This window comes from Hesperophylax consimilis, chromosome 23, assembly GCF_061612785.1.
Source record: "Hesperophylax consimilis isolate HC1 chromosome 23, BYU_Hcon_1.0, whole genome shotgun sequence".
Classification (NCBI taxonomy): domain Eukaryota; kingdom Metazoa; phylum Arthropoda; class Insecta; order Trichoptera; family Limnephilidae; genus Hesperophylax; species Hesperophylax consimilis.
In genome coordinates this window covers 3,346,591-3,418,679 of record NC_142858.1, presented here as the reverse complement: position 1 = coordinate 3,418,679, position 72,089 = coordinate 3,346,591, and the positions used below count along the sequence as shown (strand labels likewise).

Below are 72,089 nucleotides of genomic sequence, written 5' to 3'. Positions count from 1 at the left end.
ACAGCGTTCATGCGCTGTGGCGAAATAAAAGGTACAGACACGATTGACCGGACCCGGGACCAAAACAAATTTAAAGACAAACGAAATGCAAAGACGTCGAATCAAAACATAACTTCGCTACGTCAATAATGGAGCTACAGTAGATTAATTAACACCCTTTTGTGGGCATTTAACTGGGAATAGTTGATTAATAAAAATAATATTAATGTAATACATTTGTAATACATTCCATAAATATGTTGATACAATACTGACGTAAGAGACTAGAGACTAAATTGCTCCAGCAACAATTTTTCGTGTAAATTAAGCGATGAATTGAAGATGTCCACTGATTTGGCCTAATAATTACCCTCGGTTAGTGTTTTGAGCCTTCAGAAGGACGTGTTATGATAGTTAATTCCAGAATTTTTCCACTGAAATGTATCCCGAACGACAACTAGGATTACATAATGAAATTCAAAAAATCATCAATGCTAGACTGTTAAAAATATGCGTCATTTAAAATTAAATTCGCAAATATTAAGTCAGTAAAAAACTTTTGTCCGACAATTTAAGTATCATAAAATTTATGTTAAAACTTGCAAAATACGCATTAGAGTTTTAGTTGGGATTGTCCAGTAAGCCATATTAAGTCAGTCGTAAGGCATATGTTCGTCTTAGGGTCAAACCCTGGTGATTAACCATTAAAATATGTATAGTGCTGTAGTACCAAGTAGTGCTGAATCTCATTTCTAGTTAATAAAACATAATAATATAGATTAACTCGAATGTTCAACCATTTCCACTCAATACGGAAGTTCCATCCGATATGAAAATTGCTGCAACCGCACATGGAAGGCGTTATGACTAGTGATATAATGAATCATGCTTTAATCATTATTACAATTATTTATTCGTTATCCACTCTGTTGTTATTATTACAATAAAATTTCCACCTAGAAAGGAAATATATGTCCATTTTGTGTAAGTAAGCAGAAGACCATGGCATCCCCATGTAAAGAGGAAGGTCAGAAAGTACCCGTCTATTCGAAATTCTATAAGTAATTTCAGCTTATTATTTTAATAATTTAGCCTAATTCAGGAACTAAGATTCATTATAAATACTATAAAAAAATCATGTTTGGCTTGGTTTTCGGTCGAGTAAAGTTCGAGTGAAATTAGGCTTTCCCGACTGCGAGAATATATTTTTATAAATTTATTTTATATTACACCGAGAATTTTACGTCCATAGAAGAAATAATTGGATATGTATACACAATTAAGAAACAAACAAAAAAATCATATGAGTTGAGATGCTTCAAAATCACAATCGTTACGTCACTATTTATTCAGTTTTACGCCGGATATAAGACTATCCTTTCACAAAGAGGAAGTGAAGAAAAATAATTACTATCTCGATTGCGTCATTTGGTGAACGAATAATTGAATAAAATTAATCACGCACCTTCTGCTGTTTTTGGATGGTCTGGCACACAGGAAGCGATTGTTAATTATCTCATGAGAATGAGTTAATATTATTTTACAGCGTGAATGTATATCGATTTTAAACACATATGTGCAAAAGAGGAACTGATTAAATGTGGTTCTGATTCAAATTCCAACGGAAGTTTTAATAACCCCACGCACAGGGTTTGCCTTTGTGGGATTTTTGCTACATTCTACATTATTATTTTATTTGTATATTTGTTCATTTTGTAAATACTAGCTGACGTGTACTAGGCGTTGATTGACTTATCTCTACTTTAAATAAATATGATATCAATAAACCATGTATATAAACCTTCCGGAAGAAATTCTCTAAATGAAAACCCTATCAAACGCCATTGCATTGTTTACAAGAACTAAGCGCATAAATAGACGAGGAGAATGACTTTCTTTTTACAATATTTAGAGATGTGTCAAACTTTGAAATATTAAAAAATAAAATATAATACGTATAGAGACAACATTAAAACATGCTTTAACGGTAAGGCCGATATATCTACAATACAAAACAAAAATGAAAAATTATCTAAAAAGTTGGCTATATTACCGGGATAAAATTCAACATGTAAAAGACATATTTTGTTTACATAGATTTTTTACTATCTTACTAAATCTTTTTAGTTTTACTGAGGATTGAACCTTCCTACCCAGAAACTGGAGGCGACCACTCTACCAACGATGAGGCTGACATTTATTCCGTCTGCTATAATGTCATCAAATTTCAGAGAAATTTACATATATACTCGTATGTGTGTGGTTGTAAAGTTGATTGGATGCATCGACATCGACATGTCTAAAAGTTTATTTGTAATGGTTTAACTGGTTTGAGGATTGAACCACCCTCCCCAGGGACTGGAGTCAATACAGCTAACAACTAAGCCAAATATGTTGATTGGATAGTACCAACATTTATTTCGTATATTAATTTCATCCTATTTCAGAGACATTCGTGTGTATGCGAGTGTGTGCATGAGTGCCACCAGATACGCATAGATATTAGATAGTTAATAGAACGCATAGCCATCGATAACGAGTCTATCTGTCGAGTTTCAGCTCGATTCGATGTTGGGAAGTGGGTTCATTTCCACTTCCAAGATTTGCATTCATTCACGTAAACAAAAGTAAAATTTAAATAGATGTTTTTATAAAGGAATGCCGGAAAAGATTTAGTCATTAATTGTACTCAACGAAATTATGAAAATACTTTACAAATCAAGCAAGGATATTTAAAAGATTTTCATAAATTTCGGCTAAGATTACAGAGTGAGGTAGTTAGGTTAGCTAGGATATATATTTACATATATCCAACCTAATATGCATATACATATACATTCTTGGTTTTTCCCAAACTATCTCATTCATAAAATATAATAAGATTTTTAATGTAAAGAACCCGTTAGACAAACTGCTAAAACGCAGTTTATCGGGACTTTTTTGCCTTATATTTGTAAAGTGTGTAATATATAATAAAAAATAAAAAAGAAACCTATCTAGTAATAGTTTTTTTTAATGTATTAGCAGATAGAATAACTCCACGATAAATTAATAGTACACAAGTTTTGCATAAAAGAAAACACTTAATTGAAAATTTAATTATGAGTGTAATCAATTGCAATAAAAAGAAGTATACATTTTCATTAAAATATTACATATGTGCCTACTTTGGTCTCATCGCTCTTAGCCTTGTGCGATTGCCTAACTTTAGATTGGATAAATAACATTTTTTTGAATTTATTTCGAAATTCCATTTCACGAGTTTTTTATATCACCCTCAAGTATGGGAAAAAACAATGAAATAATGGTGGATTAATTGGCTTTAAACCACAGTAAACGTTTTATATGTTTCGTTATTAATATTCGGAGGTATGATTTTTTTTATTTAGTGCGGCCTAATCTAAAACTATCCATGAGTTAAGGTATTTATTTTGTAAAAGCCCCATCGCTCGAGTGATCACTATGATTGAATTTTCATTCATAACTATAAAACGGATGGTAAATATTACGTCCATTATATTATATCAAAAAATATATTAAAACTTTACCTTTTTAGTCAATTATCACAAATAAGATATATATAGGTCAATTACATCTCAGGTCATTCTTATACACATACGTAAAGAGAATGTGGAAGAACTATGTAAGTAATAGATACGTAATAAGTTTGTGTCGTTGATTAGAAAATATATAGTCATTTTTTTTTAAATAACACGCATTGGTACATGTTAATGATACAATTTCTACAAACATAAACTCCAATAATGGCATTCAACATCTGATTTTGCAATTAATTCGATATGAGTTAAAAAAATAAATGTGTAAACCCTGCTTTTATAAACAAATAAAGGTTTTTGCAAGATTTCTTTGCGCTGTAGTTTACTTAGCTTTACTTTCACAACGTATTGGCGAAGTGAATTTGGACTAAAAGTAATATGTTAATGCGCATGGATATTGATGCCAATTTTTGGAAAGCCACTGTGCAAATAATGTGAAACTGAATCTTGATATAATTTCTTTTGTTTGTTTAATATTGTAACCAGTTGAAGGAAGTTAATATTAATTTCTTCTAGATTATCATATAGCTATAATCATTCAAAAATATTTTTAATAATGAACTTAATTATACATTACCGTACAGAAAACGTTTCAGTATTATATTCGCGAATTTCAAATTTATTTTAAAACAATGGTTTATTGTAGATAATAATAATATGTTATACATACGATTACACAGTTATTTATTATTTACAAACTTATACAGGAAACATTTTATTTATACGCTTTTTCCAATAAAATTTTTTACCCTTAAAATATATAAATAAATAATTTAAAAAGAAAGACATTCCCGAGTTACGAATAACCTGACAATATTTGAAAAACCTCCTACTACCACCACAGTAAGCTGAAAATGTTGCTTGTGTTGTGATGGAGGACTTAGCCAGCAAAATAATATGTATTATGTTTGTAAAATGACAAGTATTTATTTTACTGATATGTATTATATGTGTCTACTGATTTGTTATTTCTGTACGATTATTTTCTGTATGTTTGTAAATTTTGGACATGTATTATGTTTGTAAAATGATAAGTATATATTGAACTGATATGATAATTCTGTAAGATGTTTTGTAAATTTTCTACATGTAATATGTTTGTAAAAACCTTACAGGCGTAAAATAAATAAATAATTGTTAATTTACAAAAACTGCACTTTATGAAATAGAATTTTGATATTGTGGCATAAAACAAAAGATTACCTTAACCTATTTATAGCGCACCATATTATTGCAAATACATAAAAAAATGCGAATAAAATCAGCGATAAATAGAACCGTCTGACTTTAAGCGTAATATTGTAAGAATGCGAAAAATCAATCAAATATTATATTTTCGAAAGAAAGCTCTTAAAATATAATTTAGTTTTAAGGAAATTTACCTATTTGTGTCTAAAGCTAGTAAGGTAGATACTAATGAGTTTTGGTGAATTTTTCTATTATGAAAATAGGAACATATTACCAACCTTAAACTAGTTCTCCGAAAATGCATTTATTTGGTAAGATATATATTTTTTCAAATAACCAATTTATTTTATAGCTTTAGAGCATGTCATGAACGATGTTCGGTTAACGAGTTATAAGTACAATGCAATTTAAACTTTTATCGCCTTAAACGTATTAAATTCAAAAAAAGTGTTATTGTTTTAATTTAAAAATTATCTGTCTAATTTGCTTTAACATAAGCATATAAGAATTAATTTATGTAGATACAAGCATCAAGAAAAAAATAGTGTGAATTATGACGTGATATCGGGATAGCAAAGATAAGCAGATTAATATGTAGATTGTATTAAGCTTAGTTTGTTTTTAAGAAAACTATTTTAAATAAACAAATTACTCACACATTAATTGATAAATCACTGTTGTTTCTGAGTTTCAGATCCACTTCACAATCAAACGTTTTATTGGGAAAATAATTTTGTTTATATTTAACAATCTCTGTGTGACACATTATGATATTCACGGGTCAGAAAAAGGGATTTAATAATATTTCCAAATGATTCCAGCTAATTTACCGGAGCAAAATTTGCATTGCTAAAATGCAATATATTGCTACTCCTCCGCCCGTGTGTCACTGAGCTGTTTTAGTTTGCCGTCGTTCCTCGGCCTGTTTTTTCGTCGCCAGGCATAAGACAAATAAAAACAAAACCCAAACATTGCGATCGCCTTTCATCCGCTAGTAAAAGTGAACGAGATGAAACCGTAGTAGTAATAGTGAATGTCTTGGATATTCGTACTGATTTCTTATGCAATTATTTGTTGTCACTATGGCGGAACGGCGTAACCTGGAGAGCGCGTGGAGGAGTCGCGGTTGCCCCTACTCAGGGCCTTTGGGAACTTTCAATTCGTCATATAAAAGCTGGCGGCGGTAGCAAACAGCATCATTACCTGACTACTGCAGTCGGATACAGTTCAAGTCACTTCCTTCGCCAAATTCATCACTCATATAAAATGGCTGCCCGCTTCTCGGTGAGTTGTCTCTTCACTTCTATCTGCACCCTCTGTATTATATATCCCGATCCATCCAACCCCAAGCGACCACCTCTTCCAAAAACTATTCAGTGTTTATTTTGTGTAGCTTAAATTGCGTTCTTCATTTTATATTTGGTATATATAGAAAAGAGAACAACAGTTTTAATAATGTATATCTTCAATCATCGGCGTGAAAAAAAACAGTTCAATAAAAGTTCATACAAATCAATAACAATGTTTGTACACTTACAAAACATTGTGTGTTATTGCGGTATTTTGAACTTGATTAGCGATTGATATTTGCGCAAATAATTTGTTCATCATTATTAAAGTGTGTTTTATCACATCAAGAAGCAGCTGCCATCAAATCGTGGAGTTTCTCAGCAGCATTGTTATCTGTTACCCAAAAGTGTGTTTAAAATATCTTGCCCTTCAATATTAGGTTTGTTTTGTTTTAGATGGTGGTATTGGCCTGTCTGGTTGTGGCCGTGGCGGCCGGTGGCGGCGGCGGCGGCGGAGGGCACAAGAAGGTCATCATCCACGTGCCCTACAATGTGAAGCACCATCACCACACGCACACCGTGTACAAGCACATCCACCACAAAGGCGGCCATGGAGGAGGCGGCGGTGGGGGCGGCGGCGGAGATGACTACTACGAGGTGCTTGGCTACACCTACGGCGCACCCCATGAGGGTGGCGGCGGCGGACACGACGGCGGTTTCAGCGGCGGTTTGGGACACGGGGGCGGTTGGGGCGTGGACAGTGGCTCCTCCTCAGGCATCGGTGGCGGAGACCACTCGAGCTTCGCCGGCGGTCTCGGGGCCTCAGACCACAGCAGCTTCACCGGAGGACAGTCCAGCTACTCCAGCTTCAGCGCATCTCACGGAGACTCTTACGGAGGCGGCGGTGATTCATACTCCCACGGAGGCGAGGATTTAAGCCAGTACGGAGGCGGAGGACACGAAGACTTGGGAGGAGGATACCATTGATAAACTACAATCCTAGACTAATTCATAACATCATCTATCAAGCATCATCTTCATTTTAGCAGATTGATTCCATTTCAAGGTAATATAGACAATGCGAATTTGCCACGTGCGTTGTAGCAATTGTTTGCAATTCAAGTTTAAGTCGCGAGTTTTAAGTGCGTTGTGATAATAATAATTATTATAGTGTTCATGTTTTATCCTTTAAATCATCCAAATCTAAACGATGGAATCAATCGCTAACTCACAAAGCATACTAAATCTGCACAAAATGTATCAATTATTGGAAATCAGAGCGGTATCGAATGATATTATATCAAGTCTTACTTCAAGCGTTAATTTCCTCAAAGTGGCGATTAATTAACTAATTTGATATCGCTTAAACACAATAACACCTTGTACCTACTTCCTTTCATGTTAGAGTATAATCAGCTCTGCATTCAGTTCCATCAATTACCTTTAAACTTGTTGTATAGTATTTAGAATGTATCATACTTTGGATTTCATTCAATTAATTGACTTGCTCCACTCATCAAGTTATTTGTAAATATTTTATATGGATTCACAGTATTATGCCATTTGTTTTTGTTATGTTTTCAATGGTTTTTATACCTAAATGTTATTTGTTGCTTATTTTATAATTTTACAAAGAAAAAATAAAACATATTTTTCAACATTTATTATATTTTTTTATTCTGACCTTTTTAAAATGATTTGATCTTCACATCACATGAAAAAGTATGCGCAAAAATTGAAACTTGAGGTAAGATTTTAGAGTTATATAGTAGGAACTCAGTTAGCTGGAGGTACTCTGATGCTTATGTTTGGATAACTTACATGGTGTAAATATTCCTTCTCAAAATAACTTATTTTTGATGTATATATAAAAAAAGTTTTTTTACTATAATACATCAATTTTTAATTTTCGACCTAGTGAGTCATCTCTAGCTAATTTGAAAAAAAGTTAGACTGAGGATTAAAACTTTCTCCCCAGGTACTGGCTCTTCATTTGCTGTGAACTTTTAAAATGTATTTAAAAACTATTTTTTTAGTTTGACTGATGATTGAACTTTCCTTCCCAGGGACTGAAGTCAATACCGCTAACACCTAAGCCAAATCCTTTTTGGATATTACCGTAATTCATTTCGTATATTAGTTATTGTTAATTATACTATCGAAGTGGGCTAATTTCAAATGTCTATGTTTAAAAAAAAACCTAAACCCATGCAGCTGTAAAATAGTCAACAGCTTTGTCAATTAGAATGCATGTAAGTTAACCTTATCATTATGCTGCCAAGGTTCTCTCCCTTTGAAAGCGTATGGACAATTCAACAAAGATGCGTGTACAGCATTAAATTGCATTCGTTACGACTGCAGCCGTTGTGCGTTAATGATGCAAAAATGTAGCGTTAAAGATTCTGAATTTCGTGAATATGGATATAGAAAACTACACGTTGGTGGAGCATGACCACGGTAACAGATCTATAGTGGAATTTTAAAGTTTGACAAATAATAAAAACAATTTTATAATGTAGAAATATCACCTCAAGGGCTCCACAATCAAATATAACACGAAAACTATTAAACTCTTTGGCACCCGGAATTATTAAAAATTTAACTACATTCTTAATTGCTCCTTTCACTCTGGGGCGGCAATCCTCCTTGTTCACAAACCGTTCGCGTATACCTATTTAAATGTCTTCAGCATACCTATAATTTAATATGCATTATCACCTTGTGCACCCAGTGCCTGCATGGATGTGTTTCCGATATTACAAATCTAGAAGTTTTCAGGGCGTGATGAGTAAAAAATAATTGAATATACTTAGTTATTTTTCTTTCGTGCAAAAGGTGAAATTTGTTGAAAAAGAGATCTAAATTAAATAATATGTCTCTGTACGCCACTGCTATCGTCCTCGACATCAGCTTTCCGCAAGGTTGGGCAGTGAAGTTGGTGCGCCACGCGTCACGACCATGACACACGATTTCTATCATTACCACTCTCCTTGCTCACTTAATCGGTCCATTTCCCATTCTTGTAATGTGAAAGGTTCATCAAAAACTTTATCCGTGGTTTATCATTTGCATCGCTTTGTTTTATTTTTAAACGTTTCACAAAAACAACTTGAAATAGAAAGGTTTGGAAATCACGAACAGCAAATTTGATATAAAAAACATCAATGGTTTGAAAGCTTGATGTTAATAAAATAAAAACACTACAATTTTAGTAGTCGTTTATGAGTTTATACTTATTTAAGTATATTAGTATCATTAAAAGACAACTTTATTTGTTTTTAAATGTTTATTACAACTTTGGTATAAATATTTATAAAAATAATCGTTGACTTATTTTTTAACATATTTTCGCTTTACTTGAATACAGGTACACAGTTCATTAATTATATGAAAGCAGATAAAAAAAATCTTATATAAGCTTACGTTACACACTAGAGGTCTTACTAATGAATATGTTTTAAATTTTGCACAGCTGATAAACAATCATTAATGTATGGTAAATGGTTACTTATCATATATGTAAAATATAAAATAAGTTTATTAGAAAGGGGGTAAATTTATTATTATAATTTCATCGTAACTTAATAATATCAAAGTCAGGTGGAATTACTTAGAAGTTACTTATGTAATCAATGTTAACATTAAACGTAACAAGTGCACATCTAAACGGGTAATTTGTAATGTCCTCCTTGTGTAAAAGTATGTCGGATGGTTTTAGTCTTTTTATCTCCATTATCGTTAGTGAATTTGTGCATCTGGTCATCGTAAGCCTTTTTAACTATCGCGTGGTTTATATTCTTAACGAAGGTCTTATGTTGGTGAGAGAACCCGGGAATATTCTCTTCAAAGTCTTCATCCACTTGTGACCCTCCGTTATATCCACCGAAGAGACCATCGTAATTGCTCGGTTCGTAGTCAAAATTGAATTCCTCTTGGAATCCTTCGCCTTCTCCCTGACCCTGTTGAGAAATTTCTTCATCGTAACTTGAGGCCCCGTCATCTTGGTGGATGTAGTTTTTGTTGTTGTTATTATTACCATCTGCTTGAACTGACGCCTGCTGATATTGTTGATGATTCACCACCGTGTGATAAGGAGATATATCATAAGACGATATACCAGGACTGACGTAATGGCCGTATTGTCCGTACTGTCCTCCTTGATGCGTTATAGGGTTCATAAAGAACTGCGCATTATAGGACTTGGGATTATGACCTCCAGAGAATTGTTGACCACCAGTACTATGGTCTAGTCCTTGAGAGGATTGTTGACCACCGAGGTTATAATATCCCATTTCATTTTGAGGTTCGTATTCATTGCCAGAACTTGAGTAGTCATCAAGCGCGAAGTCCTGGTGGCTTTCAAACTCAGGATCAAAATTCTCAGTTACTTGATATCCTTCATTGGCTAGACCTGAAGAGTATCGAACTTCGTCGTGTGTGAACGGGTAAGAAGGTTGATCATGAGCCTTAGTCTTGTGCATTTGAGTTTTATGCGGTTTCGGCGCTGCTTTGTTCCCGTGGGTTTTGTGAACTGGCATAGGGTGTTTCGTATGAACCACCACGACAGGCTTTCCCACTGATTTTCCGTGCTTGGAGCTGTGAGCGTGAGGCGTATGCCAGTGGTGGTTGATGTGTCCAGGCAGGTGTGTATGTTTGTGGTGAACTTGTTTGATTTCTTTCTTTTTTGGGGATTTCTTTGGTTCTTGGTGATGAATAAAAACGTAGTGAGTGTGGTACCGATGCTTGTGTAGCTCTGGGACATGTATCTTTAGAATATCACTGAAACAAGAAAGCATAATTAGGGAACAATTTAACACAAAACAAAGAAATACTGATCTTCATATTTGAAGTCAACAGAATTACATAACTTTTTTAAATTTAGGCTTTATAATTTTTGTTGATGTTGTTCAAGATAGCAACAGAATAATCGAATAATGTTTCATTGTGCTACAAGCCTAGAATAAAGATTAAAACTGCCTGAGGTTGAAGTTGAGACTGACGTTGAGCATTGCAGTGGATGCATAAAAATATGTTCCGCACTAATTATTGAAAGATGCTTTTTCTAAACAGGTGTAAGTACTGTGGGACGTAGCGTGGAATGGTTTCATTGTTAGAAGTTTGAACTAACACTAACAATGTTGAATGATGTGGAATCAGATATTAAATAACATCAGTCATTAAAAGAGGAGTGAAGTAGAAATGAAAAAAAAAGGCGTGGGATGTTGGAGACTTTCGTCACCGAAGGACATTTATAAGTGGACACATTTCTAGTCAAAGAAATTACTATTCCGGCTGGCTGATGACCGGGAGAAGTATATCAGGATTGTCGCAAAATAATTTTAAGACACGAACATCGCAAAAGCAATCGCAAAACACAATAAATAGCAAATTCTGCAATAGTTCATATGAAAGCATTTGCATTTGAATTAAACACATGTAAAAAGAATTCTTAATTCGTGCATGGCAAAATTTTGTGGTATTTGATAAAAGTCAGTGGTTTTTATACATTTATATGAATAAGAAACAGTTAAGAGAGTAAACTTACTGACTCGAACCCTTCCCCCCTCCACCTCCGTGAGAAGCGCTCAGGTACATCAACACCAGAAAACAGACAATTAGGTTCATTATAGATACGTTACAAATCCACAGAAGCGAACACAATAATCACATAGAAGAAACACAGTTGTAGTATTATCTTTTTATTGCTTATTGTTCAAATCCAAGAAAATTCTGTATTATCTTTGTTTTGTTTGACATACGTCCAAAAACATTCATCACTATGTGGTTTGATTCAATTTGACTTTCTAGAACTCTGTCATTAGTCGAGGGAACGATATTGGATTGGAGCTGGTAATAAGTTGGTATTAAGCTAGTATATTTTTGGTTTCGTGTTAGTTCGAATTGGTATAAAGTCAAGACCGAATGAAGGCTGTGTTGTGCTCGAGATAAGGCTCTGGCGGCGACTGCGAGGTTATTGAAACGCGGGAAACAGGCACTCTGACATTTATCCAATTTCTCTCGACAATTTGAAAAACGAATTAAACACCGAATACCGAGTGCGATGTTGAGTTAATTCAGTTACAGCGTCGGTCGCGTTCAGTAGGAGCATTATTTTTGAGAATTTGCATTTACAAAATTACTGTTTTTTGTTGCTTATCACAATTAAACACTTTGTATATGCAAAAAAAACTATTAACTAATCAAATAAGTTGTGAGATCGTCTTGTTAAGAAGATATATATTGACTAATATTGGAGTATTAAATTATAAGGTGATTATAATGTCCAAATTTGAAAATGTTAAATTATCCTGATTTATTTTTGGAGTACTATGGTGTATTACGCTTCCTTCTTCTTTATCCTAAATGAAGAACCTAATATTTTTAGTTGTGAAAATTTCTAATGACATCAGTAGTAAAAAGTCTGGAAATAGTAATTAACATAGTTTCCGTATATTAATTTAAGTTTTTCAAGGGCATCTATTTAAATTTCACTTTTGTGAATGTTTTTGTTTTCTATTAATCCACTTCCCGACATTCGATCGAGCTGATACTCAGTTGATAGACTCGTTGTCGATGACAGTGCATTCTATCAATATTTATAGAATGACGTACACATGCGGACATATACGCATTTCTGCAATTCGAAAGACATCAATCAGTTAATATACGAAATAAATGTCGGCCTTACCAGATAAAAATATGGCGAGGTTAGTAGAGTTGTCGACTCCAGTTCCTGGAGAGGAAGGCTCAATCCTCACTCAAACCATAAAATAAAATTAAAACATTTTAATTTAGTATTATAGTAAATAAAGGTAGATTTTTTTAGATTGCTTAGAAACACATCCCATTTCAATTTGTGAAAATGTTGGTGGTCGGTAGAAAATAGGTTGCATATTTCTAAAATTCTCTTTCGTACAGATATTTTGATTTAAAATGTACACATTGCATTCATTCCCTGGAAGAGAGTACTTATTTGAATACTATTTGTGGCAGGTTCTACAGAAGGACTGAACAATTTAATTGAATCTTTCGTAAGTAATGATCGTAGGTTTGAATAAATGAAATAAAATGTAATTAATAAAAACAAAAGACATAACCCATAAAATCAAAAAGAATAAAATGGCCATTTCTAAAATTAAGAAATTCCGTTTGAAAAGTTGATCACAAAATATATATGATATTATATAGGAGTTAATTCCAGAATGTATGCAGGGGTTGTACAATGCAGTACATTCCATATTTTAAAATAACAGACAGGATATGTCAATCGCCAACTAGGTTTGCTAAGAATCATACATTGCATTGTTTCAATGCTCGTTTATGAAGTCGAAGCTCTTGACAAAAACGACAGAAAAGAAAGTAAAATGATTTGAATTCTGGGTACATCGTTGCAAGTAAAGATTTCCCCGAAAGGTATAATGCGGCTAAGGAGTTTTTGGCAAAAGGCCAACTTCGAGACTGAAGAAAACCTTAGAGCTATTTAGCATTTTGAGTAGCAATGTCAAGGGTTCAGGTGTTACTGATACTGTCCAACGTGCGGTAGGAGCAGAATGCAGAGAAAAAGTGATTTAGCATTCTGAGTAGCAATGTGAAGGGTTCAGGTGTTACTGATGTTGTCCAACATGCGGTAGGAGCAGAATGGGAAGAAAAAGTGGTTTTGTATTCTGATAAGCAATGCCAAGGGTTCAGGTGTTACTGATGTTGTCCAACATGCGTTAGCAGCAGAATGCGAAGAAAAAGTGATTTAGCACTCTGAGTAGCAATGTCAAGGGTTCAGGTGTTACTGATTTTGTCCAACATGCGGTAGGAGCAGAACGCGGAGAAAAAGAAGAATATAATAAAAATATAAGGTTCTAATTATCTTATTAGCCCATGAAGAGATAAATCATTTGAAGGTGTTGTGGACTTAACCGTGTGACCGGAGTAAGCTACTTTTTCTTAGCTTTGGTTTAAATGGCCAAACATTTTCAATATTGGATATTCAATTGATATTCTTTCTTAAACAGATAATCAATTTCATTGGCATGTCTGTGACCTATGAATCAAAAGTCAATCAGTTTTATTTTAATTCGGTATTGGTTACACTTCGTGATATTATCAGTTCAGTAGGTGTAACATATTCATATAATGATACAGTTGCGAACAACTTATTCATCGCGTTGTCATGAATCATTTTATTAATTTAGTCCTGCAATCAGGGCCCATTGATATCTTAATAATCACCAATCACACTCTGCTGGATAAAGGCTGGGTTTAAATATAAAAATAAGTTAAATTTTAATTAATTATATATTTTTTTCAGATTGTATACTATCCTTCCTCGGTACGATATCCCGAGCAACCGTTAACGTGTATTATATCGGCATTGAATAAAAAAAAAAAGAATTAGGTATATCTAAAATGGCCGTCAATGATTTTCTACAGGAGCCAGTCGAGCGCGAAGATATCGACGGGAAAAGTGAAGACTTATTACGGCAACACGTGCTCTTTTCACCGCGTAACTTTACCTTGATAAATTAACTAGAAAAACGGCAACAAACCAACCGACCACTTTCAGAGGGAAAAAAATTATATTACAGAGTCGGTAATTGCTCTATACAATGTCAATACTAAAACTAGAAGAAAGTCAATTAGTAAATTGGTACGTACGTTTGCTGACATGTGCAACAATGCACGGGTAAATCTGCAGACTTTTGCTAATTTAATCCCACGTTTGCTATAATTATTAGGAAACATTCGACATTGATGAATTGATTCAGAAAAGAAAATCAGCACAACTGTGTGTTTTACACTGTGGAAAATACATACTTTTTTATTTGATCGAATGGAAGTTTATTATGCGTATTGTTAATCTAAAATCAGATTGAAAATATTGAATGCATTGGTTCTCAATGTCTAAGGATGTTGTAAATAAACCTCTCTAATAATGGAAAGGCTTTGTTTAACACTTAACTTCAAGGATATAAAATAACCTAAAATATAAAACAAACAACCAAATAACTTTTTTATTTCAACAATTACTGTCGGTGGTTTTTCTAATTTTCAGTCTTAAATAAAGTTGTTTTTATAGTCAAACTAGCTGAATTCCCCGGCGAGCTGGAGGAGCTTCACGAAAAGTGAATATAATTTCGAAATTTCATATTACTTACTATTATTTTGAAGGTTAAGTGTATTACATATCATCAACCTCTGTAAAACACTGTAGATTTGTATACAAATCACATCAGACATACATTTTATCCATTTACGCCTTACGCGGTATAAATATTACGGGGCGCATATGTTCAAAACAGTGAAAATTTTGACTTGTTACCATGGCATTTTTTTTATTAAAACGGTCTTAAACCAGGCTCAAGGCCGGCTTTACTGCACCAACGTGGAACCGGCGTATAAGAGTCTAATTGGTAAGAGTGTTAGAGATTAATTTTATTGGGCAGTAAAATGAATCACTTTTCCTTCTCTGTGTTTCTTAATCTCTTAATTCATTCATCTAACAATACGGAATTGTTTTTTTTTTGTAAAATATTACACACATGTTTTCAATCTGAAACATAAAACTGTTAGAAAAACAATATTTTATTCATATTATTAACTACCGATAAAATAAAGTTTTCCATTTTAGTTATATGTTCATTCAGTTTTATTTTTTCATAATTATACGTTTGCTAAAAATTTTTGGAAAAAGATTTTTTACATCTATAACAATAATATTTGAATGATTTGTATAACGCCATTTTATCGATAAATGTCTTCAAGGGCGGAACAACATTAATGACTAGATGTTTTCCAATTCTAGTCCTCATTACAAAAAATGTGAATATTTTCCACTGACTGTACCAATTGATTAGTATCTAAGTTAATAAATGTTTTCAATCATCATATTATCATATTAAAAATAATTTGGCATAATCCTAACGGGACTCGAATGGATGCGGTATAATACAATGTTAGAGCTGAGATAATATGCCTGACGGTGTGTAATAATTTATGGTGCGGTGGGAACCGGGATCTGGGAACCCCGTCAATACCTGCCCTAATATTGATTGATGCCTGGCATCTTGTTATCTTCTCAGGAATTCCCCCGCACCTCCATCCCTCCCACCACACAATCACTGGACCCTAGGGCCAATTACATTATAGGTTATAAGTTATAAGCATGAGTTATGTTTTTTTATAAGTGCTCATTTTTATTTGAATATCTACGGTTTATTACGGGAATAAGGACGGGAACGCGGGCCGAGACGGCTATACTGCGTGATAGTGTTTGAAGTTTGAGTGATCTCGATGAAAGAATAAAAGCCGATACGTATTTTTTTCAGCTCACTAAATCAAATATAATATTTTACGACTTTTGCAATATTCTGGCATGTGGATGGTGCGAGGTGAAAATAACGGATATACCTATGATAAAGGTTGGTATCATTTTGGAATTCATATATGGTCTATACTTGATTAAAACCTAAAAAGGAAACATATTAATATCGAAAGTCTCTCGCCAGTCTCAACAGTAAGGAGAATCAAACCAAGGAACCATAGAAGTCAAGGTAAGCCAAGAGTGGGAATAACAGACAATTTTACGCTAAATGACTACTGTTAAGTAGATAAAGGCAGTTGGTGAAATACCATGGAGACATGTAACGATCAGGAGAATCAAACCATAGAACCAAGGAACCATAGAAGTCAAGGTAAGCCAAGAGTGGGAATAACAGACAAGTTTACACTAAATAAATAAGTATAATAACATATGTACATTTTAGCATCACGTTCATCAATCAAATGCATTGTACATATAGCTTTGTATTAGTGATCGACAAACCGGTGTATGCAATCTGTTAGCAATAAACTGAAAATAGTTAGAATAGTCTACATTTAGTAATAGCATAGTTATTAATAACATAGATCGAGATAAATTCAAGTGAACCTTCACAAAAACGGCGCTATACAAATCATTCAAATATCATTATTGTTATTAATAGATTTTAAATTCGAATAAAGTATGTAGTGTCTTCCAGGAAACAGCTGTGGGGTGTCACATCCTCCTTAATTTAAAAAAAAGTTTTATGGATAAAGAGTTGCTTGTCGCACGTTATTTAATTTCAGATGATCTATTCAATATAGAACCCAACCTAATAAACATCTCACTAAAAAAAATTGTAAAAAAAAAACTTTTACCGTTTTTTTTCTACCAGTGAGTTCAACGGTAAAGTTATAATCCAAATTCTAACTGTTAATAGTCCCTAACCGGACTACTCCTATGAGAAGGGACCGCAGTAAGATAAATAAAGTATAAAGGGCAACCAAAGAGTCACGTCCTTACGTAAGGTAACATTCCGACCAATTGAAGAGTCAAAATTAATTATTCCAATATCTTAGATCTATCGGGGGATTTGTGAACCAGACAACCAGAGAAGACTCCTGCGACGGATCATTATTAGATAGATGCAGAGCCAACAATAATTCAACCCACATAATTAATTCAGCTTAACTATATTTGTAATCTATGTATCTACCATGTATGTACTTTAAAATATTCGTCTTCGAAATTGGTGGCATTCTGTAGACTAGCGAAAATAGATATTTCTTTTAATCGCCAAATTATTTTGGTGCACATTGTTTTATAAATAACGATTCGTTTTAACCGTTTTTAGTTCTGTTTACAGGCAATACTCTTAAATAAAGCCAGAATGTAATTTTAAATTAAATTTTGAATTAAATTTTATCTCTTATCTTACAAAAGTCTATTTTATACTTAAGAGTGATAAGGATCTTAAGTCACTTTTTATTTCAAGTTTAAAAATGTTTATTTTTGTTTCTAATAACTTGATCTGCATTGTTGTTTTTATTTATATTTAAAATTAGGAATCTTTTGCACGGTTTTATTTCGATTACTGTATAATAATGACTAGCCATTTAATAAATAAATATTCGAAATTTTAAAATTGGAAATTCATATGTCATACGGCATATATTCTGGTATAGTAATGTGTAATTTTTATCACCTAAGAAATTCTAAAAATATAGTACTATAGGATTCATATATCTTATACTGATTTATAAATGTGGAAATTCTAACTATACAATTGTAAATGTTCTCCAAAATGCCCTGGAAAGGATCTCAGACTTGTGATGTCCCGAAAGAAACCATTCATCTGTTCTGAATGCAATTACTAATGTTATCCAAATTGACCCTGGTAATAAATTACATCTTTGCGATTCTTTTAAGGACAAAGAAACCATCCTGTCACTTCGAATGAAATCAACAATGTTCTCAAAATTTGTTTTGACAGCATCGCCATTCCATTATAAAAATATTATATACTAAATACACAATTTGGCTGTCCTGAAACGGGAATCCTTCCCAGTTGGACAGACAAAGGTCCATTTTGTTTTTTATTGTTTTAAATTTATATATCTATACAAAAAAATAATAATAAACTTAACGACGTACCTGAAGCAGCCATGCACATTGCACAATAGGGTATTGAACAGACCTGCGGTTGAATGTGCACTATCAAATCTAAAATAAAGTGGTAATCTTAACGACATAAGTGATAAAGTCGTATGAAAATAATATTCGGCGCGCAGCTCGGCGTCATAGACGGACCTACGGTCGACTTTGCCTTGGCAGGCCTAGAAAATCGATCTTTCCGTGGGGTTTACTTTAATTATTTCTGATGAATGGATTACAAAAATCTGTAATGTTTCTATAGGGAACCGCTTTACATAAAATATTAAAGTAAATTTAGTAATACACTCTTCAGAATTAATTAAAATTTGAACGTCTAGCAAACTTCAGAGACCTTATGTCGCCTTAAAAGAACTTGAAAGAATTATGTATCTAATTATTTCAAATAGAAAACACGAATTACGTAGGTACCTACAGTATTAAGTATATTATGTACAGATAATAATACACGTATATTCAGGATTTAGTTTTTCACTACCTGACATTAATGCAATTAAGTACCTACCCATAAGAAGTAACATGAATGACCTACCTGGTAGTGTGCAGTAAACCAATTGATTGCAATAGAAATTGCAAATTGCCAGCAGTTATCATGTACAAACAATGTACAAAAGCCGCTAGAAGAAATGCTTATTGATAAATAATTAGGTACTACCTAAGTGCACATTGCAAATGTTATTGTTTTATAAGTCGTTTCATTGTTTGCTTGAGTAAGCATTAGAAGTTAAGCCTTATTGTATACTTACCAATTGTTGACTTATCAAGGCTATGCAAATCTGCACTCCTTATAATTGAGATTGCCAACAAACTTAACTTTAACGTCATATTGTTCCGTCGAGTCATTCGCCTATGCGCCCTTATCTATAAACCAGCGTCTTCTAGAACGGCTTCTAGAGTTACTTTCTATCATGACTGAATACTTAATTAAATATTTTACGCTCAATGCCTAAAGGGTTGTGAGGCGAGAGGAAACGGAGAACGGAAATAGAAGGCAAAGTGGTAAAGTAAGAAGTACATTATTTTTTTTACAAGTATACCGCTAAGAATCCCAACTGTCTGGAGTCAGTTAAACTATGGCATCCCTACGTTGTGAGGCTGATGGTTATGCGGAGGGAAAGGAGATAGGAAGGGGGAAGATGGGGAAGAACCTGGCTATTCGGTTAAAGACATTTCAAGCAATGGTGGTCTTATACCAGGGCGATACTAAGAGTATCTTCCACTTTGGAAAGTGCCGCAAGCATACTAAATATTATTTTTAATTAATAAATTGTGAAATAAAACAAATTAATCGAATAGAATTTACTTGCGCACGCCCGGATTTGAACCCGCGACCTTCGGCTTGCTGTAGAGAGCCTTACCCCTCTACCACGGAGGCCGTCGGAGTTACATAGTCAATGGTATTAGAGCATCTTTACAAATCTGGTGGATCGAGTGGATTATGGTGGATCCACCCCTCGGATACGAAGACAACATGGTTTAAACAAAATATAACTTCAAAACCTAACAGCCTAGATCATGCAAACTTACCACTTTGTAACGGAGGAAACAAATGTAATACTTACATTATAAGAATATCTGATTCATTAAATCACTAAATAAGACAATTTTTTGTTTACTATAAGATATTTGTATTTAAATTTCAATTTATTATTAGATTTCGGTGAAAAATTTTTTGGACGTGACAATTTATTAAAAAAAATATGCAAAGCTTTAGGTGGTACGTACCTGTCTATTATATTCCTATACATAAGTGTGTCAATGACGAGGAAAAATGACTGACCCATATTCACATATTATCCTTATTGGTCCTTTTTTTAAACCAACCTACTCAGGTCAAGTAACTTGGTAACAAATTCTTTGCAATGAAGTATGAAGTCATTTCCATAGTTATTTGACATTACAGAAATATTATTTCTATAAACTGTCAATAGTTACAAAATAATGTTGAAAATATTTGGCAAAGGTTCTATTGCGAAAAAAGAACCTTTAGTATAATATTTTGAATCATGAATATGAAACAGGTTTTCACAATTTCATAGCTGATTTTTCGTAATATTTGTAAAATATTCATCTTGCTTAATTTGATATTTTTCTTGAGTCAAGATCCTAGGATAGAATTAAGCAAATCTCTACTGTGGGATTAAATCTTTTTTTTTGTTTTCTTCATACATTTTAACAGCCCTCTCTCTGTTCACCGAGAAATATTAATTTTAAAAAAACATTCTACATTTGATACAAAGTAATTTTTTTGAAGTGAAACTTCTTTACGCGCGTCATGCAATTTCGAGGAGTAAAACCAACTCATGACCGAAACGAAAATGCGGGACCGATTAAAGTTCATTTGATGTAGTAAAAGTTTTGAAGTAAAATATAAATGCTTCTTAGCTCATCTCGACAACTGGCGTTGGTGGTGTAATGGTCAGCATAGTTGCTTTCGAAGCAGTTGATCCGAGTTCGATTCTCGGCCATGGAATATTATTTTTTTGTTTTTAAGGAATTTTTTTTTTTTAATGGTTGACCATAATATCAATCCACTAAGTAATATTTTAGGCCTGTAGCATAATTGAAAAGTTAAAGAATGATATAAAATTTTTTATGATGTTAACGATAAAAAAATGAAAAAAAACATAAAATTAAAATAAAAAATGGGCCAACGGCACGCGGTGTTCCCAAGCGGTCACCCATCCAAGTACTGACCGCGCCCAATGTTGCTTAACTTCGGTGATCGGACGAGAACCGGTGTGTTCAAAATGGTATGGTCGTTGGCAAAAGTTAAACAATATTAATTTCTATTCTACCTGCCAATAAATATATGAAAATTAGTATAAAAAAGCCCTAATAATATTGAAAAAATTAGCAAGGTGTGTGCGAGGTTGATAAAAATAATCATTACATACGCGCTTGAAAAAGATCGTAATTACATTAATAAGTTTGTAGGAATTTTTTTTTTCAATGGTTGACCATAATATCAATCCACTAAGTAATATTTTAGGCCTGTAGCATACTTGAAAAGTTAAAGAATTTTATGATATTATTAATTATAGTAATGATAAAAAAATAAAAAAAACATGAAATTAAAATAAAAAATAGGCCAACGGCACGCGGTGTTCCCAAGCGGTCACCCATCCAAGTACTGACCGCGCCCAATGTTGCTTAACTTCGGTGATCGGACGAGAACCGGTGTGTTCAACATGGTATGGTCGTTGGCAAACGCTAAACAATATTAATTTCTACTCTACCTGCCAATAAATATATGAAAATTAGTATAAAAAAGCCCTAATAATACTGAAAACATTAGCAAGGTGTAAATATTATATACCTAGTTTAACTCACTCTCCTAACTCATCTTCGCTGTCTACAGGCAGAGCGCACGACTGTGGTCGTGAAGAACCGAGGTTCGATCCCCGCTTTAACTAATTTTTTTTTTCTTTTTTTATAACTTTTAATTTTTTTTATCACATGCTACTTATAAATATGTCAATAGACAGAAAAAAAGAGAGAATGAAATGAAAAGAGAGAGAGAGAAGAATACTAGAAGTTTCACTTCTGTCTTGCGTAGGCTTGACACACCCATTTTTTTTTTTATTGCTTACAATTTTTCTATGTCCAGTACAATTATTTTTACGGTTCATTCCCCATTGTTGCTTACAATACATATTGGAATTGGCACAAGGCCTATGTCCTTTTAAAATATTCTTTTAAAAATAAAATAGACAAATCATCTTACAGTGAGAAAATTATAAAAATAATATTATGAGTAATTGTAATATTATTTTTTAATGATAAACTAATGTTTATAAGACAATCTTTTTATGCATAGCACAAAAGATTACAAATTATTAAAAACATTAATAGCTCATAAATTTGGTTGTTTACAGGTGGAAAAAAATATAATAAGCAGTAATTGTCGACTGAAGTTCTTGTACATGTTGAATTATATGGCGGGTGTAAATAAGCCAACGTAGCTCAGTGGGCCAGAGCACCTGAACGAACATCATAAGGTGCGGGTTCAATTCCCGTCGGCGGCATTTATTTTTACTGGAGAGATATTTCAATTTGTATGGATATTTCAGGCGAGTAATTAATGCTTATAATAATTTAGTAATGATATTTCCTAGATAATTTGGCGAGATCATCAAAAGCCCGACTTCTGAATTCCGAATCCCGACTTGGTAAATTCTGGAATTTTTTAATATTTGTTCCAATGGGGCTTAAGTAGGTACTTTAAAATGTTTTGTGAACGAATAAGACTACATATCTAAATAATCTGTAAAATCTAACGACGTCTGAGAACACTTCACTGCATTTGTAGTGGTTAGTACAAACGGGTTTCTTAGTGAACCTCATAAAATATCGTATCTTTAAAAAGTTACGTGGAACTTAACACACAATTATATAGTGTGGATGTGCATACTTAAAATTGAATCTTGATTAGTAAATAGTAAAAAATATAGATTGTCTCAGAGAAAATTTTTGTCAGGATGCACTTAAAACGGTATATTCATTTTAGGACAAAGTAAACTGGGGTAACTTTTTTAAAATAAACTAATTCAACAATTAATATTTGTTAACATAATAATATTATCGACAATTTGAAACAGAAAAAGATTCGGTCGCATCTATGAATCGAATACAGGATCACAACCTTGACGGGGCTTTGCTCTACCACTGAGCTAATTCTACCAAGACTAAGAACTAACAACATTGTCTTCGTTTTTTATGCATATTTTTATTTGCTGCTATCTTCACTATGATTGCAAGATTCTTCCAAAACTAAATGCAATATAGATGATGTCTTCCTAGTTCAATTCCTAGATGCGACCGAATCTTTTCTGATTAGTCTGTTTCATGCAATGAAGCTGATTTTTCTGCAATTTTATAACTTTTACAATATAAAGTTTTACTCATTAAGATAAAAAAAATGATTTAATAATGTTACTAGTGGTTTTTAAACATAATTTCAAAGAAATATCATAATAATCGCGAGTATCAGACAGAAGAGGGCACCAGATATAGAAAAAGCTATATTTGGTAATTAATGTTCAAAAAATCTTGCTTACTTCGTATCAAATAAAATAATGAAAAATTTGCTAGAAAACATTGAATGATTTAATTCAAATGTTTAAGTTTATGAAAAATAATTTAACAACTTCTATCTGCCAAATATATATAATAAATTGATCGTGCAAATATTTTGACCAACGAAAATGAATACTTACTTTTATATTGATATTTATATTTATTATCATTGATATTTATTATCAGTCTATACTCATCTCCACTGTATTCATTGATTTTGTCTCTTTATATATTGTTCCTATCATATATATACTTACTTATAGCATAATTATTCTATATTTCTTATAATTAGTGTAACTCTCTCACCAAGCACAAGAACCAGTTTCTTCATTGGTGAGATTGCGAACATAAATATATTTTGTAATGTAAATATATTTTTTATGTACTCATATTATATCCTGTACCCACTTTATATATATTAAATAAATAAAAAATATTAAAAAATATAAGAAAACTTAATTTGTGCTCAAAATCGAATTACCGCAATATTTACAAAATCTAATCGTCACTTACTGAAATTTTAACCGTATTTTGCATTATTTCCGGATCATACAATGTTTTACCACACATACTCCTCAGAGATCATTTCTACAGCAATCAGTCTACATTAATCCTTTTTATGTTGCTCCGCGTTAAACCAGTAATATAGAAAAAAAAGTCTACAAAGTGTCCCAAAGTAGCCCCCGAGTTCGTTACTTAGAACTGTTTCAAAAGTAGCGCATAAAGGGCGAGTGTGTGGGCGGTTCAGGAACCGACTGACGTTATCTCCCGAGATAAAATTACATGAATTGTAGCCCTGTAATTTGAATTTTAGAGTATTTGAGATAATGCGGCAATCTTCTGATATTTAGACACCGGACCGGCACCGATATACTACGTCCAATGAATCCTTTACTACCTCCACCTCTGGGAGTAATAATACTTATTAATGTGAAGGACGGGAACGGTGGAGATTCACATATTTATGTAGGTTACTTAAATATGATCCGCAGATGATTCCAATTTGTGTAAAAAAACTTTTGATTCATACGCAGTGTACTTACTTAAAAGTTAAAAAAAAAAAAAAATTCACTTGCTAGTTAATGAGATATCTTAAAATTAGGCAACAATTTTGGGTTACTTACTTTCTTACATTACTTTCTAGAATAAAATACTTTATTCTAAAAAGTAATGTAAGTATATGTAAGTAATGTATCTATACTTTCTACAAATGCATTAAAGAGTTCAATACTATATACATATATTGTTTATAAAAGTCATAGTTTAGACCGGTCAGTGGTTGAGTGGGCATAGCGCTTGGGTCTCACCCGAGCGTCGCGTGTTCGATTCCTCGGCTGGCTTCTGGCTTCAAGTCCTCCATCACAACACAAGCAACATTTTCGGCTTTCTGTGGTGGTAGTAGGAGATTTTCAAACATTGTTGGGTTATTCGTAACCCGGGAATGTTTATCTTTTTAAAAATTAATAAAAAAAAAATTAATAATAATAATATTGTATAAACAATAAAACTACTATAATAAAGTTATGTAATATTTGTTGTAACATATAATGTTAGATTAAATAATATATAATACGTTTCATGCAGATTTTAAATTATTATAAATATATTTAACTTAAAACTCAACTTTAACTCATATTTATAGCTTTCCTAATTATTTTTAAATATACTTATTCTTTTTAATTTTGCATTTATTTTTTTGGATACATTTCTATTTTACTAAATTTCTTAGCTAATAAAACGACACACATTACGCACTTGGTAAGTTTCTAGCGATTTAATGATCGTAAGAAGGTCTTGAAATATACGCTATTTAAAATAAACTCACATTTCTGTCACTTACAGTCATAAAAAAATCAATTTATTTTCTAGATTTAGTAAGTGCCTACATGTTAATTAATTTAATATTAATTTATTGGCAATTTAATGTGCGAAAGAAGGACATGATATATAAAATGCGTAATATAAACAAAAGTCAAATTTCTGTCATTTATAGCTACAAAGAATTTAATTTAATTTCTAGATCTCAGAAGTCGTAATAACCTACATGTTAATTAATTTGGGAAAAAACCTTTCATTATTGTTATTGAATCCATTTTCTAGATCATAAGTATCTTCTTGTTAATTAATTACATGGTAATTTATTAACAATGTTACGAGGCTAAAAAGGACAAATGATATAATCTGTGTAATTAAAAAAACACTTTTCCGTTATTTACAGCCATAATGAATTTGCCTTGTTTTCTGGAATTTTCTAGATATATTATATAAATTATATACCTACAAACACCATCATCTTATAGTTTAAGCCAAGTAATTAGAAAAAATAAATGAACACGTTTCATAAATAAATAAAAAAAATGCCCAAATATCAATGAAGTCGGATAATTCCGAATGACAGTAATTTCGGCTCATTATAGAGCGACCATTTCTGTTAGTTTTCTCCGGAACATTCACCCGACTGGCCCCCTTATCCCTTTCTGGAGTAAGCGGCCAACGAACCCCGTTGTAATGGAATTCAACGCATTATTTATTTAATGAAGCGTAGTTTTACTCCACTGGGCCGCGATAACACATACAAGTTTCGGAGGTAACGAGCGCCACACGAATTTCGGTAAATATTTGAATAATTCGTAAATGGTGGGCTTAATCATATTTAAGTAGTGTATCTTAGTAGGTGGAGAATATCATAAAACAATAAAAAAAATTCTACACGTGCATTACTTGTTGTTTATTTTTATAATTTCTTTTTACAATATCCGCATTACTTTCTCGTATTTTAACTTGTAGAAAGATATGCCCCCCTTTTGACGGGTGAGGTATATCTATTTATTTAGTTTAGTAAGTATAACGGTACCTAAAACACCCAGGTATTTATATCATTTACTGACGATGTTTTAATTTTGCAATAATTAAGATTTTTCACTATCGGTCGTATTAACCATGCCCGCTTTTATGAATATGTTCCCTTAATAAATAGAATTCGGTGGTCAGTTTTCTACCATTCGTGCTCCGTAATTTGCTCAATAGAGTCGCCCAGTTTTATAAACATGATATTAACAGTTGCTCAAACAGTTGTTATATCGTATATCAGAGTTTAAATTATTGAAAATTTTTCATCGAATGTATTAATCCCGTTCTTCCTGGCGTTTGAAATTGTTCTTTCTTTTATTGCTGAGATTCCTGGATCGCGGTTTCTCGAGTATATACCCAATAAAGGAGGAAAATAATGGGCCCCGCAAACATTATCTCACTGTATGTATGTTTAAAGTGTGTACAAGATTATCTCTTGTTGAGCTCACCGAACTCATCTTAGTATATCGCATTACATATTCATCAACTTACAAGTGGACACTTACTTAAAAATGTAACAAATAATAAACACGAAATTAAAAGATCGTCAAAATATTAAATCTTTTCTTTCACACAACTGCATACTCTTGTAGTTGGACATTATGTACGACAGTCTGGTGATAACTATCTTACGGTCAGGAATCCTGCGGTCAGGGGAGGGAAATTTAATGTATGTATAATTTGATGCATTCGTCAGACTGAGAAGGAGATGGTAATGCGCAGTGGCCCGTGCTTGAGGAGGGTGGAGGCGACAGGATAACATTTCAAATTTTCAAAACATACCTCTCATTTCAAACCAATTAAAAATAATTTGAAACTGATTACAATCTTTAGTTTCATTCAATTTTTAATTTAATGATAAAATGCACAATCCACTACTTTTATTACAATCTTTGAAGATATCGTGTTGTGTCACAATATTAACTCATAAAAATATATATCAAATCATGGCTAAAATTCACTGAAATAGGTATAATTTTCTTGTAATTATTAACAGTCATCATCTATAATATTGTATTTTCTCCTGGACAGAATTTTACCATTATGGTTTTTATTTCAATTTTATCTCACTTATTACTCCATTTTTTTTTCAAGAAAACTAAGACTTTGTGTACTTAGGATTAGTTGTTTCACAGAATTCGAACAATTCATCAAAGGACAAAATTGATTTTCAAGTTCTGTGAGCTTTTATTTAAGTTCTGTTATTTTATCGTTATTGGCAAGTTATTTCAAAAATCTGAAAATTTGATGAGTTATTCAAATTCTGAGAAACAACCCGTCCTCAATTATAGAAATATGTAAAAATTACTACAATACCCATGCACAGGCTTTGCTTTGCGTGATTTATTTGGTTTTCATTTTCATCATTTTTTATTGTATTTCATTTTATTTACATATTTTTTGTATATTAATTTTGCCACCCTGTGTTTCATAACTATTCCAGTGTAACGAAAATCTTCAAATAAAAATTAATAGAATATCGTACAAATAAAATATATACCTACAGAGTGTTAGTGTATAATATTATTTCATAAGTATTATCATAGTAGGCGATGAGGTGATGACAAGTAAAATCATCTGGTTCGAAGTGATAAACAAGTCCTGCAGAAATAGATGGTGGCGCAAAGTAAGGTGCTCAGAAGAATGGAAGCATTTTGAATAAATTCATCAAACTTAGTTTGACAGTACCTGATTATTACGACAGTTATGAATAAAATCAAAGGAGTGGTTAGATTATTCTAAAACCTTTTGGGTCGATTTAAAATATGGAATGTAATTTTCTGATGTATCTTGGATCCATTCTGAAATTGAAAGTGAGGTTTCCTTCATCGTGATGAGTAATTTGCGGGTAGATCTCAAGAACTAAACTCAACTAAATTGAAGAACTCTGCTGGCAATTTATTAGTCTGTGTAAGTATTTATAACAAAAAGTGTGACATGCCAAAGATGCTAATTTGTTTTAAAATAGATAAAGGCTTTCAAACCATTTTGTACCTATGTATGTATGTATGTACCTTCGGGATGAAAATATTGCAACAAAAATTAGGTCTACACTAAAGCGGTGTAGTAAGATGAGATATATATTACTGGAAACAAAACGTCAGTTTCAAAATCTGGTGATTTAAAAAAGCTGGGTGGAGTTGGGGGAGGGATCATGCAGTATATTCTACAGCAGAGCCCCATTGTTTAATACAGCCTTAAACTGATTCCCACGCCCTAACCTATTTATCTTACCGTTTTCATTTGACCTAATCCGCCAGATCTTAAGCGATCGACGCTCAATAATTTGTGTGTTAACCTCCTCCACTGTATTCCTGTACAGAAGAGAACAATGGGCTCATTCCCCAGGGCAGGAACAGTTCTGGAGCACATTAAAATCCAAGCCATTGTCAATTAAATTCTTATCACGACATAAATCACCAAATCGAAAACGCCCAACGTTCCATTATAGATAAGAATATTCTACCACATCTTTTATAATGCCGATTCTAACTGTTTTTTCTCATTCCACATCATTAGAAAACCCGTTTTACGATAAAACATCTAATAATATCGGTCTCTCAGACCTGGTACAAAACATTACTTCGACGCATTATTGAGATGCATTCTAGCAGGGGCATTCTGGGTATCACGAATAATACATTATTATTTTAATCGAATGTGTAATGGTATGCCCTATCACATTTTATATTATGTTGTATGTATGATGTATAAATAATAATCTAGTGGTGGATTTAAAAATTCATGTTCTCACGGGCTATCGAATTCGGCTGTTATACGGTAAAACTTTTCAATCTGTCGTATCCAGAGTAATGACGAGTTTTTTTTTCATTAGTATTTCATTATTCAGTAAAAAGGATTTATTTTTCTAGTGAAATTAGAAATAGTATTTATCGGTGTATTTTTAAATGTAAGTATGTTAGCTGTAAGTTTCTACGTGTGTAAATGTATATGTCATTAAGACAGTAATCATAAGTCACTAGATATAAGTCTTAGATGCAAGTCACTAGTTTTATTTCAGTCGTTTTAGTATTTATTATTTAATAAATATATTTGTAAAGCGCCCTTGAGGTAATTTTTTACGAATGCGGCGCTATGTAAATTAGCCAAATACTATTATTATTAACAATTTTTTTTATTTTTTTATTGATACATTATTTTACAGTATTTCATATCTTAATTCAGTAATGTTGGCCTCACTGGGTTATTTACCCGTTCTGAGGCCCCCATTTTAAAATATACGAATTTATACATTTAAACAAAAAACGACATTAAAATAAAGATAAATTTACACTAAAAATAAAGATTAGAAATTAAAATTTAATTTTCACACTAAAATAAAAATATTAAAAGAGAATGGAAATCGGCATTTATAATGATTTATGTGTTTGTGCGTGTTGCGTGTTTTATATATTTTTTGTGTTGCGTGTATATGTTATAGAATTATGGAAATATTGTCTTTTTTGTTCTTTAATCCATTTTTTTATTTTGTGTTTGAATTTATTTTTATTTTTCTCAATTTTTGTTTCAAGTGGAAGACTGTTGAATGCTTTAATAGCGTGGTATTTATGGTGTCTTTGTCCAAAGGTAGTGTTTACCGTTGGAGTTTTTATGTTTTTTTTATACGCTTTTCTGACCGGTTTATTAGTGATATTTTGTGTTTTTTGGGGTTTGTTTTTTGGTCGAAAATGTAGTTTAGTAGAGTTTTAACATATAATTGGCGTATATGGTCTGTGTCGGTTAGTTTATGTTTTTTGAGTATTACCTTTAATATCGTTTTCTGTGCGATTTCTATTTGAGCGGTAGCTGCGTTTGTTGCTCCTCCCCAAGCAATTATTCCATATTCTATTATTGATTGGCATAGTGCATAATATATTGTTTTCAATTGTTTTATTTTATATATGTTTCTTATATTTAGGAAAATGTGTATTGTTCTGAGGAGTCTATTTGTGATTTGTTTGATGTGATGTGTCCATCTAAGATTATGGTCAATTACGATTCCTAGATACTTTATTTGTTCTGTTTTTTCTAGAGGGGGGCAATTGCAGATGTTGGTGTTTATGCATTCGTGTATTTTTATGGTGTTTGTATTGTTTTTTGGCTGTCCTGTGTTGGTTATGCTGTACGTTGTGAATTTTGTTTTCGATATGTTTAGTGTGAGTGTATTTGAGTCCAACCATTTTTTCACTTGCGTGATTCCTAGATTCGCTATGTTATAAACCATATTCCAATCCTTAGATTTAAATAGTAAAACTGTGTCGTAAAATAATAATAACAACAATAAAGCCATAGTTCAAATAAATTCAGTACTCTCCTTTAAGAAACATAAGATACATTTGTAGTTTGATTTAACTTGCCATAAGGATAGTACCATTAAAAAAATAATATCTTAAGCACAAAGCGTCATGGCAATTTTTTATGAATTCCATAGTGTTATATATTTGAATTTTTAAGACTAATATTTAAGTTTTGGTTTATGAATACATTCTCACGATTTTTCATTTTGAATTCAGTGAATCAATACTTTTGCTAAGCAGCTGTCAAGCGAAACGAAAGTGCTTTAATTTTTGTATATTTTCCTGTTCAACAGAATAATTATAATAATTTTTTTCGTTTAAATGGTGAAATATTTTAAACCTTTTGGAATGGAGGCTGAATGAAGTTCTTACGTCAAAACAATTGCGTGATGGACTAGATACATTACGCGCACCCGCCAGAAGGTTCTAGGCAACTGCCTAGGCATAATTTTAGCGCCACCGAAACATGGAGATCCAGTAAGTAACCAGCAGTTTACCAGCGGTTTCGCGAAGCTACTTCCGCCGTCGGCTTGGCTATATAAATAGGCCCGACGCAGCGAGTCAGTCAGTCAGTCATTAGTCGTTCAAAAATGGGTGACCAACCTGCGTGCCTCCGCGCCGCACACCGGACCTCCGAACATACACCCGGTTTTGCACGGTTCAACTATGGACTCCTACGGGATCACCTCAGCGCCCTAGCTTAGACCCCGTGGCATCCTCGCCGGCATGCGTCTCGGCCCGCGACATCCTCGCCGGCCTGCATATCCCGCTCAACTGCCGACCAGATCCTTCACACCTTCGGCTACCTTGTTCAGCACTGGAGCACCCGGAAGACCCATGGTCTTCACCAGTTTCTGACACATCCACGAGTCCGGTCTCAACGCGCCGTCGCCAACTACCGCCTAGACCACTTCACCTCCTGCATCCGGTGTCATCCCCATCGGTCCCGAAGTCATCTCTCATACTGCGTCCTCAATAAAAAACACTGTGATCTTCAACATGCATCTTTCATTGTATCTCCGCTACCTGATCCCCAAATATCATTTAAAATCCTCCCAACGGAATGAATTTAAAGTTTAATATCAATGATCTCTGAAAACAAAACATAATTAATTTATAAATATTTTTTGTAAACTTTCAATATTTTGATAATTAAATCTGGGAATGAAACGTTTTCAATAAAAAACCAAAAACTAATCTTAGTAAACGGTAAGTAGTTATTTCTTAAGTACTTCGGCAGTTCATAAGACTTATATTTTTTTACATTAGCCCCACACTAAAGGCCCTGAGGAAAATAATTTCCCTCAGGGCCTATGTCATCTTTGGGGGTGCTGTGTGGCGATTTTTTTTTAAGGAAAAGAAGGAGAGGAAGATCTTGGAGGAAAAGGGTAAAAACGGTGGGTAGGAGGCAAAGGGTTGAGAGAGTCCTGCAGGAGAAGTAAAAAGATCACAGCAGGTGGGCAAACACATCCGCCGCCAAGACCCAGACAAACCTCACCAAACGTAGCGAACCACTTGGGGTGACCTATGTCAGAATTTTTGACTAGCCAATGAATGGTTCCCGGGACGCACTACCCATACCCGCCTCACAAATTGAGAAAATATTGCAGAGAGGCAACAATTTTTTTCATCAATGTTTGATTCATACAATTTTGTTTATTTTACATTCACAAAATAAACCATTTTTTAAGGTAACAAAACTGAATAGCCAGGTTCTTCCAACATTTCTCCTTCCGTTCTACACGGTGCACTGGCTAGGGACATTGGGACTCTTGCAAAGCATTTCATTTTTTCAATAGTGTATCGAACATTTACCCATATGTGCGAAACTAATTAATGCCAAAATTTTAATTGTAACAACACGATATAGAAAGTACCTATTAAAATTGAAATAATAAAATTATACGTCACGCTACACGCACAGCTAACCGAATATTACTGTATGTTATTATGTTATCAGAACAATGAGATGTGAGGAATTAATTTTAATCATTTTATTATACTAAATAAATTTTCACTTAGATTTGAATAGATACGTTTGTACCTACTGCATTAGTTAGTTACTTACAAAAACATGTTCCTCTGTCATACATTGTATTGAAAAAATATTAATGAAAAACACTAGAAAAAACAATGTGTTATTGTCTCTAATAGAATATCAAAATACCATTTCGCACACAAAGCAACAACAACAGAAGACACCAGGGGTATATATACTGTAAATACCGCATCCGTTCAAAAACACACCCCTCAATGACGTGACCGAAACGGAAAACCCAAACTACCCCATTCAAAAATTTGTGATAATTCACAAACATAATGAAATTTCTTTCGGGTTTTCAATCACTTATCTTGAGAGTTATTTTAATTTATTTAAATTAGTTCAATAAATAATAGACCTCGCCTACTGTTGACTATTCCGATTTGACAGCAAGTAACGCTCATGCGAATTCTGGCAGAGTAAAGAAGAACTATCCAACACGGAAATGTTGGATAGAACTTCTAAATCTTAACAGAAATAATTTACGATGATCGGGACACCAAATGCAAAGTGATCGAGTTAAAACAGGTCTTCGCTACCCTCAAGTGTGTTTCAGCATTGACTCACCGTCACGAATAGATTGCTATATATGTTGTCACGTTAACGATATTAGGTACGTCTTACGAGAGTTTCTGATTAATACCCGTATATATTATCATCATTCCAAATATCTCATACATTACATTCAAACATTATGCCGTAAGACGACAATGATGATATAAATCATCGCTGCTGTTACTGCACCATAGTTACTCTTGATCTTATTTGGACAAGTTAGGTCTCATTTGACACGCAGAGAGGAGTTTAAGCGAGGCCGCACTCTTATTATTCTTATTGGTCTTATTGAAACCGTCTCAATTACATCGATTCGGTAAACAACTTTTACCTTCTGTGAGAAAACTTTCGTCTACGTGACATTACAATGTTAAAAGTTACGACGTTCAACGATTGCTCTGCTTTAGAATCCAGCGGCGGATTGGTATTATTTTTTTTCAATATCTGATATTCTGTAAGAACTATATAAAAAAAAATTTATTGACTATAAAGGGTAGCTACATTCCCAGTAATTAGTTTGTCTGTGATGCTTTTATGCACTGGGTATCGAGCATGGCCGATCGACAAAGGTTTTATAGATAATGTCAGTAACTTGTCGCCGTTCCCAAGCACGACTGCAGATGGCCAACGAATAAAAAATAGTTCACAAAGGCTTAGCGTTTTTTTTTAATTTATTCGATATTAACTGTTGTTAATACGTTATCCAACTGCAGTAGTGCTCGGGAGCGAAGACAAGTTATCGACAGGTAACGTGCTAGATACCCTTTTATCCTGATAATTGTAGTAATTTGTACATACATTGTTGTTTTCTATAATATTCACTATGCATTATCAATGTGTATTAACATTTCATATTCATTTTTTCCGATTGACCTGTCACTTCTGGACCAATAGAGCCGCCTCTGGTAATGACTGTTTCACCACCACAGGTGTCATTCAAGAATGAACCAGGAGTGTTTGCTCTCTTTAATAATAATATTAACATATAATATTTATTTAGCGCAGTTTCGTGTCATTTCACTTCAAGTGCTTCTTGATGTAGAGAATTAAGCCCTGGTAAGTCGTTTACAGGTTAGTTCGCATGTTTTTTTTCTTAACTTTTCACAATATGTGTATTTGTTTGCTGATCAACATTGGTTACCTACTCATAGGTACACGAACTGAGGTATGATTGCTCAAAGATTTGTTGGTTTATTTTTCTCTCTAAAAAGGATGGCGCTCACTACCCATTATTTTTAAAAATCCAATATAGTTACACAAACATTTTTTATTTATTTATTTATTAATTCTATTAACGCCCTTTTTCGGGACTTTTACATGAGAATATTAAGAAATATACATTATTTATTGTACATAACTGAATTGCTTTATTTACAACATTTTATATTTCTTTAAACATAAATTGAATATGTCGATTTTCAAACGAAAAAATTTTTAAAATCTCATTTGAAAATGAAGATTTTGACCCCCTAAGTGATATCAACCAAAGAGCTTAGCTTATATTCTTAGTATAACAAATCTATAGATATTACTCATATTCAATAAACCCGGAATGCATCCCTGCCAATGATTTTTTAGACATATAATGCAAAATTATGTCCTCTTTATCATATTGTGTATTTTTTTGTAAAAAACCTGTAAATCATAAATTGGAGAAGGATGGATGGGAGAAGAGGAAGTTTGGGAATACTTGTTTTTCTAATCACATAAATATGTTTATTGGGCGGTATTCCCCATCTTAAACGTGAGATTTTTATTATTGAGTCTTGTTGAAAGATGTATAGTTTTGTAGTAGATCTAAGAACTACCTGTATTTTTAAATCTACTCTATGTAATTTATTTTAATAGGATCCCTCTAAAATACAGCCTAAGCCGTGGCAAGTAATATTTAGGTTGCGTATTTATTTATTTTTGTGCCATGCAGCGTCCGGCTAGTCAAAAAGTTTTGAAGCCAATGCAAAACTTATATTAACTCATAGAAAAAAACTAATTTATTCACTCGAACTTACAAACTACCCGTGAAGGAGCCCAGTACAGTCATGTCAGCATTATTTTATAAGCCCTACAGAAGGGCAAGACCATTTAAGTTTTTATCGACCACCGAATTGGTGATTCGTGAGTTAAAATAAGTCAATTCAAGCTGTGTAATATTATAAAGAACGGTAATATATTTTAAGAGCCTTTAAATGAGACCATCCTTTGCAATGACTCAAAATGTATATTTGCTTCCATCACAAAATCCACAGAAGCCAGTCCGGCCCTGCTCAGCTTGGTTGAATGAATTGATATAATGTTTTTCTCAAGTTGAGGTAATTTTGTAGAATAACGACCTGTCTTTCAGATTAATTTTCTCTTTATCGACACTATTTTTGTTTTTCTTTATGTTTATTTATTTTTTAATTTTCGTGAAAATTCCGATGGCACTGAACGAAAGTGATTTTTAAATAGTTCCGGTTTCAGTATTTAAAAATCAAATTTATTTATGTACTTACGATTTCAAACACGCTTTCACACAATATATTATCTATATATTGTTCTACTTTACCGTTTTCGCAAAATTTTTAATTTGATAAACTATCACTTTTTAGTGCAACGGTTAGTAATATTCATAAACGTTATCTTTTATAAAAAAATTATTCATCATCAAAATGTAAAAAACCATTAATATTACATGCTTGGATAGTTTTGATTGAACTTTATGGCTATATTAATTTGCATGTCTCGTTGATGATTAATATTACAATATCTACGCAATTATTGTTGTATTAAAAGCTATTATTTTTACAATAGTGATATCTATAACCCATTTTTTTTCATTTTCGTCAAAGTTGGCATAAATGTATGTTTTTGTTTTGTATGTTTGGTACGCAAGGCGTGTTTAAGAGTAATAAAGATTTAAAAAGTGGACACTTAAGGTTAAGCCTTAAATAAATTATTAACTTTGCTTTCAAAGTTGGCAATATTAATTTTTTTTTGAAAAATACTTTTTTCACGATGTGATTTAAAATATTAAGATAAATTTTGTTGTGCACGTGTACAGTACTTACCTACGGAATATGAATAAATAGTTAATTCCGTGTAAAAACTTATATTATTTCAAGAAATTATTGTAATATTGAATTGGTGGTAAAATGCAATGTTGTTTTTGTATTCGTTTCTCGAAAGAATTGTTTTTTATAAGGACAAAACTATTCATTAATATTTAAATTCCTTATCTACATCTGCCTGACACACACTATTTTTAAGAATAGTGTGTTTTTTTATATATTTTGATTAGTGTCATCTATAAACACGAGAATTATAAATTGTTTTACGAAAAACCCTAATGTATTACACTTGGAACATGTTCAGTGAAAATATGGAGTAAGAACTGCCAGTGTAAGTGAGTCGATGAAGGAGGCCTAAACGTCCCACACGCGCGTGAAAGTCAGTTTGGTATACGGTATTAGCTACATCCTTATAAAAAAATAAATGATAAGATAAATGATTTTCTGTTCTTTACTCAATTTGAATTTAAATTACGACTTCAGAATCTGATGATTTGTTGTTCTCACTGAGGAAAGAATAAATTTATTTTAAGTGATTGCACCTGATAAAAAATATTTTAAAACTAGATGTACCCCGTCACGAGTTGCTGCGGCTGTGTCTTTATGTGCATGTAAGGACGGACCGCCAAACAACTCGGTCTTGGCACACACTCCTTGCCTCATTCACATTCATACATCAACTCATTAATAGGTCACAATTATTTTAACGAAAAAGAGGATCATTAGAAATTATTTGTAGGAATTCTTAAAAGTATTTGCTTGGTTCAAATTGAAAGCCATACTAAAGCATAGCTACAAACAGAATTTAATTACATTTGAAAACATTTTAATACAAAAAAGATAATGATTACAACCTTCACTTACGAATTAAGGTTCTTAAGTGTATACTTAATAAGAATGTTTTACAAATAAAATTTATCCGAGACACTATCTAGGATACAAACCATTAGAAACTTTGTTTTCATTTAAAAAGGTAGATGCCCAAAATATGTGAAAAAATAGTTGCAAGATGTTGTTAATTCTGAATTTGAAATATGATATCAACAATTAATGATCGAGATTAAAAGACAAGACATCCTGGGTTCAATTCCTAGTTATCCGTGACCGTTATCTTTTTACTTTTCTGTGTCTTGTTCTGTTATATGTTTCGTTTAAATTTATTAGGATAATTTTTTTCTTCAATGAGAGAATGTTATTACACCATATTTAGATACATATTATTATTTGTGATGCTCTGTTCTCCAAATAACGTGTGCTACATTTCTGCAATGCATCTCAGCCAATAGGTGAAATCAATAGGTCCCTTCAATATGCGAAAGGTAAGACCTAATCGCAAAAGATACATAATATTTTATTATATAAACATCAAAAAACACAAAAACGCATAAACCAATATTTGAAAAGATTAACTTTATTAAAATCGCTTACATTGCATAATACTTAGAACAATATTATAAATATGCTGAAACAAGTTCGGTGAAAAACATTATTGTAAGAGCAGTAACAGTTATCTTTACAAATTAAAACATCTAATACATCAATAATACAAAATGTCACTAATTACGAATGAAAACAAATTTTCAGCCGCCATTAATCGATAATAAAATTAACGCATGCGTAAAAGAAACGAGGTGCAAATAAAATAGTTACACTTTATTCTGTTAAGTTCTAGAAGTTCTATTAACAGTAGACCTCGCATACAAGAAAGTATGTTTCTAACTTGAAAAAAAAAATCCATAGTGAACCATAAAATGGCAACTATCTTGAACCGTAAACGGAACGCACAAAGAAATGTACATAAAGAGTCGAGATTAATCAGGACTTCGCTGAGCTCAGTGAATAATATTATATGCTAATTTTAAGAATACAGGTCTGCAAAAATGGCAACCTCTATTAAATATAAATTTGATGCATGTAAGTTGCAGATGTTATTAGAGAAAATGAGATAAATTTAATGACTGATTCACCAAATTCACGAAGATAGGACACAAATATCATTTTTCGAAGAATCAATTATTTTTTTTATTTTTTTTTTTTAAAGAAAGACAAACATTCCCGGGTTACGAATAACCCAACAATGTTTGAAAATCTCCTACTACCACCACAGAAAGCCGAAAATGTTGCTTGTGTTGTGATGGAGGACTTAGCCAGCCGAGGAATCGAACACGCGACGCTCGGGTGAGACCCAAGCGCTATGCCCACTCAACCACTGACCGGTCTGTAAATTGTAAACAATGGTGACGGAATATGAAAATTTTAGGGATTTGTCATTATTACTATCACTTAATTTAATAAAACTTTAAAAATATAAAATAAGTGTTACTGTTAGGGCATAAAATTATCGACCGTAAACAATTTTTTCCAGTTTTGTAAAAAATCTGCACTGCATTGCTTGGTAGGTGTAGGTAGGAACCTCACGAACATGTTGATATTGTAAACAATATGAAATAAAATCTTAATTCTTATAACCCCAAGAAGTGGAATAGAAAGCGTTTTAATTAAAAATCATTTAATTAAATTATTACACATAAATAATAGTCAGTTAGAACAGTTATTCCCTATTGGCTAAACTACATAACGAACTTAATATTATATAGCTAGTATGTACTTATGGCAAAACGTTTAAAACTTCGAGATTTAATTGATAACAAATTCATAACATAGGGTAATCTTAAAAGTTGGTCAGTCAAATTTATTTGGTACATTCTAGCCAATTGTGAGTTTATGAGTGATCATTGTATTGTGCATTTAAATTAAACATTTTTCAGGAAAGGGACGATGGTATAATAACAATTAAAATACATTTTCATATTAAATTAATGGTGTGCATTAGTCATAATTGTAATTGGTGTTATATTCACACAATTTATTGGTAAACTAGCGGCTGTTTTGGAGACCGACTTAATAAAGATTTAAAAAAATTATAAATACTAAATACATTGTTCTAAACCTCTTTTTAGTTATTCAGACTGTTTACAAGAATTGAACCTTCCTTTGCCAGGAAAACATAAACTCTTTTAACCTACCTAGGTACTCGTATTTTAAAACTATTAACTACCTACCTAGTTTATTTTATAGTTTTGCTCTGACAAAGCAAGGGTTGCAGTTAAACCGATTGACATCTCAAATAAAGATAACCGTTGCAAATAAATAAAATTGCTTAGGTTTTTGTGAAAGCCAAAATTTAAAAAAATATATTTTTAAATATTTTAAAACAAAACAGATCTATTCAAAAAGTATAAAAACAGTTTAATTTTTTATGTATCAGACAAAATGGCCAGTCATAACCAGTGACAGATTTAATTAAATCAAATAAAACACTTTGTTTATTAACCACGATTTTTTTTATTATTACATCTACCGGTTTCGCTTCAGTCGAGCTTCATCAGGATGTGAAATATAACTATTTATTACTATAATAACTATAACTGTATATATATATAACTATAATAACTATAATTATAGTTACATTTCACATCCTGATGAAGCTCGACTGAAGCGAAACCGGTAGATACAATAATAAAAAAAATTGTGGTTAATAAACAAAGTGTTTTATTTGATTTAATATATAATGTCTAACCACAAAGTGATTGCTTCCTACGAAAAAAGAAAGATTTAATGTTTTTTATGCTTAGATGGTGGTATGACTTTTCCATGTTTGTCCACCTTGTGTATGTGATGGTGATGAAAGTGTTCATGTTCATGTTCTTCGGCTTCAGCCTCCATCTCTTCTTGCTCGGGCACCTCTTCGTGGGCCTCGTGGACCTCCAGCTTCTCCGGCTGCTTGTGGATGTGGATAGTCTTGTAGACTGTGTGCATGTGCTTCACGTTCTTTATCTTGTACGGGACGTGGATGACGACCCTGTTGCGTTTGCTGTGAGAACAAACATTAAATAAGAGTCAAATAAATATCATCAAATCACATCAGTCATCGCCAACGCAAGTATTCATGATTAAACGGAAAAAATATTAAAATTCAAGTCGCTATTTAAATTGTCATATTGCATCGCAAACAGTAGATATTTTGATAGAATAATTTTTTCAACTAAAATGATTAATACTTTTTTTCAAATTTAAGCGTTTTAAGGACGGGTTGTTTCGGAGAATTTGAACAATTCATCAAATTTCAACGTTCATTTTCGGGTTCTGTGAAAGTCCTATTCAAGTTCTGTTATTATATCATTATAGGCTAGTTGCTTGACAAAACTGAAATAAAAACAGAACTTGAAAAAATCTTTCACAGAACTTGAAAATGAACGTTGAAATTTGATGAATTGTTCAAATTCTCCGAAACAACCCGTCCTTAATGTTTAAGTGCTACATTTTATTCAAAAATAATGTTGTTCCAAAATGAAAATAATATTGATAAACTTAATATTGTAGCTGTTTAGGTACCTAATAAATTCAACATATAATAAATAAATACATTCAACAGTAGTTTGTAAACGTGCATTATCAGAAATACATTAAGCGTCAAAATAAAAATCACCAAGAATAGACATATTATGTACATTAGGATTTGAAGAAAAATATACTTTTAGTTAGCTTTAAAAGGAAAACTGGAAGACTATGAACTCACTTACCCACAGTCGGAAGATTGGATCATCACCGCCAATATGAAGCCTAGTAAAACCAGCTGAAATGATTGTCAAATGATTAGTGACATAATATAACTATAAATCATGATAGATATAATAATATGAAGTGTGCTGAAGTAGAAATTTTTATCGATAATTTATGAGGATTCAGAAAAAAATAATATTCTGCTATTGTTACTTATTATAGTATGTATCATTTGTATCTCTCTTTATGTCTCTTTTGTTTATTGTGTCTCTGCATTATTTGTCATTTGATGAGTTTTATATAATTTTGTATTTATATTTAGATATTATGTAGCCTTTGACTGAGAGGTTTTTTAAATTTATTTAACCGAGTTTTATAACTGGAAGTTATAAAACGTAAGTGACAACATCTGTAGAATCCAGTATAAATGACTAAATAATAACGGTTGCTAATTTGTATATTATTTTTTTTTTAAATCTACAAAATGGTCAAAATATCTTGTTTTGATTGTTTAAATCTACAAAAAAAAACAAGATCAAAAAAAAATATTGTTACCATAAGCATTTGAAATGATTATTTCTATTATTACTGCTTGTGAATTGAATTTCTTGACAAAGATGTCAGTGCACTCACTAACCTTTTTTACTGGGAATAAAAGCTAGGCATTTAATCGTACGTCGACAATGCACAAATTGACTCCCGCTATCTACGAGAATAATAATTAATGATTCTTGTGCACGGCTTCTAATCTATTTTAAAGTAACAAGAAACGGGCACACAATGGTGCAACTTAGAGTCATTACTATTTCTTCTTGATGAAAGTCAGATAAAAGGAGCAATAATTGTACCTGCATGTACACGGTACATCAGTCTACCTACCTGCCTAGAATTATATTTAGATATTTTAAGAAATCACTTAAAGTTAAAAGAGACCATAATCCAATTCAAATATTATAAAAATTAGCGAATTTGCTTTGTTTTTAAATATATTATGCTTAAAATAAATATGTATATTTTTTAAATTGTGATAATGTTACAAGTACATCAACAATATATATATTTTAACAAAATTCGATTTGTCTGATTTGATTAAACTTTTTCTGTATGGAAAGGTTACATTAACTCAACACTAATTCCCAGATGTTTCACGGATATTCAAATATTACATTGTCATCAAATGGCCATTCAGCACGATTTTGTTTTTTATGACATTTGAAAGGTCCCCATTAAACACACATGATAGTTGCTGATCACAATTTGTTCAAAAGTTGAAACGGTATTAAAAAACAAAATGGCGCAGAATGGCCATTTGATGACAATGTTACATTTAATTTGTGTGAAATACTGGTTCTAAGAGAATGTGTACGAACCTACCCTTGGAGGAAATAAATACACTATTCCTCAATGAACCTACCTAATAATTTTTTTTTTTTTTTTAATATTAAATTCCACAAAATGATTTTGTAGTTCTTTGATAATTAATTACTCGTCAAATATTTTGAGTCGCTTTAAATACACGTCAAAACACAGAAGTCAGTCTTGCAGGAAATAACAGTAGGTAGCAATGGCGGGAATCCATGTAATTATAAAAACCAACAAAGCATGATTATACGCTCGGAACACGCCAATGCCTTGTACTTCCTCGACGGAACCAAATAACACTTCTTCTATTGTACACTTTCACTGAAGGAGAAAAAATATACATAATATGCATGATGTATGATGCTAATAGTTGAAGATTTAATTAATTCACAGATATCTATTCAAATTTTCCTTATTGTACGGAACCATCTTTTATAACATGCGATACTCACTTTTCTATTTATCGCGAAATTCTTTAACTCCTCGTAATAATTTGTTCGCTTTTTGGAACAACTCATATGGTCTCATAAAAATCGTCGTTTCTCCCTTAAACTAGTGGTTAGAAATATGATCTAAACGTTGTTGGAAAGAAAAAACACCACGTTCTATTTTCAAATATAGAAGTTAATCACAAAAGAATTAAAATTTGCACCTGATGAAACCAAAAGTTCCGACCGCAATTTGAAAAAAAAAGATTACACTTATTTATAGTTTTTTATTGTATGAAACGACAAAAAAACTGAGGTGACAGTAATGTGGTGTGACATTTTTATAATTAAATGTGTGTGTTTTAATGTATTTTTTTCGTTGGACTAGAGTTACAATAACTCACAGACCGAAATTACCATATTTAGTTAGGTAGGTATCTACCTACTTGCATAAGTAAAAAATTAAACGCATGTATTTTATTCTTCAAAATATTCCGTATTCCCGGTTGAGTTCCAACTATCATAAAAATGTAAAATTTCCATAATAGAAAAAAGACCGAACGTGTTTTATAAGGACTTGTCATTTTGTGACACATATGGCACAACGTGACTCAATGACGAAAATGCCACTACGTGATCCAACGGGTTAGGTAAGTACTTATTAGTTTTGAAAATCATAATAATTTTCGAACAATCACTTGTGCATCTCTCCAAATTAATAATAAAAATTCAACTAATACACTTACTTGAAAAAAATAATACTCATATAAATAAAATAAAATAAAATCCCCATACATCAAACACTTATCCTCCTACTACAAATTCAAACAACATAGGTATGAAAAAAAACATTTTTGAATCAACCTATAACACAAGATATTCCAACCAATCCAAATATACTATTCCAACAACAAGAACCTCAATGGCGCAGTCGCAATTTAATTTTCTTGCTCCTAAAATCTTCAACAATTTACCAACAGAAATAAAGTCAATTGCCAAATACGACAGTTTCAGGAAGGCGCTAGGGGATTTCTTGATGATTGAGTGAGATAGTGTCGGTAACCTGCTTCTCTTACTAGGATAGAGGTGTATATATTGTTTACATGTGTGAGGCATAAGATACATGCATGTGAGTATATGTATGTATATGTATATGCATATATACATGTATGTATGTATGTACATATACTTGCGTGTGCATGTGTATGTATGTTTGTACATATGTGTACTACTTTACATATTTGTATTTATTTAATAGAAAACATTGTGAGTTATTGAAAACATTTTTTTACCAATTTTTTTTTTTTTTTATAATTCTACAAAAATATTTTTACACTAGACTTAAATTCAAACTAACCATTCCTCCATTGGTCACCATGAAACAGGCAGATGCCTAGTATGGTGCTCTAATGTATCTTCTCTAAAGAAATTTATTAATCATGTAACATGTACTTATAAATAAATGTTAATCCCGTTATGTACACTAAAAGGAATCGACATTTGTAACTAATACTTGTCCATCGCATTCGTGTTTAAGTTTTTTTTCATCTTATTGATATTTGTATTATCTTGTACGCCGCGCACCGCATTTAATTAATATTAATAATTAATAATGATAAAACATGACATGTCATATCCTGATAACGATATCAAGGTTTTTTAATTTTCTTCATAATACATAAATATGAGTACACTCCGTGGTATGTATTGAAAATGTGAAGATTTGTACAACGGAATCAACTTTACTTTATATGCACTCATTCATTCTATTGAATATTTTTTCGAATACGTTTAAGGGGATTAACTTATCAGCAGCGTTCAACGCTCATAATTATGTAGTGAGAATTTTACCAAATTATACCCAAATAAATGTTTCGAAATAGGTATGTACAGTGTGGCAAAATAGTACCTGCAGATACTTTTCAGAATAAGAAATAAATTTGAGTATTTTCTTTTTGTCTTGATTTAAAACAGTGTGAGATATATGAGGATACTTGAAAGAATGCAAAGCTGATGTAAGCGTATGATTAAGATTTAAAAAGAGACGCTTAGATTGTTTGGACAAGTAGAGCAAATGAACGAAAAATGGACTATAAGGAGAATATATGACGAGAATGTGAATGCAAGAAAAAGTCGGGGACGCTCGAGGAAGAACTACCCCGTAATACCAGGATTATGAATTTACTATGTATTATTATTAACCCGACTATTAATGTTTATATTGTTCCGTTAACGCTATTAAAAAAATAAATGCAATATAATTCTAGTGTTTTATTTTTTGGGGTATAATGCCGTGTTTTTTTAGGAAACGTTTTTATTTTTATTTAGTCAACGTTTTGGACAGCATTACAGTGTCCTTCATCAAGTCAGTTATATATCCTATATACTCTCGTCTAAAGAAAGAGGTAGCGCAACACGCATAATACCCCAAAAATTCTTAATAATTATTTTAGTCGTGAAAATCTCAAATCATAACTGCAATATAAATACAAATGACTTTTGTTCATTGTGTCTCTGCATTATTTGTCATTTGATGAGTTTTATATAATTTTGTATTTATATGTAGATATTATGTAGCCTTTGACTGGGAGGTTTTTTAAATTTATTTAACAGAGTTTTATAACTGGAAGTTATAAAACGTAAGTGAGTTGTCACTTGTTGTCAGATGTTGATCTGTAGAATCCAGTATAAATTACTAAATAATAACTGTTGCTAATTTGTATATTATTTAAAAATATCTTGTTTTTACTATAAATATCTTTGACTAAATTGCAAATACAACATAAGGGCAAAAAAGCTTCCTGTACTATGGTAGTAAAGTATATAACAAAATCCCTCTCTCATTAAAAACACAAGAGTATTATAACATTTAAATCTGAAATAAAAACCTGTTTATGAAACTTAGGTAGATCAGAAATAGAAAATATACTGACACTAAATACAGACTGAAACCAAAACGATTCAACTGCATTAAAAATACTATGTAACATATTTATAATTATTTCAGAAAATTCTCAGCTCGGGAGATTCCGTGAGGAGATGATTTTCTCTATTGGTTACAAAAAAATTAAGATAGTGAAACGATTATTATTATTGTTATTAAACATTGAATAACGCAATTTCCTTCCCTAGCTGCTTGGCCATCGACAATAATATTGTCGATGTAATCGTTGAACACATATCTAAATTAAAAGATTGATGTATTAGGAATAATTATTCTTATGTTTAACAGATGGATTTAAAACATTTTAAAATTATCTTATTATTATCATCTTAAAGCTACCTACAAGTAAAAGCCTTCTGGACGTTAAATAATAAATAAATAAATTTCTTCCCATTTTCAAAAACTCTTAGCCTGCTGGTGAAGTCGACTTTTATAGGTTTAGATACTTTGTCAAAATTATTTCAGTCAATTTATTATTTCGAAAGATCAGTGAGGTATGTAGTTTGCATAATTTCAATTAATTCTTTATTTAGTTACAATAATATGTACTTTCAAATTTTATCGTACTAATTCAATATATTTTAAAATTTTAAAAGACTTAATTTTTGTCTTGTTCCTCGATTAATCTTGTAAGAATCATTACCATCCCTTTGAAAGGAGATTCAAATGCAATCCTATTGTCGTATGAATCTGTGTTTGGAGTTCTCACTATGTTATCAACGATATTTTTACAGTATGAACAAATTTGGTTTGACTAATTATCTTGTAAATTGCTAGAACAGAAAGGGAGCATTTCAATTGGTATAATTAAAAACGCATAAGATAAGGTTGCATACACAGCGAAAATAAGTACGCCTTTTTATCAAAATACTGTTAAAATGTGACTGCATGACCATTTTCCATTATTATTATATTTTTAATTATTATAATTACGACTTCCTCTAAACACATTCGTGCTTTACTGATAATATTTTTTTAAATTTTTCAGTCGCGATTTAAACAAGAAAAAAACAATTTGATCAGATTTTTAATAAATCAAAAATGTTTCATATCACTAAGTTTTCTCCGTGTATAAAAATATCAGAGTAACAATCAGTGCAAAAGGGTGAAAGTATAACGGTATATAATTAATCACCCAACAATGATGATATATTTTCTAAGTACTAACGTAATCGTTCATTCATTGAAAAACTGCAAGGAATTTGCCCAATGTTCGAAATTGTAAACATGGTTGAATATTCCCAACTATCGCAAAATTGATGTTTAATAAAAAAAAAAACAATAAGTATTCACACTCTTACCGCAAATCTGACATCCATTCTGTGTTTGTTCTTTCCTAACAAAATACAAGCTGTTTGCACTTCAGTGAATCGATCTTGAATGATAAATCGCAATCGGTGGCCGTTTATTTATAGAGCCCATCCAATTATTGTTGCCCAGTTAATGTAGGTTCCTTCGGCGAACGTAATTCTAAGCAACGAAGAAATTGTGATGGAAAATGTACGGAAAGTATGTTGCGTTATGGGAAAATTACTGTTTCTTGAAACGGAGAAGATTTATTTATTTGCGGAAAAAAGTTTAGTCATGGTGCAGAAGCGACTCTTTCATAAATATATTGTAGGATGCCATTTTTGGAATAGATTTTCTACGATTGAAACCCATAAATTGATTAATATATATCAGTGAATCTATGCATTACTACAAATAATAAATATTGATATTGGGTAAGATTTTTAATGTGTTCACTATATTCTTGTGTATTCTTGCCATTCGCCCTCAAACATGCTTTCTTCGGGGTAACAGTGAGGTAAGAAAACACCGAAATAATAAACTTCAGAAAGATAACAACATGAAATAACAGTTCTTACTTATGAATATTACAGGAGGACTAGTGTAAAAAATATCTATTGTGGAAGAGTGAGAAGTAACTGCACAGTCGTAGATTTTATTTTTTAAGAATCTAAATGTTTCCAAAATGACAAAAATATATCCTGCTGGATCATTTTAAAAATCTGAAGTAAGAACTTGCACTAGAGCCATAAAACAATTACATGTAAGATCCCAATTTGTGAAAACTTCTGAGGGTACAACGCAATAATTCAATTCCTTACCCGGTAACATTAAAAGTTCCTTTAAACGGATCATTGATCACCTCCAATAAACCTATCTATCAAGAGTTATAATGTCTAGGTATGAAAAAAAAATTATAATGTTTTTTTAGAAAGTTTTTTATAATGTCTAGGTATGAAAAACAGAAATGTGTATGAATGTGCATTTACATATGAATATTGCATTGTTTGTGTATACACATGGTGTCTGGTAAATAGTGGTACCAGAGGAAAACTTGCTAATCGAAATCGCACAGAGACCCACAAAATTTCGGCAGCTAAAGGTTTAAAAAAACTTTTGAAACCAGATCCAAGCTTCGAATCATTTTCAAAGACAATAAACATGTGAAAACAGCCAAGACATCTTCTTCGACTCGTTTTAATGTGGAACGAGCTTCCGGTATCTGTTTTTCAAGATCCATTCAATAAATCCCTTCCTACAGCCCCTACCTTAACCCGCCTCACGACGCTTCCTAACCTGGTGACGACATAGCTTCCTTGCATTTACACCGTACAGACAGGGGCGCTCTTACGAGGTGTCACTTAAAAAAACATGGCTACTGATTTTGTTAAAATTGTGCCTAAAAAAAACCTCGATTCCGGTACCAATCCAAAAACCGTTCAAATGAAAAAAAAATTATACCACGAAATCGACTTTAAATGTGATACGCATCAGGTTCATGCTTAACAAATTATTATAAGCAATAATTAGTCGCCTGATATACGTTCAGGTACTTACCTATATATCCATACAAATTGAAAATATCTCCCGGGAATTGAACCCGCACTTTCTGATGTCCGGTCAGGTGCTCTGGACCACTGAGCTACGTCAGTTTAATTCCAACACGCCAAATAATTCGATATTTACTAGTACTTCAATCAACAATTACTGTTTATTATATTTTTTCACTTGTAAACAACGAACTTTATTTTTTAAAGATATTTTCATATTGAATTGATATTTCAGGAGACTAATTATTGCTTATAATAATTTATTATCCTTTGTGCTATGCATACAATATATAGTCTTATAAACATTAGTTTATCATTAAAAAAAATAGGTTCATACTTATATCACTATTTAGTATTTACAAAGTAAACCTCGAAACAAAGAGCTTAAAGCTCAAAGCTCAAATAAATAAAATAAATTACAGAAAAAGTCGGGGATGCCTGAGGAAGACGTGGCACGATCAAGTAAATCAAATATTCATGTGTGGTAAAATGAAGCGTATGTATGACGAGGAAGTAAACGGTCTCGTGGTCGCTCGAGGAAGACATATCACGTTCAAGTGAAACGTATGTATAAGGCTGATATTAGCCAAACGGATAAGATTAAGAAATGGACGCTTAGATTGTTTGAAGAGTGCAATGGGATAACATGACGTAGAATGGTAGTACCCGGAGATGCCTGATGAAGACGTAACACAATCAAATTAATCGAACACTTAAAAAATTCATATTTGTAATAATCATTATCAATATTATTATCTCCTTCTTACCCCGAGTAATGCGGGGTTCACTCTAGTTAATATTTTTTTTAAATAGGAAGATATGTAGGTAATGAAGAAATATGTAAAATGTCAGGTAGGTGAATTCATTTTTATTTATTTTATTATCCCATGCTTTATGTACCATTATTTTCTCCAAGTTGTTGAAAAGGGAATAAACCGGTGCTTTATATAGAATTCGAACCTAATAATCCACAATAAAATATTGTATTTGTAATTCAGTATCAATCCGTATTTTCTGGGTTGGTGGTGCTCTTTTGTTTTTGATATTTGAATTACACTAAAAGTAAGGAAAAGCTTAAGTAAAATGAATAAATCATTTTTTAATTGTAAGTTTATTATACAATGCGTTATTATCGGTAGGTGATTTCCAACTGACCGTGCAATTATGTTCAGGTAATTACCTATTTCATTTCTACGCTTTTATTGCAATATTACAAAAAAGGCGTAAGCGCTACCGAAGCGCTAATAAGCATTAAATTATTATCAAGCATTATCAAGGAAATAAAAGTAATTAATAACAGCAATGCAGGTAAGAGTGTTTCCGTTTTGCGTTTCTACGCGAATTTCCGTGGCTGATACCTGTGAGAATTTCCACGAAGAAAATACGCTAGTCAAAACATACGTACTTTAAAAGTATGAAGGTTATGTTAACGTAACTCGACAATAAAGCCCGAATTACACATGCCGAGTGCTCGGGCAAGTCACTCGCTTTGTTACTCGGGCGAGCAACTTATTGGAGAGTAGAGGTGATCGTATGTAGAAGAGGGTGGGCGAGTTAGTTCATTTAGATTAGTTTAAAGTGCTGTTAAGAGGAAGCTACAAGCCAAAAATGTGTATATTCTTGGTATATACCTTATATTGTAGGTGATAGGCATTAAAATCGCTTGAAAAACGGAGTCTAGAAACGTTCGATTTCAAGCACAAAACTGTTTTTTATTTATTTTGTAAATAATTTTATAAGAAAGCAAATAAGTTATAAAATTGAAACTGTCACAGATAATCTTATCTATAATACTGTATGTTTTAAAGTTTTTTCATTTATGCGTTCATACATTTCCATAGAAAAAAATATTTTTTAGTAGTTTACATTTATGTTTTTTTATTGAGTAATTTTTTTTTATTTATTTGTATTCTACTCAAGCGAAACGATAGGAAAACCTTCAATTTATCTAAAGCATATTTTTGGTGTTCATAATGAACAAGAATTTATTATAAAGATTAATTAAAATAGTAATTTAGCCTTAAGCTTCGCCTTAACGTGGTTTTGCGAGGGAGGAAAACGAAAAAAAAAGTTTTACAACAATTGTCACACACTCCTCAAAATTCAATTTTTTTATTTATTTTTCTTTCACTGACTGACTCGGCTGAGATCAAGTAAGGCGCAGAGTTGAATATGCAGGTGGAGGGGGTACTTACTCGACCGAGGCCTTGCTTCTATCCACTGTCTCGCTTGAATCACTCGTTCGTTACTAGGCCGAGTATTGACTGTAATGATCGCATCAGCCGAGCACTCAGCAGGTGTAATTCGGGCATTACTTTGCATGTATTAAGGTGGTTACACACGACGAACATAATAAACTTATAATTAATTACTAGACTACTTAATCACTTTTTTTCTGAGGTAGATTTTTCATTTAAAGTTCAGTGACTTTAAGATTGCAGTTAAAAAAATTAAGAGAAGATCGCGTCTCAACTGATGTAATAAATTATCATAATGTTTTTAACTGTGAATTTTGTGAAATGTAATTGGATTAACTCTTTTTTATTTACTTTTTTCTTATTAACGCCCACTTGTATTTTTATTATATTTTATTTGAAAGAAAATTAATACTTTGTACATTTTGGAGGGTTATTTCAATCGCCATGCTAAGGATTCCCCTGTGTTATGGCGGGTGATAATTCATATATTATATTTGCCGTGTGTAAGTACTGTGTGACTTTAGTTTCAAAATTATAACTAAAATATGAGATTTAATTGAGATCCCATTTTTAACGCTCTTGTTGAATGCACAACAATTTTATTCTATTACTGTTTCTTCTTACGAACAAAATATTATTACTAGCCCATTTTTGAAAGGTTCATCATACTTGACACACCATATCAATTATTCTCATATTAAGGAGATGCATAGCCTGTTAGACACACGTAATCCTACTCGAATCACGCTTTTCTCTACCAGCTGTGTTAGATAAAGGGCAAACCAAAAAAGATTCAACTTACAGAGGAGTGATCTCGCGACGTCAAGGTTTTTTGTTTCTGGATACTTGGTTTCCAACTGGTAATATTATACAAGGTGTCCGAGGTTAAAGTGCACAGTATTCGGTGGATAAAGTGCACAGTCTGCACGACAGTAGAAGTTAAAATAAAAAATATTTTTTTGGTATACATCATTGTTTTTTCAATACGAAAATATTTTTCCAATGGAGATTTGTTTCTATACAACCATTTATTTCAAATGTATACTATCGTATAGAATCGTATACAAACGTTAGTGCACTTTACCCCCAGACACACTGTATAATGATGCTTAATAACATTTTTGCACAGTGCAGTGAAAGTCAAATTCTAAACCTCCCGATTGTGTTTCAAAGCAGAAAATGTGGATTAAATCATCTCAATCTATGAAGATACATATTTTCTTTCCATATGATTGAACATTATTCTTAAAATATCAAGTAGGTAGGTACAGATAAAAAAGCAGACACTAAATACAAGTGAATGGTTTTCCCACGTTTTTTTTTAATTAAATTACACAGTTCGTCCACATCGTATATCACTTCTTCATACATTTTCACAGTCGTTGACGTTTTGTGGGAACTTTGAGGCTACTCATATAGACTCATTAGAGCAAACGATAGTAGAAAGACTTCAAAATCATTCTTCAACAGTTGATTGTAATACCTAATACATAAATTCTCTTCAATTATTTTAATTTAGTTCAAGGATGCTTGTTTTCTAATCAAGTATTGTATTTTATTCCTTTTAAAAGTGCTGAAATAATTATTACACAGAATAAGTCAAAGCGTTACCTATATTCTTTCGTGTCAAACCTCCGATCGCAGACTCGCTTCCTGGCGAGGGTAAATGAAAATATATTGGTTTTATTTGTTTTTGCTCACCATAAATTTATTGACACCCATAAAGAAATGCTCTGATGATCGACTTAGTGGAACAACCTTTCAGAATTAAAACTTAGCTTGAAATGGATATAGATATTATTTATTATTTATTTATTTATTTATTTTTCATGTTCTCCGTAAAACGGTTATTCACCAATACATTATGGAGAAGATTACAAATTAGACAAAAAGTATAGCAAAACACATAAAAAGGTCAGTTTCACTACTTTGTGACATACGTCAAAAGATAATTGTTAAACTGCCTGTAGGTTACGTTAAAAATGTCGATGGTCAATGCAGACTCGTTGAGCAGTTCAGTCGCTCTGCGCGTAGTATCCACATCTGTAACCCCATTTCTCATGTTGGGGATGCCATAGTTCCACTGTGACTGTGCAGCTTGAACTCTTGTGCGATAGCATCTAAGAATAATAAAAATAGGATTGGATATTCATTTAAAAAAAACGTACTTTAAACACAGAAGAAATTTTATTTCATAATCGACATATTTATATATTCCTACACACAGTAGCACTAAATATGAATGAGCAGTCTTTTATTAAATATATCAGTCTCCTAATCCAACACGGAGAAAAATTAGTAATGCTGATTTATTAAAATCTTGCTAAAAACGAGACAGCAGGCCGTTTCCTAATAAAATTTTAAAACTTTCCGAATACATCGGAGCACGTGTTCATACACCCACGTTTGCCCTATTATATATAATTTATTTTATCAACACGCGTTACAATGTCGCGTTAGTACATTCCTTTTTTATTAAAAGTTTTACATGAAACCTAGAAATTCATTCATTTAAGGCCTGCAGCCCCATTTTTAACAGGATTACGAATAATTGGAAGAGATTGTTGATAAATTAGCAATATTTTATATAAGTAAGTTTTCTCCGTGAATATTCTACATAAGCTAACCTAACTTTAAAGATCAAAGCGTTTCAATTTTTGCCTAAAAGATCGCTGATTAAGAACAATAATAAATAATAATACCTAAGCTGAGATTTCCAGAACAACATTGTTTAATTCTAAATTACCAGATGTGTTTTTGGTAAGTACTCAACAGTTTTAACATTATATAAAGTTATCTCTGATAGGTATTTTAAATAAATAAACTCTTCAAAATTGTGCAATATTGTTGCACGCAAATACATTAATCACACCTTTTTCAACCTATAAAACCATTTTTAATAAATACATTTTATATATACTGAAATTATACACTGACCACAAAAATTCCAACAATCGAGTAAAGTTGAATAATATAATATGGTAAGTTGAAATAAGTTTAAGTTGAAGAGTGCGTAAATATTTTTTTAAATAAATAAATCTTTATATGTACTCTGACAAAATAATCCAACAACACGTACCAATCAAGTGATTTTGATATTAGTTGATGTTTGCGGATGGCCCAAGAGGTAATAAGTGTCAAGTGCTAGTTCAAGGCCAGTCGCAAAGACATTGAAGGCCGCATCAGACACAACGTCCCCAACGAGTCAGTTCTTGTTAGACTGGTCGACGCTCTGAATCGGCTGAGCCTGGGTTAGATACTGTTGTTGAGCCGGCTGAGCGAGATACGGTCCTTGCGCCTCGTGGAGTTTATCAGCCTCCTCCGCTGATACGGGGCACATGCAGGGGACGAGCTGCACGTGTTGCAAGGACACGGGCTGCAAGCTGGCCTGCAGGGGGACGCTGATGGGGATGGGCGGGTAGTCCACGGTGGATGGCTGGTAGGCCTTGCGCTGCTCCCACACGCTGGGCGAGTAGCCGTAGCCGCGGTACGCCTGCGACACCTGGGCCAGCTGGCCGGGCACCCAGGCCTTCGGGGACAGGGACTGCCTGTAATATTGCCTTCAACATTATTGTGAGATCGCGTCTACCTTCCAATTGACATGTACTTAGACTTATTTAAAACAACTGAGAACAATAACATCAAAGACAGCAATCAAAGCAATTTAAAAATATGACAAATATATTTTTTTTAATTAATGAGTTGTCAAAATAATTCCATAGAACTACTTGAAACAATATTTCTATAAGTTTTAATTATTCTCGGTGGAGTTTGCTATCTTTATATATACCGCTCAATTAAAATTTCGACTGTCAAATTGTGGAGGATTTCACCGTAATAATAAAATGGTATTTTTTGTCAAAGTTCACAATTCTTACTTTTTCTAACTAAAAACTAACTGTTTCCTTATTCTAATTTTAGAAAAACGGTCGGTGGCAACTCTCGAACAAAGGTTGCTTTAGCTATGCGCGGACAATCGAGTTTTTATTTATTTATTATGGAGCAATTGAATTTTATCTAACGCCCGTCAAAGCAACCAGTAACCAGAACAAATGTGTAATTTATATAATCATAATATTAGTTACACATTTTAAATAATTATAATTATAATAAACTTCATAAAGAGCATATAACAAAGTAAATATCAATCTAATAATGTTTGAATGAACTAAAATAAAGAAAAAGTTGAAAGATTACTTAAGGCGGAATGATTTTTAGATTGTCTGTGTCCTAAACTATTCAGAACTATTCAGCCACAACATTATTCCAGCAATTTTTATTCATTCCTCAGTAAAAAAACTTACAGAAAACTGACACTTGTTTTCTATTATAATGTAACTAGCTGACGTCTACCCGGCGTTGCTTGGGGTTATCCTTAAGAAATAAACATATACCACAGTGGACTTTTGTACAATTCCGTAGTACATTGTTTTAATTGTCATTAAATCATTATTTTAAGCGTCCGATAATAATTTGACTTGATTACAAAACATCGTCTTTTCTCTGCTTTCTGTGAACATAATAGTGAAAACCCTGTCAAAATCTTTGCTTCCTTAATAAGATAAACTATAATACAAACAGACATACACGAAAAGCGACTTTATTTTATACTATTTAGAGATTGTCATAATTTTTCCTCTATAAATGTTTTTCTGGTGGAATATATTAAACCCTTCGGTATAACAGTAAGTAGTTAATCCATTCGCCACAAACTAAACGATGTCGACTGTGTAGTTCATATAAACCGTAGCTACTGGATTAATAATAATATATCGGTACGCAATAGCAACTCCAAAGCGGAAATCTCAAGCCGTATGATTTTAGCGTATTTTATTATGATACATTTTAAACTTATTTCCACTTTTTTTGTATTTCTGATTTCAGCCTACTACGGCTGTCTTCAGACTGGTACAAATTTTCTTCAAACTATGGTAAATAGTATATATACAGCATTTGGTCAAAAGTTAAAAAAAAATAGAAAATTTAAATTATTTCAACATTTCACTATAGTGAAATTCCAATAAAAAAATTATTGTATCTTGAATTTTTAGGTACTTAAACGCTACTATTTTCGGTTCACAATGAGTTTTTGAGAGCTTTGAAGACTAGCTTAACCTGCGGAACGCCAATGGGTCTCTGGAGAACTTTCGAGTATTCTAACATGATTCTTATTAGAATAATTTGCGATGCGATTTTGACCTTAATGGTTCTAAAAATATATATAAAAACAAAATCAGCATCGTTTGTGCTAATAAAACGTTAGTTTTCACTAACATATTTTTGTTTTATGCTCCGTCCTTCAACAGGTTAATACATTTTAGAATTATTTTGTGCACTAAAGTGTTAAAATCTAGTCCCGGTTGTGGTATTCAATTCCAAATTGTATAATTAGACGAAAGGTTGATATTAAGGGTTAAATGAAATGAAGGGTTTTGGTTTAATATATTCATGAAATGTGCGACTCACGGTTCAGCACCCCATCTCAGGAAGAAGGCATCAGCAAGAGCAAAGAATGCCAGCGCCAAACAAACATGAATCTGAAACAATTAGATTATTTAATTAACACTATCTGACAGTTACTATTAGACCCACAAAATAGATAATAATATTATATCATTAGTAGTCATAGGTAGACAGTTTTTTGGGTTGATATTCATGCACAAAGAAACTGTACGTAATCATAATTATTATAATTACGGTATTGACCAAATATTGGCAAATGATTTAGTAGTTTAACTGCCCCAAGAAGTTACGCTTGTGTCCGAAGCTAGTTAGTAATAATTAAGTAATAATTAGATTTTATCCACTGATTGTTATGACAACACTTCATGTTTAACATATCACATTATTGAATTTGTGTGAAAATTAACGGGCAGAAAATGATTCAACGAATAATTTAATATGTATAAAAATAATATAGAATTTAGCAGAAAGCACGATGCAATAAAAATTAAATTAACAGTTTTATAAACAATCGCTTAATGGACAGTTAATATCGCTTGTTGTAATTATACTTTATTAGGAAGTTACCCGCTGATCTTTTCTACTTTAGTAGTAATAATTGTTTCTACTTTTAACTTCACTTACGAGTACAAAGTATTCTACAATAAACGCTTGATTTAATGCGTTGAGACGTAATATTATAAATTTTTTTTGTTGCGTTGAAAAACTTTACAAAATAATTGTTTATTTGAACAAAACCATTATATGATTTAATTAATCGCAAAATAAATACAGATACATTAATACTACTATATAAAAATAAGTTGCAGTCAATTAATAAAAAATTATAACAAAATATCTCGAAGAAAAAAATCGCATAAATATTGGTTACATAATATAATATGCACAAACATAAAAAATATATGGGACGCCATAAATACACATTAAAATTAGAAACCAATAAAAAATGTTATCTTACCGTTATCCTGATGTCCATATTCATTGCACAAATTCAATTTAAACTGGTACAAGAAGTTAAAATATTCTAATAATAGAATATGAAATGAATTTAAAGAAAGAGTAGAAGGTTCAGTAACTCTGGTGAGCTTGAAAGTCCAGTAACGAATGATGGCTAGGTTCGGGAGGATTCTGGTTTTATATGGGCCTAATCTAGCCCTTATCCCCTCCCCTCTCTGATACCTGCCCTTCGTCTAGAGAACACCCAGTCAGGTCCGATCGTATCACTAATTCTCTAGGACCTGAAAGCTTAAGTGTGTTTTAACCGTAGATTATTGGCATCTTAGAGCGCACTTAACACAGTAGTGTATGTAATAGTACTTTAAAACTTACACTTACCTTTATTTTAATTAGCAGTAAGATCTTCTTATAAATGATGCACTAACGAATATTAGTGGTATAATAAAGTTTTATAAAAACTTATGAACTAAAAGGGCTAGTGAAAACGCAAATAGAGTAAAACGGTATATTTTGTTAATCATCAATCATCAAACATTTTAATTTACGTTGGGTTTGATGATGTGCGCAATGCAAAATATTCCTGCGTAATGTAATACGTAAAAATCATTCTTGTTCAATGAACTTTTAATTTTCAAAATTGGAACTGTTTATGGGAACTAAAGTGGGTGCCAAAATTATTTTATTTCAATAACTATTCCATATTTGAAATGTGTATTTCTTTTGTTTAAAATTATGACTGATTTAAATCAGTCAAAAATTTACAGGTTAACTGACGGTGTTCATTCGACAGGTAAATTTCTGATCGTCTCTCTAATTATTAATTCATAGGCAATGATTCCGGGGCAATATTTCATAAATACTTTCAACTTTACAAATACTACATTTTTACTTGGTTCTCAACTAGTATACACATATTTACAATATTTATATATTACTTACCTGGCTTAGCCCAGGTTTATACATTTTTTATTATTAACACTCTTAGTGGGCGATGTGGACTTATTTCTCTATTTATGATTTTGAAGGTCTAAATAACAAAATATATTATACTTCTAAGTTGTAAGAAGTTGCATTAACCTAAAAACTCAAGACAGAAAATGTTTGCAAATTTAAAGATACTACTTTCGTTTTGATAGTGGTATTTTATATATCAGAAGCAGAAGAGATTTTCTGCTTCATAGTCGAGATATCAAAGGAGAAACAAAAATTTAGATTTTGGTTCTAGAGCAGGTCTCCAATATGAATTTTAATTTTTAATCGTCATTTAACATGCTTAAGGCTTCAATGCGGAATTTTAAAATTACTGTACCTGAATAGCCAAGTACCTATTTGCCAATCAACCTCTCAACGTCTCCTTCTCGTTACCTTAATATTTTTCCATCCACTAGATACATTAGGTACTCAGATAGTTAGTTATGATAATAGCAGTATTAATTACTGGCCCGTCTAAAATTAAGGGATATCACAATTCGAATTTTGAAAAAGACAATTCAAATATTTTTCCGTTATAATAATATTTGTATAAGTAGGCAGATGCCTACTTGATTACTTTTCTAAATTTTTCAAATAATCAGTTCCAATTTTTTAAAATGAAACTCTAATTCATCTAGAGTTCACTGTACCAGAATTACATTCAGTCACACAACCAAAATATGTATTTTGTATTGTATCAAGTAAACAATGGTCCAGAACCATTGGCCAAAAAAATATGCATTTTCTTCACCTTATTCTTAAATGAACGACTCATAGCGGCTGTTCTATAAATATAAGGTTTAAATTTGTCACTTCAAATATTCCAAAAAAAATCATTTTAATTAACTTTCTAATAATTAAAAATCTTTATAGCGGAAAATTTTGTAACATCATTCTTTTTTTTCGTTAATTTTCTAGCATCGTTACAACACGAGTTCCTTAAATGTAATGTATTTTGTTATAATTTGCTCTAAGTTGAATGTTCTGCGCGTGTAATAGCTTTCATAAATAAGTACTATGCGATTAAAACATTTAAAGTACCTACCTACCTGGGTTTTTGTACTAGGAAGTAAGTACCAGGTGAATAGGTAAGTTGGACAGAAAGTTAACAATCGTACGCCTTGAAAATTACAATGTTGGGGAGCCTAGAAGGTACTCATAAGGTAAGATTAGAATCCAAACTAATATTTAAAAAAAATACGATACAATGATTCAACATGCCATAAAAATATTTTTTCGGAGAAATTGCGACTCCAAGTCCGTTTTGGTCGATTTACAGACGCTTGACAGAGGTTTGTCTTTAAATTTATCAGGAAAAAAGGGTCTCAACACATATTAACCTTCACATTATTTTAAAATATCATCTTCAGCTTCTATTAGGCACATTGAACAATTGAATATGTCTAGCATGGCGCGAGTAGTGCCTACCGTATAGTCCTGGTTGAGATCACTGTGTCAATTCATGCCAACAACCACCTTGAGTTTACGCTGACACATAATTATTTATGTGAGAAATTTGTCGTTTGTCGAAAGATACTAACGAAATAAACAAACCGATACGTTGGCGAGAACTCCTTCAAACATACCCACCATTATAATATTAGTATTTTTAGCTAGAAACCTATATCTGTACACAATACAAGATACTAAATTACAAAATTAAAATTGATACCTTACTTATAAAACTTAATATATTCATATATCAAAAAGAGTTAGTTTCAAGATCTAGATAAATAAATGATAAATCTTCTATCACAATGAGATAATAATAGAAGATCGAAAAAAGTTTATCTTAATCTTAAGTAGGTACGGTTCCGTAGCACAAATATAAAAGCACATATATCTATAAATTGTATTAGAGCAAATAATTTGTCGAATGGTTTCTTATAATAAGATATAAAATATTGCTAATTTATTAAGAATCTCTTCAAAACGGGATTGCAGGCCTTTAACGAATGAATTGACAGGTTTTCTAATAAATTTAAGTAAAACACGAATGTATTATCGCAACGTGTTAAATATACATAAAAATTCAAATATTTTCGCATTTCGTCATTGTATATTATCAGGGCAAACGCATAAACACGTATTCAGATAAATTATGAATGTACTAAAAGTTTATTAGGAAACGTCCTGCAATCCCGCTTTTAATAAATCTGCAATACTCATTTACTCCTTTTATAGTGGGAGGTAGCACGTTTACGCGTATCTTAGAGGGTGTTGAATGAAATATTGTCACCTTCTTTAGAGTGATCACTAATAAGCTGTGTGGTTTGTAAATTAATGAGAAACGGAGATAAAGGGTCATTGAAACATGACACCCACAACTATGGAGAATTAGTAAGACGCAAGGCAATGAAGAAAGATATGATATGCGTGAAATAGAAAGGATGAGAGATGACAGGGTATTAGAATTAAGGTGCTAAACATATCTAAGTTGAAGACTTTTTGGGTACACTAAACATTAAACAAATTTTATCTTTGATTCGCCTTGTTCTGTACACAGACTTCAGGACCCAACTGCAAAACTCTAACCGCTCCGTTACAGATGTTTTGGACGAATGGGCTCAGCAAAAACAAGGAAACGGAGGTTTCAAGTTACAAGTCAGGGAGAGTATGGGAAAATATGAAAACGGAAGCCAAAAATTAAAAATAATTAATATTTTATTATCTCAATAAGTTACAAAACAATAATATATTTATGATTACTTGTCAAAATTGAATCGCCTTCCTCCGTCGAACCTGTAGCCGTAGGCGGCCGAGTTCTTGGCGTCGACCAGCGCGGGGTGGCGGTGCTTGAAGAAGGTACCGTGGGCGTGCGGCGCGCGCGCAGCGCTGCCGGTCACCGCGTTGGGGTAGAAGGCTTCGAACTGCCCCTTGGGGAGCAGAATCTCCGCTATTTCCGGATCATCTGGATCGTACGCACTCGCGCTCAACAACATCAGGGATAAGGATATTAGGACGTAGGGCGCCATCTGCCGTTTTAAATGGTAAACACAATGTTTTATTAAATTCAACATAATCAATCTGCCACATATCTCAGATTATTGTGATCACCACACAACCGATCTAACTGCTAGAGGAACTTGGAATACTAAGTTTTAGAACATTTTGTGAGAAAGAAGGATATGAGATAGGGTAAGAAGCAGGAATCGAGGATAGTTGAAATATTTTCTTATAAATCTTATTATAATGTCTCTTATGATGTATGGTGTTCATATATATAATTTTTGTCATCTTTACTGCAAGTTAAAGAGGATAGGAACGTAAAGAGTGATAAAAAACTTTATGACTTTTTAATGTGTACATTCCGAAAGTCTTTTTAGTATCTATGATACAATCATAAGTCAAGCTGAGATTATGAGTAGGTTATGCGTGAGATCACAGTGTTTATGATAAAAAAATAATTAAATAATGTGATAATAATTACAAGTTTAACAAAAAAATAACCCCTTAACTCATTAATTGCACAGATAATATCTAAAGCATAGCTAATAAGATAATACTTCTTGTGTACCTATCTATAACAATTTACGCATAGAAATAATAAAATAAAAATAAATATTGGACAATTTTTATAGCGCCGCATTTGTGAGTTATCACCTCAGGGGCGCTTTACAGTTGATGCAGGTATTAAAAAAATATAAAAATGCCGTGAATGTGCAAATATAATATAATATATACCGTAAATATAATTATTATATTTACAAGGCGAGAAATAAGCGTGTCGGCGTTTATACGGTCAATAACGTCGTAATTACAAGTTCAAAACGCGAACAAGTGGAAGTCGTGTAGCGAGCAATGAGACAAGCAAGCGAGGCAACAGAAATCAGGCAGGAGTATTGTTTCCGTGCTTTCACCCTCGCTGCTCATAGAGCCTTTTGCTGCTGGTTATTCGTGCACTAACCTTGGCTCGGCATTGTTTCTATACGCAAGTAGTACCTACTTACACGTAGAAATTCGTCAAGCTGACGACAATTTTAATTTAACACCTGCGTTACGAATAACCTGACGAAATTTCAAAATCTTCTTAACCATCATCATTAAAAACGGAGGAAAACGTTGGTTGTGTTACTTTGCATAAATAGAAGATCACTGTCGACACAGCTTGCACTTATAAACATTAATTTAGAAATAAGTAACTTGTAGTTATTGTAAGGTCGACTGTGTTGAGAATGGAAGATAATATACTCAGCGCTACCTTTGTTAATTTTTTTTTTATTTATCTAGATAATAATTATTATAGTGGTTTTTGAAAAGCCTATTATCAGGGCCGGCCGTGTGCGGCGCTATTGGATCAGTCCGCTCCGGGCGCCGTATTGCCAATGCGCTGATAATACCTAACACCTAACAGTCCTAACACATCACTTGAGATTTTGTTATAAAAACTGCGCTACACAAAAATAGAAATCTTCAGAATCTTATTGATTACAATGATAACCTACCTAGGCTTCTACTGGTTTTGACAAGGGGCGCCAAAATTTTGCCTCAGGGTCGACCCTGCCTACTATCTTTCTCTGGAATTCTTTAAAAGTTCCACAAACCGGACTATAAGAAATCCTCACATAATTATAAATACTTATTTTGCTAAATTTTACAAATGTAGTACTAATTTAGATATATTAAAATAATATTAATATGACAGTGTAATGCTATCCGAAACATTGGCTAACGATGATGGATGCGTAACACGATATAATAACCCAAAAATAAATCACTGTAAATCACCCGAAATTTGGATAGAATAAATTTTATTTCGTTAACTTAGTAGACCTCTTAAATTTAAATTAAATCAAATCAAACAGCATACATACATTTTACAACTCTACGTATAAAGAAAATTATAACTAGTTAAGTACTTTGGTACCTCACAAGTACTTATTTTTGATATTTTAATGTTAAGTGGTATTAAAAGTTTTTGACCAAATAATAATAAGAGATATGATTACTTTTATTTGCAACTTCATACTCACCACAAGCAGTAATTCATTTTCAAGAAAATTAGTAAATTATTTATACCTATGTAAGTAAGTAGAAAACTTGGTTAATTAATTTATTAGTAGGTAGGTTTATGAAGTAGACCAAGAAATATATTCATATAGATGTAATTCAGTACGATAATACATAGAATATAGATATTTTAAATAATTTTATTAGAAAATTCTATTTACTTCCTAACCAATAAATAACCTTCAAAACACGAATGTAAAATATTTTTCTCAATCTTTTGCGATTAAATAACATAAACGTGAAAATCATTTTACCTTTAATGCTTGAAATGTTAAATCACCTTTCGATTTCGACTTGACACATTAATTATTAATTAATCTTTATAATAACGACAACATCTTGGACAACTTATAAAACAGTGCGATTATTATGGCAAACCAAAACCAAAACTTTCTCTGTCTAGTGGGTGGGGCCACTCGCCCCTGAACTTTTTTAAATCAGCGAAGGCTCGCACCAATATTTTACAGCTTTTACACACGGTGCATAGATGTCACTAATAGGATATGCTGCCAGAGATTATGATGGAATAATTGAGATAATATCTGACAAAAAGTACATAAATATTTATACTTAATAATGACTCTCTACTTGACCCTACGCAGTCCCATGATGGAGTGTGCTGAAGACAGGTTTTTCAGCACTCAGTTTATGTCGATTCCTTACTGACCCTTGGGGCAATGGCCTAAGTAAATTATTCAAAACATATTAATATTGTATATGAATAAGAAGGCTATAAGTGTACTCATATCATCATTTATTAGTTTAATGTCTACTGAGATTGGATCGTAGGTGTTGAAATCCAGGGAGGTTTTCTCTAATGAGCGGTTATGTTTGTCTTCTCCAACACTCGATCGGCGGAGGTAGTGTTTCCATTGCAACCGGAAACCCTTAGGCCCATTGTCCACACAGTCGCCTTTTGAAGGATGCATGTAACCTACAAATGAAGATAGGCGTATTTTGCATATTTGTTATGCCCACGCTGCTTCATGCAATAGTCAGTCAGTTACAAAACGTCTCAGTTTTCTTTCAACTAGCATCGAGAAAGCACGTCTTTGGTTGTGAAAACGTCTAGTGATGATGATGAAGTGATTATAGCATACAATTTTATTAGAAGACGACGAAACAGGCGAAGAAAGTACTGGATTCATCCATACATCGAAAGAAATATAAATTGTAGATTGTTTGTTGCTGCCGGAGAGTTATCAGAAGATGATTCTGTATTTCAATCATTTTACCGAATGACTAAACATACGTACCAAAATTTAGTCTCTACTGTTGGACCACTGATACAAAGACAAAATACTGCAAGTGACATGTTGCCGCGCGCACTGCATTACGAACGCATGACGAGCGGATGACGCGACGTTGCCACTTCGTGGACACAGATTTCATTGTTTCTACGCAAGATGCAAGCATTCATCTTGCAATCGTCAATTGACGAAAGCGTGCGTATGACGTGCGGTTACGTGGACAAAGGGCCTTACTCGTCTTATATTTCTGCTATTCAGTTAATTGCGCCCCATTGCTGGCCACTTATAAATAAATGGATGTTGCACTATAAACCTTTCATGAATAAATTGTAGACAGAGAGGAGGCCGTTACCCTTTGTGAGATTCGGATTCCATTTGTCCGATTTCGATCAACTCAGTGACAGTTGAGCGTCATATCCACCATATTACAAAAAGATATTGACATAAATTCTATGAACGTTCTCAAAATTTTGCCAGAGTGGACAATATTATTAGGTTCTCTAGACTTTTTTTCTAGACTCACACTTTTTTTCTAAGAGCAACTAGTTGACAACAAAATTTATAGTGATCGACTTGAAAAAGGCTTATATTTTTTGTTCTTAAACCGGGACAATTTCTCAAGAACTATGCACCTGTCTCGACATGGGAACCTCCCAGTTATAGAGGCTTGGCAAAAACCAATTGAATAATATTTTACCTATCAGGATTAATAGTACATTAAAGAAAAAATCTTTCATTTTCACAGCGGTGAAAACTATTCCCGTGTTCTGACAGTAGCTACATAATCATATTGACTGGTCGATTGCGACTGGCGCTCTGGCCATCCCTGCTTTAGAGTTAAGTAATTTATAAATAACAATAATTGAAAATTTTAATATTATTGTAGAAAGCAATCACTTTGTGGTTTGATATATTTAATAAAATAAAATAAAATACTTTTTGTTTTAAAGCCACGAGTTTTTAATAATTTTTATAACCGACCGGTTTCGCTTTACTCAAGCATCTTCAGGGTCTCATTCATCTTCATTACTGTAATAATTTGTAATTTGTGGTTTTAAAACAAAAAGTATTTTATTTTATTTTATGAAAATTTTAATAATGATTGATTGAGTAAGCCAAGTTAAGCAAATAAAACTCCTTCAAAGGAGAAAAGAGAAAACTAAGGGTATTTTTAGTATCACATTTATTTATGAAAAATATTTAATTAACACAATTTAACCTAGAAAATAAAATATTAATGTAATAATGTATTCATCTTGATAATCACATATAAGATATCATTTTTTTTAAGTATGTTTAGTAGATACATTCAATGAAGCTAAAAACTTGACTAATGATGACCGTAATAGAATATGAATTTATATTAATATACATATACCTATATTATAGTTTTACACACATTTAGAATCAAAGTTGTAACACAGTAATTTGCACTGGAATTTTAGCATTATCTTGTAAAGACAATACTCACACACATTATGCCTGTGACAGAATACGCTATAAGCGTGCAATATTTTTGTGGGTTAGCCTACATCAGCATATAGCTCGCCATACATTCCCATTGGTAGTGTAAGGCAAGCTATATGCTGAAATAGGCCAAGCCATGGTGCATATAGCGTAATGTGTCATCTACCTTAAACTTGTTACACACTATGAATATAATATGTGGGCGTGGTCTATCTAATGATATAAAGTCAACATAGACGGGTAATATGTGACGGTTGTATGGGATTGTATAGCCCAGCACACAAATGCTTACATATTATATCCCTTGTGCATAACAATCTTTATTTGTACATCGTATTATTAGAATATAAGTTTCATACATTCAAAACATTTCGGTCTTAGCCGGAAAGCTATCTTTCTGCTGACACTCATTAGTCAATTATTGAAGATTCTTTTAAATATACCTACCTAGCAATATCTTACTTTGGAATTTTATACCGTACAGAAAAATACTTTTTTATAATAAATCTAAATAATTTGGGTCTTATGTATATATAACCCAATGCCTTTTCAGGGGTAAATTTTGCATATTTAAAAAAAAAACCACATAAATTAACTGTGAGAGTAAAATGGCCATTGTCTTTAGTATCATACACTTAGTAAAACACAATATTGTTCATATCATATTATATTTAATGGCATAAAGAATTTGTAAGTCTAAAACTTCGGAAGTTTGAGAAATGAAGAATGACATCAAAATAGATCACAATTCATTGAAAAATAACTGCTGCATTTAAAATTTAGATGGAATTCTGATGACTATTTCCTCTACTCACAATTAATATATTTGTGAACAAAAATTTGTGGGTGACTTCAGTGATTCTATCAACTTTGTTCGGTTCGCATAAACTGCTTTGTTGTATTTAAAAGAAGGACTGGAACAAACGAATCAATTTTTTGACTTTTCATTATTGTCTTTTGAGTTATATTAATAGTACATTAAGGACGGGTTGTTTCGGAGAATTTGAACAATTCATCAAATTTCAACGTTCATTTTCAAGTTCTGTGAAAGATTTTTTCAAGCTCTGTTTTTATTTCAGTTTTGTCAAGCAACTAGCCTACAATGATATAATAACAGAACTTGAATAGGACTTTCACAGAACCCGAAAACGAACGTTGAAATTTGATGAATTGTTCAAATTCTCTGAAACAAACCGTCCTAAGTGTAAGCCGGACAGCATACAGCTTCTGAATGGAATTTTTTTATGTTCTAACCATACCTGAAACACAGCAAATATAAGAATTCGAACTAATACAGTGGAACCTCTCATAACGAGCACCTCCTATAATGAGCAATTCGCATAACGAGCAAAACAAATGATGAAGAAAATGTTCCCTTAATCAGCGATATTTCGCATAACAAGTGACGCAGAAAAGGCAAGTTACATCTTCACGTCACTCACTTGTAAGCCGTGATTTCGGCACCAGTGCTTCAGTTTCTGATTAGCACTCGTTCCAATAACACATTAGTGTCGCATGTGATCACACATTTTACCAAACTTGTGTTCAGTTATTATTTGTAATTTTTTTTGAGCAAAGTTTAATAACCCTTGTGAAAATGTCCCTGATGAAAAGACCAAAAGAAGACAGCCATAAGAGAATAAAAGTAACTGTAAAAATAAAACGTAAAATCATTGAAAAGCGAGAACATGGTATGAGCATGGCTGACCTATCGAGCACATTCAATCGGTATACATCAACAAATTGCACTATCCTCAAGAACAAGGATAAAATTAAGAAAATAGACGCAACACCACTCCGTTACTCCAGCCTATGGACTAGCAGGTTATTTCTAACTTTAAGAAACTCTCCACTAAAACACTCTTTAGCGTTGTTTTAAGGTGAAGGAAGGGACAAGTCTAACTCTCAGAGAGTTTTCAAGATCACTTTCACATCGTTACTCGCCTCAAGATGATTGACAAGGCGTAGGAAGGGGTTATCAAGAGGACCCTCACTTCTGCTTTGAAGAAGCTTTGGCCAAAGAGCATTGTCGAATGTCATTTTGAGGGGTTTGAAACAGTACCCGTGGAGTACAACCGTAATGGTAGCCAGTACGAGATTGTGTCTTTGGCCAATACCATGAGACTGGAGGTGGATAACAATATTGATGAGCTTGTGGAAGAGCATATTCAAGAGCTAACCACCGAAGAGCTTATGGAGTTGCATAGTGTTTCGCAGCAAGAAGTTATGGTGGAGAGTTGAGAGAAGAAGCAGAGCAACAATCTTCTGGCGCAATAAGAGAAATGGGAAACTGTTGCATCCTACATTGAGAAGCATCACCCTAATAAGGAGGTGGCTATGTGTTTAATTCTGTGCCACATTTTCACCAAATTTTGCAGCGTCGGCAAAACAAATGTCTCTAGACAGCTTTCTAGTAAAAAAGAATGAATTATTTGTCATAAATAATAAACCAGTTATTTTCCATTTTGCAAATAGCAATCGTATTCCAGGTTATTACTCTTTTTAACAATTTATAAGTATGTAATTTTATTTGAATAAACTTTAAAAATAAATAAAAATTGTGTATTTTTTTGGCATGGAATGCATTATAGTATTTTACATTGATTTATATGGGATAAATTGTTTCGCTTAACGAGTGTTTCACATAACAAGTAAGCTTCTGGAACAAATTAAACTCGTTATGAGAGGTTCCACTGTATTTTACATATAAATGCCGTATGGTAGCAATACCCGAGAACGTGAAGGATTAATCAGAGTTTCCCAATTTCTTTAAACTGGGAGTAAGTTTTTTTCAAAAAATTAATAGCAGTTACAAGTTGCTCCTATAAAGTAACAGATTTGAAGACATATGGATACATGTATGTCTATTTAAAAATAAGAAACACATTAGCCCATCGGTTAATCAAAGGTTACAGAGAGGAAGATTAGTTAGGAGAAATGACAAGGATTGTTACTAACGAAAGTAGACTGATATCTAAAAAGTATGTATTTTGTATTATGGAAAAGAATGCCACTGTTGTAATTATAAATCAATACATATTTATATCAAAGGTTACAGAGAGGAAAATTAGTAAGGAGAAATGACAAGGATTGTTACTAACGAAAGTAGACTGATATCTAAAAAGTATGTATTTTGTATTATGGAAAAGAATGCCACTGTTGTAATTATAAATCAATACATATTTATATAATTAACTTTCTTCAATTATCTAAAATTTAAAATATATTATATACATACAATTATAATTTCTACTAAGTATTATGAATAAAAACATCAACCCATGTGAACACATGATAACATAATGATAAACAAACAAGTGTTCATATTTTTTCAAATGTAGGACACCTGCCTTCCAGTTTTGTTACACATTTTTAATCAAGATCGACCTGGGGACTCTTGTCACCTCCCCAAAAATATAAGGACCAGACTAATTACGCCCCCTTAATTAGTTTCTCTCTCGATTTCAATAATTGTGTTTACAAACTGCCCCAATGAGAATTACTCTAGTGTTTCAACATGATACCACTTAGAGAATAGAGAATTCTTCTTACCGAGAAAAATAAAAGTAAATGCACATTTCTTTAAAGGTTAAACACTGTAACAAAAAAAAACTGGCTTCTCATTTGTTAACTCTTCGACAACTTATATTTTCTATTTGTATATGACACAAATAACGGAGCGGCAGAAAGTGCACACCAGCTGCTTGCTTAAATTAAAGAAAAATAAATTAACAAAGTTACATTGTTTGAACCATTACACTGTGTTATACATACGCCGACCGGTTTCGAAACAACCGTGCCTTCCTCAGGGCAAAATATACTGACTTGACATTACAAAACAATGGGTGAACATAATATATTACTAAGTCTTGTTGAAGTGTGACTGGAGACGTGACTAGGAATTAGTGAAGAGAGAAAAGGAACATGTCTAAGATGGAACTGTTAGATAATATTTTTTGTTTTTGATTGATAATGGATGTTAGTATATTTTGCCCTGAGGAAGCAACGGTTGTTACGAAACCAGTCGGCTTATATATAATAAAATACAGTGGTTCAAACAATATAATACTGTTTCAGTTATTTACAATGGATAACCACAAAACTTTGTTTAGTTACATTCAAAAGTATATTTGAGTAAATTTTTTTAAATATTTTTAACATATCAGTAGTGAAAATTTTGTATAGAAAGTTTATTCAGAAGTAGTAGAAAAATATTCAGTATTTTCAAAAATACATACATCTAAAACTAAAGCCGATGGGTTAAAAATGATTTAACATTAACAAGGTCCCTGTCACCACAGAAAAGTTTACTCTATCAAGTCAACGTTTTTCAGCAAAACAGGGAAAATATGAATTCTAGTTTAATAATTATGTTTAGTAATACAATACAGATGAATATTATACAGTACAACCCCGTTAATTCTAAAAAACTCGTTATTTAAAAAAATTCGCAAAAAAAATATCCCCAAAAAATTTTTTCGAATAAGGCCTAGCGCGCACCACGATTGTATTGTGCTAATCGTGCTATAATAAATCGCAAAAATAATACTGCGCGCATCGCGATGAAAAATTGCGATGAATTGTTCATTCTCAACATGGATTTCATACAAATTGCTTGTATTGTTTTGCTTCTTCGGAAGACGAGGAATAAAAGAACACATAAATACTGGACTAATCCTTTTACAGCAGAAAGATATGTTAAAGGTTTCTTTTATCTGAAATACAAAGATCTTCGACAATATCCAAAAAAAATCTTTGGCTATTATAGAATGACGATTCAGACATTTGACAAACTGAATTGTTGGAACTCAAAGTGCATACAATAATACTAGATGGCGGAATGCAATCTCAGCTGAAGAAAGGTTGTCAGGTAGCGATTTTAAATCGCAGTGCGCGCGTGTCCATATAACTTCAAATGCTATAATTTTATTTTGCGACAATCGCGTCGCGCGCTGTCGCGGAAAAAAGGTGACAAATCACAATTTTAAAATAGCAACTATTTATTTGTCGTATATGCGCGCACATACTTACTAACTCATACGTTGCATTTCTGCGACAAAATTATCGTGGTACAGAAAATCGTGGTGCGCGCAAGGCCTAAATTGTTTTTTAATTTGAAATTCGTTAATTCGTAATTCGAAATTTATTTTTGTCGGCAAAAAATTTTTTTTTTTTTTTTTAAATAGATTGTTAAGATAAAACATAAAATTTCGTAAATATCGTCCTTATTAGTATTATTATTTTGTAAATCTGAATCGATTTACACTCGAATGTCGTATTTTATATTTCATATTTTTACGAATTTACTTCAAATATCTGAATTCAAGGGGGTCAGCTGCGACCAGAATCGGCCGTGAAATTTCTCGTATTTTTACAAATTTATTTACAATGTCTGAATTTACTAACATTCAATTTACACTTAAATATAATGTATTTTTACAAATTTATTTAGAATATCTGAATTTAAAGGGTCGGCCGCAAACGAAATCGGTTGCTAAATTCAATTGACAAGTGAATATATCGTATTTTTAGGAATTTATTTAGAATATCTGAATTTAAAGGGCGGGCTGCAACGGAAAACTACTGAGAAAATTCGATTTACGCGGAAATACATCATATTTTTACGAATTTACATGAAATAACAGAATTTAAAGGGTTGGCCGCGAAATTTAGATTTACGAGTAAATATATTGTATTTTTACGAATTTATTCATATAAAGGTTCAGCCGCGGCCGATTTTGAGTCGAAATCTCAATTTACACAGAAATATATAGTATTTTTACGAATTTATATTAATATACGAATTTAAAAGGCCGGCTGCGAAAATTTGATTTACGCGGAAATGTGTGGCATTTTTATGTATTTACTCGGAATAACTGAACTTGAAGGGCCGAGTGCGGGGGTGATCAGCTGCAAATTCGTCTTTTTTTTTAATAATATTTCGAATTACGTGCGAAATGTTAATTCAAAATTTTATTTTTGATGTCACGTGGATTTCAAATTAACGAGGTTCTACTGTATTTGTGTTTATTAATACAATACATATTAAAAAAAATATGTATATATATATATATATATATATATATAATTACATATATTAACTAGTGTTGCAATGAGCAAACAAAATTCAATAATATGTATTATATTATGTGATCAGAAATTACACATTGGCCCCTGTACTTGAGAGAAGTTGTATTTCTGACTAGGTTTTTACAAATTTTAATTCTTCTTAGTACATACAATACATTTTACCCACAAGGACCAATTTATATATGGGCCACTGAGA

The 72,089-nt window shown here is 32.3% G+C and overlaps 3 protein-coding genes and 2 non-coding genes across 6 annotated transcripts; 1 reads left to right on the top strand and 4 right to left on the bottom strand.

The window, feature by feature from the left end:
• The first annotated feature begins 5,941 nt into the window (after positions 1 to 5,941).
• LOC149412233 (uncharacterized) lies at positions 5,942 to 7,000 on the top strand. Its single transcript, XM_089645690.1, has 2 exons — positions 5,942 to 6,008; positions 6,470 to 7,000. Exons 1-2 carry the CDS (start codon positions 5,991 to 5,993, stop codon positions 6,998 to 7,000), a joined length of 549 nt encoding a protein of 182 aa, XP_089501816.1. The 5' UTR covers positions 5,942 to 5,990.
• A 14,127-nt stretch (positions 7,001 to 21,127) lies between these two features.
• LOC149412232 (5S ribosomal RNA) lies at positions 21,128 to 21,246 on the bottom strand. The gene has a single exon (XR_016304628.1). It is a non-coding gene; the product is annotated as a 5S ribosomal RNA (ribosomal RNA).
• Positions 21,247 to 21,568: 322 nt separating this feature from the next.
• Positions 21,569 to 21,687, bottom strand: LOC149412231 (5S ribosomal RNA). The gene has a single exon (XR_016304594.1). It is a non-coding gene; the product is annotated as a 5S ribosomal RNA (ribosomal RNA).
• A 31,202-nt stretch (positions 21,688 to 52,889) lies between these two features.
• Positions 52,890 to 59,904, bottom strand: LOC149412230 (uncharacterized). 2 transcript variants are annotated; one of them, XM_089645748.1, is made up of 3 exons: positions 57,106 to 59,904; positions 56,151 to 56,221; positions 52,890 to 54,244 (listed from the first exon to the last, which is right to left on the bottom strand). In XM_089645748.1, the coding sequence occupies exons 1-3, from the start codon at positions 57,127 to 57,129 to the stop codon at positions 53,890 to 53,892; spliced, it is 450 nt and encodes a 149-aa protein (XP_089501874.1). In that variant the 5' UTR covers positions 57,130 to 59,904; the 3' UTR covers positions 52,890 to 53,889. The 2 variants fall into 2 exon arrangements, with proteins under 2 accessions (XP_089501874.1, XP_089501875.1); XM_089645749.1 differs by having other exon boundaries at positions 52,890 to 54,232.
• Positions 59,905 to 60,129: 225 nt separating this feature from the next.
• On the bottom strand, positions 60,130 to 63,480 carry LOC149412229 (uncharacterized). Its single transcript, XM_089645917.1, has 2 exons — positions 63,341 to 63,480; positions 60,130 to 61,051 (listed from the first exon to the last, which is right to left on the bottom strand). The coding sequence occupies exon 2, from the start codon at positions 61,049 to 61,051 to the stop codon at positions 60,782 to 60,784; it is 270 nt and encodes an 89-aa protein (XP_089502043.1). The 5' UTR covers positions 63,341 to 63,480; the 3' UTR covers positions 60,130 to 60,781.
• Positions 63,481 to 72,089: the final 8,609 nt, after the last annotated feature.

Bases quoted from the DNA above. Each gene is read 5' to 3' on its own strand.
- LOC149412230 (XM_089645748.1), bottom strand. From the start codon at position 57,129: ATGAATATGGACATCAGGATAACG. The intron at 56,222-57,105 runs GTAAGATAACAT...TAATTGTTTCAG, and splicing joins ATATGGACATCAGGATAACG to ATTCATGTTTGTTTGGCGCT. The intron at 54,245-56,150 runs GTGAGTCGCACA...ATAATGTTGAAG, and splicing joins CTGAGATGGGGTGCTGAACC to GCAATATTACAGGCAGTCCC.
- LOC149412229 (XM_089645917.1), bottom strand. From the start codon at position 61,051: ATGGCGCCCTACGTCCTAATATCCTTATCCCTGATGTTGTTGAGCGCG.